The sequence below is a fragment of the Mya arenaria genome, chromosome 4, assembly GCF_026914265.1.
Source record: "Mya arenaria isolate MELC-2E11 chromosome 4, ASM2691426v1".
Classification (NCBI taxonomy): Eukaryota; Metazoa; Mollusca; class Bivalvia; order Myida; family Myidae; genus Mya; species Mya arenaria.
The window spans coordinates 13,244,644-13,316,732 of NC_069125.1; the positions used below are offsets into that span (position 1 = coordinate 13,244,644).

A 72,089-nucleotide genomic window follows, 5' to 3' on the forward strand; every position below is an offset into this window, starting at 1 on the left:
GAAAAAAAGAGAAAATTTATTGATGCCTACCTACCTCTTTGTTTGTTTTTGTTTGGAGATGCTTGTGTAAACAAAGAACTGATGCTTTTGCCTTATGTAAAGTTAATGAAATCACAAGAATATTTTAGGGCACATTACCCCCCCCCCCCCCTCCACCCCACCCCCGAAAAAAAGATAAAAGAACTTTACATATTATTTCGACACCTTAGAAGAGATTATAACGACAAACACATGCGCTTCATATTATATTTATTACTTTTCTACACAATGGATCTCAGCCTACTATTGGCGCGCCGTGCAGCTCAAAGTTGACGTAATACTGTCCGAGTGACGTCAGACCGGACGTATGTGAGTGCAAGAGGCTGGTGGACTGGTGCACGTGACCAGCATCCAACTTCCGGCCTTTGTACCAGGCGTACCTGTCAGAAAAGGGTACATAAAATTTGGTGTGGCCCATCTTAAAAAGTGATTTCCACTGGCTCTCATTTCTCGAAAGCTTTTTTTCCAAATTTCTTACTTAATGATGAGTTTGCAAAACAAAAACTATCATATCGTGTTAATCGTGTTATATGGGACTTAAAACAGCACACTCACAGATTGTCAGTTATTATTTTTATTTGTCTCAGAATCAGCTGATTTTGGCATCAATGCCTTCAATTCAGTCATATAAGGTAACACACTAATGAACAGATCTCAATTGTGGGGAAAACTGCGGAAAAACTTATTTTTCTTAAAGCGTTAGTAACGCTTTTAGTCATAAAAACAATTTTCGAAAGTAAATATGAAAAAACAACAACTGCGATCTGATAATTTGTCAGCAGTCTTATATCACTGGTTTTCAAATATTTACGCAAAAAATAGCCATTCCAAGACAAAAAATAAGAAAAAGCGTCAAAACGTCCAATCTGTGAAAGTGCAGCTTTAAGCTGTTCCGAGAATTTGGAGCATGATCATCGTTCATGTTAGTATGTTACAAGCATGAAATAAATTATATATATATTTTTTAGTCCTGAACTTTCATATTGTCGGTTGTAATTTGAAGAACAAGTGTCATTATTTATTGGTGCACAAGTGCACGATGACCACGGTCCGTCAACATGTAAACGAGGGTAGGTAAAAAAAAATAAGCCCTACCTTATGATTTTTTTGGCGCCGCACTGAAGTGCGCGCCTATTATGGAATGGGAATTTATTTTAGTTAGTGGTAGGAGCGGTTTTTAAGTTGATTGACAGTTGGGTTGTACTGTTATTTTATTATGATTAAAAAATGCAAATGGGTGGCGACTGCATGGGTGTTAAAAATGTTATTTATGGTTGAATAGATTGTCTTCAATTTATCTTCAAAACATTATATCGGAAGAACGACAAATAAGTTTAATAACTGTTCCTGATTCGTTTACGTTTTCCGATTGGTTACCTGTAATATCATGTGCCGGAAATGTAAACATTCGGAGGAGTTTCGAATGAAATGTAAAATGTGTGGACCGGTAATTATGTGAATGGGAATACTTATGTTTTATGTTGTTTTGTTATGTTTACTGCATTGATAAACCACGAGGTAATCTGTTTTCTTTAATCGATATTGGAATTAAATGTTTACCTAACTTTATTTGTTAATGTGTTGAAGGTGACATTAGTAAACTTTTATTACGATTGCCCCCGAGTTGTTTTATTTTTAGAACACTACACATATCCGGATGTTGCTATTTTTAGAACCAGAAGGTATTTCCCCGCTATTCATAGGTCAATAATGGAATTTCTACATCGTCGTTTAATAGTTGGAAACTGGGTGATGTTTTTTCATGAATAAACGTTTAAAATAAGTAAACACTAAAAGTGCACACTGACAGTTGATTACGATACATCTAACAATTTGAGTCATTACAGTAAAACATGGATTATAAGTGAATTATACGCGTAAGAGAAGATTTTCTGTCGAAAAAAGGAATGTCAACAATCAGCATGGATCTGGGATATTCGTTTCAAAGGGCTATTCATGTTAATATCCTTGAGTAGTTGTGTACGTTTATGTGTTCAAAAAAGTTTTGTTTTTTTAATTTATCTTTGGAATTCTTAAATAATTTTTATTTACTAATTGTTAAGACAGCGTGTTAATATTTTTACATGTACTATAAATATACATGTTACATACTTTACATCTACTTAATATAATGCACCAGTCAATTGTAACCACGCCCCCCCCCCCCCCCCCCCCAGGTCCGAGGAAAAGCTGGAACTTTGACTTTCGGTCCAGCCAACCCCGGGTAAAATCCTCGTCCTGCGGGGACGAACTGATGGTTTTATCTTAGAAAAATAATAGACTTAAAATTTTGTTTAAAAATGATGTGTTTTGGTATGTGACCTATTTCTAACATACCGTAATACATGAACATACCCATTATTTGTTTACAAACTGCATATTTTCAAAATAAACCTGTAAGAAAAGATGTACATGGTTTCGGGCTTGAAGCCACGACAGCTTGGACACTAGCGACATTCATTTGCTTGGTGTAGGTCTCGGTGAACGCCATACTGTTATGAATCATTATCAACCATATGCACAACAATTACACATTTGTGCCTACCAACCCTTACTCTTGGCTAAAATGGATATTAGTACAGAATGTATAATTAATACATGTGCATTTGTATTTTGCGGTTGTAGTTTCTGTTGGTTGATAATCAGAAGTCTAATTTCTTTCAGGCAGGAAAATGACTGAATATTACTAAGTCAACATATCGGGGTTATGAAGAATTCCAGCCTGCATTAAATACTATGTTGGATCATTGAGACAGATTTGACATCCATGTCTATCCACAAGGCAATCACATCTGATAGAGATAATGTGAGTATTTCATATAAAACATATTTGAGTTGGTGTTTATTGTTTTATAAACTCACTGTATTCAATAATCCAGTGGTGGTGGTGGTGGTGGTGATAGTGATTATGATGAATTTTATTGATAAATTTAGTAATTTTCTTTATATTATATACATGTATGTATCAGCTTGTTTTGTTTTTTTAAATAATGTCGAGAAATATTAAACTGTTTATATTTTATTTTGTATATGTATGGCAGTATTAACAGTGTATGTATACCACGTGATAAATTGCGTCATAAATGCTAAGTCGGAAGGCAATATTTTGATTTAAAAAATACTTTAAACAAAGATTACTTCACTATTTCTTCACCATTTTAAATGAAACGAAGCGAAGTCTACGCCGCTTACGGAGCCCCACCTTCGGTCTTTTACCAGAATGTAATAGCGACTTTTCACAATACGGCCGTCTGACGGAGCATTGTCAAAACATTATTTTGGAAACAGGTTTGTCGAAGTGTTTGATAAAACTTATGACCTCATCAAATTTCGGAAATAAAACAAGTGCTGGGCTTTTTAAGCGGCATAGACTGCCCTTTGTTTCATTTAAAATGGTGCTGTGAATGAAAAGTTATCTCTGATTTAAGTCTTCATTTTATGCAAATATTTGCCTTCCGATGTAGCATATATGATGTCATTTATCACGTGGTATACACACCCTGATTATTATCTATACTAATTAGTTAGAAAGTACTTTTTTTCTTTTACAGCACTAAACATTCCACATTGGTAAAGAACCTGAAGGGGCATGAAAACCAAATCAGCATTGACTCAGCATTGAGTAATTTTCATCTGTGCACACACTACAAGTACAAACGCATGGGAACAAACCAAACTTCAAATGTTGAAGAGTGAAGAATAATTGTGAAAAATTCTAAATGTTAGAATACCATTGACTAAATAAAACAAATAGACATTGATTACCCACAGAGACTGTGTACATGTTATAATATTAAAAAGACATTAGTTGAGAACTTTCACTCTGACATTTTTGGAGGGGCATTACCGCCTACTTAGTGTTCTTGTTTCTTTACATCTTTTAATTTAAATGTACATTCATTGTTTTTAAATCTGAATTCTGAGTTAGTATCATAAGTAAAAATCATTTATTTGAATTATTACATTTTATGAATAAGTCCAATTAAGCTTTATCAATTTTTACAAGAAAAAGGTTGATTTTTAAGCATTTTATTAGTTATAAAAATGTATAGTTACATGACATTATGTATATTTTCTTCAAAACTGAAAGGTAAACTATCATAATTTGTCTTTTAAATTGTTCAATAGACATCATAGAAAATATTTAAAATGATTTCAGCAGGTTGTCTTATTATTAACTATTTTTTATTAATTTATAAAACTGCTATATATTTTCAAACATCGAAATACTGCTGTGTTCCGAAGACTCACAAAATCAATCAAAATGATTTTTTTCCATGTGTATCAATAATATGTTCGGTTGAACTTAAGTTTTCTGTTAACTGAAGTTTATTTTACCAGAAACTGTTTATTTCATAATCTCTGATAATGTGAAAATAAAATTAAATATAAACAAAATATTTTTAATTCATGGTAAAAAATCTTCAAAATTTTGATAAAAGTCCCATAGTGTGCCATGATAATAACTATGTTGTCGGTAAAAGCTTTATAAAAGTGTGTATTACTTATACCTTAATTCAGTTTAAATAATTATGGCCTTTAAGGATTTTTGTTTTCATAAAGATTTCCTGTTATATTGAGCTCTGTCAATTTTTGTTGTTGTTTTGTATTATGTACAATTACTACTTATATTTCCTAACTTAATTTTTTTGTCTCACTTGTCAAATTGAATTGTTACATATTTAAGTGAAAAAAAAACACACACTATTTTTAAAGATGCACTCTTAATCCCAAATAAGACTTATCACAATTAATATTGTTTTGATTTTTTTAAAATGGGTTGATAGATGTCAACAACAATGTTTCTAATGAAGGATCTTGAGTTCAATTTGCTAATAAGAATGGACATAAAACATGGTATTTCTGCCTTGTGATACTTAGTAGACCACAGTAAATCTTTTAGCAATCACCAATAATTTAATATTTGTCATGCTTTCTGCTATTATAAACAGGGTCACAAGCTTGTTATCAGTAAACAATATTTCAGTAAATGCATTATTTAGTAAGTAGTTATTGTTTTATCAGTCAATTTGATGTGTGTTATAAATACAATTATATGTATTGATTTCAAATAAGAGTTTCACTTTAAAGATGCTCATTTAAAGATAATGAACAGACACACAAAAACTAGACACATTTGTTACTAATTATATGAATGATTATTGTTTAGGTGACCTCTGATTTGTTTTGGAGATATTCATAAACGGGTGTTAATCTTTGTTGTCTTCAGTTTTTTATACATTTAAGGATTTTTATAATTTCTTTTCTGGTATATATTACAATGTAATTTAATGCAAATGAAAACACACTTTAAACTAGACAAATTTGATACTAATGATATAAATGATTATTGTTTACATGTACTCTGATTTGTTATGAAGATATTCATAAAGGGGTGTTCTTCATGTTATTATACATTTTGGACTTGATTTAGTATTGCTTTTCTGGTATATATTCATTTAATGCACAAAGAAATTATTTTAAGTGTTCAGTATCACTTTCACACATTGTTTACTATTATTTTTTTGCATATTTGGCCTATTTATGCTTATATGTGCATTGTTGTATTTCGAAACCTTTGTGAAAAATAGAAACAGTATTATTTCTTTCGTACATAGTCTGATACATATTCAGTTTGAATGCGTTATTTTTATCATATTTGAAAAAATTGCCATTGTCCATTAAGACACATGCTGTTGTTGTGTTAATATCATTATCAACTAAAAACATCCATTTTCAACTCTCCTTTACCATGTAAAGAAGTTAACATTCTAACTCCATTGACCAGATTTTTATGCAATTTTACATTACATTTTAGTATTATTAAACAGCTAAAACAAGGCATGTTATGTCATAAATGCATTTCAACTAGTAAACAATGTTCACTTTTTATATAACAGTTTAATAATTATGTTCTATTTTTGTTTGCAACTTTCAGACGAAATGATAATGTTTATTAAAGTACTACAAAAAATGATAAATTGTTATTTCATATCACTTCTTCATGATGAATGAGGAAACTTATTCTTCCCTACAAGTTGTCATTCCAGCATGGTGACGTTGCCCCCTCCCCCTATATGATTAGAACTGCAGTGTACATGAACAATAACTCTATTTCAGCGTATTGCAAGAGTTATTCCCTTTGTACTTTTTCCTGTCCGGAGCATAACTAGAAAACTACTTTTTTGGAATTTCATTAAACATCATTCAATGGTATTTAGCACAACGAGAGGAAGTGCAGTGCACAATGACTATAGCTGTATTTCAGCTAATTACATAATTATTGCCCTTTGCCGCTTTTTCTTGACCAGAGCATTACTTTAAAACTACTTATGGTATTGAAATAAAACTTAGTATATGGGTATGTGGCAATGACAAAAAGTACAGTGCACAAGCACCCTAATTCTGTCGTGTTCATTAATGTACCACACCCCTAATGAAATGTTCAACTTGAAACTCTTCAATTTCAATGCTTTTGCCTATGTTGTCAAGCAGAATACTACAAATATTTTGAGAATTTCATAGATGCGGTTCAATGCACAATAATATGCTTGTTAGCCTTGACATTCCTTGTTTTTCAACGTATAACAAATGCATAAACTATTAAACGGCGCCCTTTGAAGCTTTGCATCAATGGTTTTTCTTGTTATCATTTGAGATGAACCAGAATGTAACGTGAATGAGGAGGTTCGACGAATCAACTTCAGCTGCCTTGCAACCAGTATCCAGGCGTTGCCAAGGAGATGGAGTTCAGTCATTCGTTCCTAGGGAATTTAGTTTCTAAACAATTTTCTGTTTATCTAATATAAAACGGTTGGCAGTTATTTTTGACTGACCCTCGTACAATTCTCGGATATTGACAGTGAAAATGATTAAGTGCATTAGGACACCTTGTAAATGATACTCTGGCAAGTCAAATTAGAAAAATGAAAAGTTTTCAATAGAACAACAATTGATATACGAACTAACATATTATCCTTAGTTTCAAAACAATTGGTATGTCCAATTAGGAGAAATTTATATGTTTGTATTTTCAATGTTTCAATTTTCATTCAAATCATGCAAACTAATCATTTAGGGCGGGGAATCACGTGACCTAAAGGGGTTTACATCGGTTGTGACCCATAGTGACCCATGTGAAAACCCCTTTATGTGAAGTGATTCCTCACCCTGTCATTTATTCTAAAAATGTTTGTCATATTTAAAAAAAAACAAGAATAAGTTGTATACATTTCGTCTAAATTTGATAACATAGAATTGAATATCAAAAATTAATATTTGGAAAAAATCCATGCGTATGACCTCATCGTTACCTGTACACGTAGTCCGCGGCCTCGAGGAGCGGCAGTAGTTCCTGCATGTACTGTAGTTGCTTGTTGTGGTCGTCCGTTCCGGGGCAGGAGAACTCCGTCAGCCAGATCTTCCGGTGATAGCGCTGCCACAACCGCTCGAGGTACGCCATCGTTGTCGCCCCATGACAATGATACGCATGTGTCGCGATGTAGTCCACGCGGCAATCTTTGCATAGCCGGAAAAACTCATCGAACCACTCGGTTGTGTCGCCGTAACACTTTGACGTCGTGTGACAAGATGAGGCAGCTGGACTAACGAGCGGCCGTCCGTGAGAGCGACTCTCAAGCTTCGCCCACTCGGCCACCGCCTCCGCCGGTGTAAGGTTAGCCTGAGAGTGGAAGTTTGGCTCATTGAAGCCGAGAACGGCCGGCGCGGTGGACGTTAGGTTGATATGGCGGTGGCCGCCCCAGACCATGGGCACAAACTTGTCGGCCATTATCTGGACGTCCGTGCAGGACGTATGCTCGTGGAAGTAGGATAGATCCATTTGCCAATCATACCTTGAATATGCACGATCAGAGGTGGTTTAATTTCGAGAGTGGTGATTTATTTATGCATATCAATTATGTACAACTATACCCATCATGCAATCGCCTTTTCTAGTCCGGGGACGTAGCTAGGGCCAATTTGGGAGTACGCAGATCGATCACGGACAGCAAATTAACCCCTTCATCCCCTGCCCCCCTTCGATTTTTTTTTTTGAAATTCGCTTTTTTGGTATGACAAAAACTTCGACCTGTCGAAATTTCATTACGCAACTACATATTTGCGTAGTCAGCTACGCGCCTGTAAGTCTCATTTTGTGGAAACTCTCGCTCCATTTGTCAGACCTTCTCCTACTAACAGATCCATTTCTCTTTTTTCACCACAGTTTTGTAATATAATTAAAATGTATTATACAATACGTATCAGTCTCAGGGCGTTTTTGTTGGTAGTAAACTGGTTTCGGATTTATATCCGTTTCACGAACTGTGTATCTGTTGTAACAGTTTCAAATAAAACCAAAACCAGTTTTAATCGTTTCTTAACGAAAACCGAAACCGGTTTTTTAAACTATCGAAACCCCTACCGGAGGCGGTTTCATCGGTTCGTTCCATCCAAAACCTAGTTTACTTCGAAAACAACATGGCGGAAAGTGATCAACCACGTTTGATGAAACTCAATCTTTTAGATAACAATGCCTTACAATGGGCAAATGAGCTGAATGCAAAGGATTATATAGGTAATTGTGTGGCTCAGTAGCTCCGCCATGTTATTGATAATGTACACAAAACCATGCACTTGTCACTTTAAGCAAAACTATCAAAACCGGTTTCGTAACTGCTGAAACCATTGAAACCAAAACTGAAACTGGTTTGTTATCAACAAAAACGCCCTTAACCTACTTATACTAAACAAGTCACCATTTAGGACTGACCGACAGACAAAGGGAAACAACTTTTACAATAATCTTACCACCATGACACGTTCAGATGCTTAAAATCGTCACAAAGAAATGTTGTCCTGGTTAGGGCGACACCCCTCTTTTCCGAGCCCTCCACGACCATACAGACTAGCCACATGCACACAGCATTCTTCAACACCATGATCCCTGGACGTACAATAAGGAACGATAAATAAAATTACACCACTGAGTCACAATCGTAACAACTCGGCAATCTCCGGCAATCTTCGGGATAAACTAATCTGACTGATTTTCAAATATGTTGGAGAATGGCCGAGATGTTCTGAGTTACGTAAATGTTGGTCGGGGCAGTAAGATAAGGTCTCAACAAAGCAGAGATATCCCTAATACAAGATGATAACAATGAATAAATGTATGTGTATCATAATAATCTTAACAATTATATACAATTTAGCAGCCCATTATATTTAATTCCAACGTTAGAATCGTAAGGTAGCTCACGGCCAGTGGGACGATCAGTCCGCTGTGAACTGGATTTGAAATTTCAAAGATGAAGAAGGTTCGTAATCAAAAGTCCCCGTTTCTCTTGTAAGACTCAGAGCCAAAAGGAAAACGGTGAACCTATTAAGTGTCCCTGTTTCTCTCGTTAGACCCAGGGCCAACAGAAAAACGGAGAAGTTATCAAATATTCCTGTTTCTCTCATTAGACTCAGTGCCAACAGAAAAACGGAGAAGTTATCATTATCCCTGTTTCTCTCGTTAGACCCAGGGCCAACAGAAAAACGGAGAAGTTATCATTATCGCTGTTTCTCCCGTTAGACCCAGTGCCAACAGAAAAACGGAGAAGTTATCATTATCCCTGTTTCTCTCGTTAGACCCAGTGCCAACAGAAAAACGGAGAAGTTATCATTATCCCTGTTTCTCTCGTTAGACCCAGTGCCAACAGAAAAACGGAGAAGTTATCATTATCCCTGTTTCTCTCGTTAGACCCAGGGCCAACAGAAAAACGGAGAAGTTATCATTATCGCTGTTTCTCCCGTTAGACCCAGTGCCAACAGAAAAACGGAGAAGTTAGCATTATCCCTGTTTCTCTCGTTAGACCCAGGGCCAACAGAAAAACGGAGAAGTTAGCAAATATCCCTGTTTCTCTCATTAGACTCAGTGCCAACAGAAAAAACGGTGAAGTTATCAAGCGTCCCTGTTTCTCTCGTTAGACTCAGGGCCAACAGTAAAACGGTGAAGTTATCAAGTGTCCGTGCTTCTCTCGTTAGACTCAGGGCTAACAGGAAAACGGTGAAGTTATCAAGTGTCCCTGTTTCTCTCGTTAGACTCAGGGCTAACAGTAAAACGGTGAAGTTATCAAGTGTCCTGCTTCTCTCGTTAGACTCAGGGCCAACAGAAATACGGTGAAGTTATCAAGTCGCCCTGTTTCTCTCGTTAGACTCAGTGCCAAAAGAAAAACGGAGAAGTTATCAAATATCCCTGTTTCTCTCTTTAGACTCAGGGCCAACAGTAAAACGATGAATTTATCAAGTGTCCCTGTTTCTCTCGTTAGACTCTGGGCCAACAGTAAAACGGTGTAGTTATCAAGTGTCCCTGTTTCTCTCGTTAGACTCTGGGCCAACAGTAAAACGGTGAAGTTATCAAGTGTCCCTGTTTCTCTCGTTAGACTCTGGGCCAACAGGAAAACGGTGAAGTTATCAAGTGTCCCTGCTTCTCTCGTTAGACTCTGGGCCAACAGGAAAACGGTGAAGTTATCAAGTGTCCCTGCTTCTCTCGTTAGACTCTGGGCCAACGGGAAACGGTGAAGTTATCAATGTCCCTGTTTCTCTCGTTAGACTCAGGGCCAACAGGAAAACGTTGAAGTTATCAAGTGTCCCTGTTTCTCTCGTTAGACTCAGGGCCAACAGGAAAACGGTGAAGTTATCAAGTGTCCTTGCTTCTCTCGTTAGACTCAAGGCCAACAGGAAAACGGTGAAGTTATCAAGTGTCCTTGCTTCTCTCGTTAGACTCAGGGCCAACAGGAAAACGGTGAAGTTATCAAGTGTCCTTGCTTCTCTCGTTAGACTAAGGGCCAACAGGAAAACGGTGAAGTTATCAAGTGTCCTTGTTTCTCTCGTTAGACTAATGATCAACAGGAAAACGGTGAAGTTACCAAGTGTCCTTGCTTCTCTCGTTAGACTCAGGGCCAACAGGAAAACGGTTAAGTTACCAAGTGTCCCTGCTTCTATCGTTAGACTCAGGGCCAACAGGAAAACGGTTAAGTTACCAAGTGTCCCTGCTTTTATCGTTAGACTAAGGGCCAACAGGAAAACGGTGAAGTTACCAAGTGTCCCTGCTTCTATCGTTAGACTAAGGGCCAACAGGAAAACGGTGAAGTTATCAAGTATCCCTGTTTCTCTTGTTAGACTAAGGGCCAACAGGAACACGGAGAAGTTATCAAATATCCCTGTTTCCCTTGTTAGACTAAGGATCAACAGGAACGGAGAAGTTATCAAGTATCCCTGTTTCTCTCGTAAGACTGGCCGAAGAGGAAAACGGTGAAGTTATCAAGTATCTCTGTTTCTCTCGGTAAACTCTGGGCCAACAGTATAACGATAAAGATATCAAGTAAACTGTTTCTGTCGTAAGATTCGCGACCGACAGAGAATCGGTTTGTTAATAAGTAGACTTTTTTCGCTGCAAGACTCACGACCGACAGAGGATTGGTTTGCTTTCAAATAATGTCTCTTTTGTAGGACTGGCGACCGACATAAATGGGTCAACCTTTGATTAATTGTATGTCCATCATTTAAACCAAAATGGCATACGGGATACGTAAATGATTGAAACAATGGGCCAACTGTTAATATCTTATTTAAAGTTAACAACGTTTAAAGTTAACCTAACGTGATAAACGAAACCGTTGTAACTTTTAAACGTGAATTGTTTAATGATGTGTTCGCATGCTTTAATTTGAATAAGTATAGCTGAAACAGTTGTCTTAAATCTTGTTAAAAATACAGCAGGTCACAAGTGTATCCATTACTCTTCCAGAGCAGTAACGATTTCAAAGTTAACAACGATGGCGTTAGCATAAACGTCTCAATATGATATGTGTATCAAATGAAGTCATCTTCGACTTGTTGCTTAAGCAAAGAGCGCGTTGTAAAACACAATTTAGAGTGAACAGCTGATTTGGTAAAACTTGGCGGCCATCTTGACCGCCATCTTGACCTTTATACTCAGTACTCATTTTTCGCCTGATGAAGCTCTCCTTTGCTCGTGAGTTTGCTACATGGTTACAGATCGTTCAATAGTAAACCAGGATGAGTATTTCACTGGCCCTGGTTTCTCGAAACTTCTTTGGTCTAACATACTTAAGTTGCTTATTTTGTTTGGCAAAATTTCTTACTTTAACCTGATTTCAATAAATAAAACACTGTAGAAAACATAGTTTTTAGTGAAAATCAGACATATGACTTCAATTAACATTAAAAAAACTTCCAAAATAGTAAATATTTTACAAATTATAAAATAACAAAAATAGTGAGCTTAACTTAATCATGTTATAACAGACTTAAAGGCCTAGTATAAGGAATGTTTGGCTTGACAATCCCCTGCTGTGCTTCTCCTGCTAATTGCACTGATGTCACGATAGGGGCCAATATCCTGCATATTTGTTTATTGGCTCAGGGCCATTTAGGGTCCATTTCCATTATAAAACCTCCAAAACTGCACAGCAGGATACTCGGATCGGAGATCTGGTAAGCCAATTAGGCAATTAGATTCAGATCAATACACAGAGGTTGTTTACTATACACGGCTTTTTTATGTTGTTTTTTTTGGGGGGGGGGGTAGGTGGGGGGGGGTCTTTTAAAGAAGGATTAAACTAGGCCTTTAAGTAGTTTCTTAGAGTTCTTTTTAAATTTTACTTGTACATTACAGCTCAGCCAACAGGGATTTCTCTCAGTCACATTGTTTATCCTTTTATCCTTGAGCGAATTTTGAACTTCGAACGTCACGATAGTCATTCTACATGTTTACGAATGAACGTTTACAGGTAATATTGATTTCCAAATATGGTATGAGTGTAGTCCGCCTGCGAGGGATGTTACATAAATACCGCACGTAGAGAAATGCGATTGACCCAAATTGTTGACGTCAGACTGTTTTAACTGTTTTAAAACTGGTACAAAAGAACCTATCTATCTCGCAAGATTCAGTCTGTTCGGTTCGTTCGGTTATATCCCCAAAATCTCAACGTACATGCTGTATCTCTCCATGGAATTGACCTACACCATCGCCGCATTATCTAATCTTTGTTAGGCCAAACGAATACAAGGGTGTGGTTCTTGTTATATGCGGACAAAAACAGGCTAGTTTAAACTAAACTTACTTATATATCAACGATTTTGAAAAACAGTCGAACCCCGTTGGCTCGAACTCGCTTGGCTCGAATTCCTCATTGTCTCGAACTGGATGTGCTTAATATTCTATACTTGCATCTGCACAGTACGATTGGTTTGGCTGAATACCTTAATTTACTATATAACAAAACTAATAGAAAATACCTCACTCAATTACGTGTTTCAGCTCACAGGTTACGTATTGAAACTGTCGTGACCACTAATCATCTGCATTTCCATAATGTATCTAAATAACTTGATAAACAGCTTCTTATATCTATTATTATCAATATTGTTATACGTGAACATTCTCCATATTTCTTGAGCTATCTTGAATTGTTGCTACCTTGTAACGATGATCACACGCATGAATATTTTGTTTAATTGCATATATTTGTTTGACGAGATGCTTTGTTGCATAAGTCGAAATAAACTTCTGTTCTGTTTTGTTCTGATGTAAAGGATCGATTTCTATATACTGAAGGCAAGCATTCCCGCATGGCTCGAATTTTCGAGGCCCGAGGTATTTTAGCCGTTCCATAGGACTTCGAGCCAACGGGGTTCGACTGTAAGTCATTACAACATAATACTAATCACTCTGGTTGGTACGAAGTAACGCGAGAGTGTGTTGTTGAGTTGTGTGGGTAAACAGGCTAGGTAAGTAGGGAAAACAATTTACCGTCGAACCCCTTTGGCTCGAACTTCTAGGGACCGGCGAAAATACCTCGACCCTCAGAAAATTCGAGCCAAGCGGGAATTTTTACCTTTAGTAAAAATGGGTCCTTAACATCCAGTTAGAACCAGCTAGGAAATCGGGCCAAACGAGTTCGAACCAACGGGGTTCGACTGTATTTGGTAAAATTATTTCACTGTGTCCAAAGTTGTGTTTGGTATTTTTTTATTATTATTTACATACAGTAAAGACTCGCTATATCGAAGCTGTTGGGACCTCGGGAAATACTTCGAGACATCGAACATTCGATATAACTGAAATACAAAACATATCTAGCTTAACCCAACTCATTTTAAAAAGTTCGACGTAACCAGAACGTCGAAATAACAGAGTTCGGCATAGCCAGCTTCGACTGTACAGATTTTGTCATTTATGTTGCAAGGAAGGTAACACGCTATAAGCGAACTGTATCATCTTGTACACATAATTGTATCATAATGGTTTAAGTTTAGAAAAACAATGGTCAGGTCGGTCGAGTAACCCGAACCACACCATTCTTTTGTTTGGCCTTATGACCTCACACCGGCCTTTAAATGCTGCAGTGATCCAAATACATAGCAGTGTCGTGACTTCATCAAGACAGTGATATATCACCATGATCCTCTTGCTCTGTTTCCTAGGATATATTACAGCAGGTAAATCGGGTAACAGACGTTTGCTGAAGCGTTTACGTTTTATTGTGTATACATGTTAAACGAACACTAGTTTTAGGATAGGCGAGCGATTTAGAGCCTAAATGGTACTCTTGGGAATATCATAAAACCCTGACTGATATATCAGGACTAGAAATGCATCAGTACTGACAAGACATGCGCTTTTATTAAGTCCTATTTCAAATGAATCGTCAGTAGGTGCATGTTCAGTTTCAAGAGTGGGACTTAAAGGAACTAGACACTAGATGATACAACTGCAAGAATGCACTTACTGATGTATTAAATCACTTACAACACATCTATCCTTCGCAGTTTTTGCGTGTCGTTTGCTAAATTCACACACTCTAATCTTTTTAACCGTTTTTTAAACGGTAACACTCAGCTAAACTCAGCTGAGAAAGCGACAAAATATTCTTTTAATCTTGTAAAATGACGTATTATGGGCATCATACTAGCCCGTATAAACAATCCTATGATTGTTTTGTGTAAATTATGTATTAGCCGATTTTGGGACCATATGGTGTCCAGCCCTTGAAACAAATCGGTTGTTTTGTCTATGGTTATGCATTCCTAGTTCTGACTCAGACTTATCTGTCAGGGTATATCAAATATGAATTTAACTTTTTTCCAAGAGTACAATTAAGGCCCTTAATCGCCCACCTATCCTCAAATCCCTGTTCCATACCCGGCCTGAGCGCCAATCCGAACACCTCGGCCATTTTCCATCGAAAACAACATCGGATCTATGCCGGTACATCAGTAGAAGTAGATCGTTCAATTTTAAATAATATTATGAAGTAATTCTAGTGTTTGCACGTGTATTTTGATTAATCATTGAAAGTTCAGATCGATTGAAGTGAAGTGTAATATTGCCTACAAAATTACTAAGATTTCAAAGAGTAACTTGAGTCCTTTTCTAACTAGCTTTTACATTTACTGAAATAACCATTTACAAGAAGTAATTTTTAATGAGGGTACACTTTACTAGTTATCTTAATTAGAAATGTTTAATATCATTAATATCGTTTACAAGCACGAACATGTATTGGAAATAACGATTGCAAAAACGTTAAATCAACGATTAATCTTGAAAAAAAAGAATTCAATAAGACGGACAGATATAGACGGACGGACAGATGTCGACGGACGGACAGATGTAGACGGACGAACGGACGGATGGATTTAAATAACACCTAATAAACCATTCATTAAATTAATTTAATACTCCACACAGTTGCATAGGGCTATCAGACAATTCAGGTAGAAATTAACTTCGTCCATAAATATGATCCTAAATTCAAAGATTTAGGCGGAAATTTGGTAAATTTTAGGGCAAGTTATACCGTTCGTTAAATTGACTTGGTAATTCACACAGTTGTTCATGGTCATCAAACAATTTAGTTCGACAACTCTATATGATCTTAAATAAAAATGACGAACCTCGATGAACTAAGGAAGTTTGAAATAAGTTTAAGGGCAAGTTGGAATTTGAAGTCTTATCTTTCAACTTTCATAACCACTGTCTTGATACTTTAAACAGCTGTTCAGGGCCACTAGACAATTAAGTAAGACGATTCCATGACCCAAGATGCAAATTAAGGCGCATGATTAGATGAGGAAGTTTTGTCCTAGTTTTTCGGCACATTGTGACTTTTTACCATATCCCCTATACAACTCAATCATTCAATATGCTTAATACTTAACGCAGTTGTCCAACGCCATCAGATAATAAAGTAAGACGACTGTATATGATGCTAAATGCAAAGTATGAATCCGTGTTTGACTTAGAACACGATATTACAGTCTTTGGGCTGATGTTCATATCTCAAAAATCGTTTATGCAACGGACATATTTTTTCACCTTAGTGTTCAGAGCCTTAAGACCATTACGTTAGATGATTCTAAATACAAATTATATCCCCTGTGTATTGACATATTCAGTTATATGTCTCATAGACGAAGCGATGAAAAGTCGAGCGAGATGTCTTACGACAGCTCTTGCTTAGCGTATTGGTCCAAAGTGTTTGTGTGTCCAATACACTTAGTTTTGAGCGTATGTGTCAATTAAACTTTAGTTAAAAGTTCGTGTGTCCAATGAAATTAGTTTGAGCGTGTGTGTCAATTAAACCTTAGTTAGGAGTTTGTGTGTCCAATAAAGTTAGTTTTCAGTGTATGTGTCAATAAAACCTTAGTGAAAAATTTGTGTGTCCAATAAACTTAGTTATCAGCGTATGAATAAATTAATCCTAAGTTAAAAACGTGTATCAAATAAAGTTAGTTTTCAGCGTATATGTCAATTAAACCTTAGTTAGGAGTTTGTGTGTCCAATAAAGTTAGTTTTAAGCGTATATGTCAATTAAACCTTAGTTAGGAGTTTGTGTGTCCAATAAAGTTAGTTTTCAGCGTATATGTCAATTAAACCTTAGTTAGGAGTTTGTGTGTCCAATAAAGTTAGTTTTAAGCGTATATGTCAATTAAACCTTAGTTAGGAGTTTGTGTGTCCAATAAAGTTAGTTTTCAGCGTATATGTCAATTAAACCTTAGTGAAGAGTTTGTGTGTCCAATAAAGTTAGTTTTCAGCGTATGTGTCAATTAAACCTTAGTGAAGAGTTTGTGTGTGCAATAAAGTTAGTTTTCAGCGTTTGTGTCAATAAAACCTTAGTTACGAGTTTGTGTGTCCAAAAGCTTAGTTTTGAGCGTATGTGTCAATTATACCTTAGTTAGGAGTTTGTGTGTCCAAAAGCTTAGTATTCAGCGTATGTGTCAATAAAACTTTAGTTAGGAGTTTGTGTGTCCAAAAGCTTAGTTTTAAGCGTATGTGTCAATAAAACCTTAGTTAGGAGTTTGTGTGTCTAATAAACTAAGTTTTGAGTGTATGTGTCAATTGAACCTTAGTTAGGAGTTTGTGTGTCTAATAAACTTAGGTTTGAGCGTATGTGTCAATAAAACCTTATCGAAGAGTTTGTGTGTCTAATAAACTAAGTTTTGAGCGTATGTGTCTATTAAACCTTAGTGAAGAGTTTGTGTGTCCAATAAACTAAGTTTTGAGCGTATGTGTCAATAAAACCTTAGTGAAGAGTTTGTGTGTCCAATAAAGTTAGTTTTGAGCGTAAGTGTCAATTAAATCTTAGTGAAGAGTTTGTGTTGTCAATTTAAGCTTAGTTTTTAGCCTTTTCGTCAATTAAAGACTGGTTAGGAGTTTGTGTGTCCAAAAAACTTAGTTTTGAGCGTATGTGTCAATTACATCTTAAGTCAGGAGTTTGTGTGTCAATTAACTTCGCTAGGAGATCGTGTGTCCATTAAATTTAGATTTTAGCGTATTGGTCAATTTAACCGCAGTTATGATTTTTGTGGGTCCAGTAACCTTTCTTTACAACGTATTTGTATTAGTTTGTCAATTAAACCTTCGTTAGGAGTTTGTGTGTCAAGTAACATTCAGTTTAGCGTGGTATTTCAATAAACCTTATTTGTGCATGTAATAGAATTAATACGTATATGCCCAGTGGAGCTGAAGCGTTTCCAGGCGACAATAGGGACTATAGACCTAACCAGCATTTTAAGCGTATCAACATTGGTCAAGTTGCTTTCATTTTAGCGTGGTTATCCATTCATCCTTATTTGTGACCGTGGGTGTCCATAAACGCATAATTGCACAGTGCAGCACGGGCTGCACATGCGCTTGACTGCCACCACGACCCGCTGAAGTGAATCGAGGCGGCAAAAAGACACTTTACCTCATAGAACCACATTTTGAGCAAAGTATTTTTCATTATATCATGCTTGTCCATTAACCCTTATTGGTGAGCGTTGTTGTCCATTCACGCGTAATTGCACATTGCAGCCCAGGCTGCACACGCACTGGACTGCAACCACGATCCGATGCGGTGCATCGAATTGGCAACAACGACAGTAGACCTTACTCTCTGCGAGGCCGTCAAACACCTCCACTGTGACAATCTTCACGGGCATGTCGCCGTCCCGCATGAAGTCGTTTGTGGCACCGATGGCGTCACATACGACAACCAGTGAGTCATATTTTTCCGCCTACTTACTTGTATGCGCACATGTACAATAGATTCATGCTAGTGACGCCACAGCTCCACATGAACACTACAAACGTTAGCAATATAATTCCGTTTCGTGATTTCAAATATCAATGGTTTTATTCTCCTGCCAAATCCAGGATTTGATAACTTGTTTGGGGGGCGGGGGTGAGGGAGGGGGGTGTTCAGTCAATCATTTCAGCCCTTAATTCGCGACTACCTTTACACATCTTATAAAGTGGACATACTAATACTAACGAAAAGTAATATATATTTAAGCGTATAAATTTTTCAATTTAACGTTAAAATAAGGTGTGTTTAGGATTCATTTGCCGGCCATCTGGGGTTGAGCACGCGGCCCTTGTCCCCCGATAGTAGAACCGCCACTGTATTTGGCGAGTATTTTTCCGAAACCATTCAAACATATTCCCCCCCCCTCAGATTCAGAGCTTCGATTGACTAATCTATTATCTATTATGCTTCTTAGTGATAATGTATGTCATTTTCACCGCTTTTATTTTCACTTTCCCTTATTTGTAGCGCTCTTATTTGTACTGCGTGACTATAACCTATACATTAATGTACTCTTCTGTAGCACCCTAAAGAAAGCTCGATTTAAATGCCAGCTTCGCACAAAAACATATTTTGGTCAAGGAATGCATCATTAAAACACAAGCAAATCTAAAATAGTTCACTAGCGTAGAAGCAGAAAAACAGTCTCTCATAAGTTAAGAAATATTTTCTGTCAAAAAAGTTATTTAGAAATTAACGTCACTTACTTGTTTGTTTATATCGGTTTTGACCCGTGGGGACCAATGTGAGAACCCCTTTGAAGTCACGTGATTCGTCACGCTTCAATGTACACGTTTGCGCAAGACGCAAGACCGGTGCACGATGCTGACTCACCATAAGAACCATCATCAAGGCCAGCCTATCTTCAAACTGGGCAGTCTCCAGAATAGGTTTTGTATATAATGTTCTTTAATGTAATCTTCAGTTGTACGTTTGCGCAAGCGCGGTGCAAGGTGCTGATGGACCACAACAACCAGCTGAACATTGCCAACAATGGTCCCTGTACCGGTACGATCACAACCACGCAAATTGTTGGTAAGGCCTGAGTAACGTCATTGACTAGAGTTATTGCAAATAATATTATTTTAAAGTGCCACAATATTACTTGCTACATGCTCTGTTTTCGATTTAAATACATTATTGGGTGAAACTCATTTGACTTTAGTAATCAAAGCAAACAAGCAGCATCTTTAAAAAAGATACTTGGCCGTGGTAAATAAACGGGATGACTAATATTCGAATTGTTTGAATGTTCGACATGTAATAGAGATTGTTGTTGGTTTAATTGTTCTTGAGTTATTCCTGAGTCAGTGCAGCTTTTTTGAAAGGAATAGTATAACCATGCACAGTATCACAAAGTATTACAATGTCTGACTGAACACGTGTATGTTTTTCAATACAGGCCTCATACTAGCTCGTATTGACAATTCTAGGCTTGTTTTGTGGACTTGTGTATTAGCTGATCTTGGGACCATCTGAGTGTCTATCCCCTTTAATTCTACCTTTTAAGCACGTGTGTTTATATTTCGCAGTTATAAACGCGTACCAATTCATTCCCCTTTTTAATCATGTGTGGTTATTTGCCCACATGTTAACGTAAGTGAATTTTAGTCAATAAAACCTTAATGAAAAGATTGTGTGTCCAAAAAACTTAGTTTTTGAGCGCATGTGTCAATAAAACCTTAGTGAAGAGTACATGTGTCCAATAAAGTTAGTTTTGAGCGTATGTGTCAATAAAACCTTAGTAAAGATTACATGTGTCCAATAAAGTTAGTTTTGAGCGTATGTGTCAATAAAACCTTAGTGAAGAGTACTTGTTTCCAATAAAGTTAGTTTTCAGCCTATGTGTCAATAAAACCTTAGTGAAGAGTACTTGTGTCCAATAAAGTAAGTTTTGAGCGTAGGTGTCAATAAAACCTTAGTGAAGAGTACATGTGTCCAATAAAGTTAGTTTTGAGAGTATGTGTCAATAAAACCTAAGTGAAGAGTACATGTGTCCAATAAAGTTAGTTCTGAGCGTATGTGTCAAAAAACCCTTAGTTAAAAGTTGTCTATGTGTCCAACAAAGTTTGATTTGAACGTATTAGTCAATAAAACCTTAGCGAAGAGATTGTGTGTCCAATAAACTTAGTTTTGAGCATAGGTGTCAATAAACCCTTAGTGAAGAGTTCATGTGCCAAATAAAGTAAGTTTTGAGCCTATGTGTCAATAAACCCTAAGTGAAGAGGTTATGTGTCAAATACAGTAAGTGTTGAGCGTAGGTGTCAATAATCCCTTAGTGAAGAGTTTATGTGCCAAATAAAGTAAGTGTTGAGCGTATGTGTCAATAAACCCTTAGTGAAGAGTTGATGTGTCAAATAAAGTAAGTGTTGAGCGTATGTGTCAGTAAACCCTTAGTGAAGAGTTTATGTGCCAAATAAAGTCAGTGTTGAGCGTATGTGTCAATAAACCCTTAGTGAAGAGTTTATGTGCCAAATAAAGTAAGTGTTGAGCGTAGGTATCAATAAACCCTTAGTGAAGAGTTTATGTGCCAAATAAAGTAAGTGTTGAGCGTAGGTGTCAATAAACCCTTAGTGAAGAGTTTATGTGTCAAATAAAGTAAGTGTTGAGCGTTTGTGTCAATAAAACCTTAAGGAAGAGTAAATGTGCCAAATAAAGTAAGTGATGAGCGTATGTGTCAATAAAACCTTAGTGAAGAGTTTATGTGCCAAATAAAGTAAGTGTTGAGCGTATGTGTCAATAAACGCTTAGTGAAAAGTTTATGTGCCAAATAAAGTCAGTGTTGAGCGTAGGTGTCAATAAACCCTTAGTGAAGAGTGTATGTGTCAAATATAGTAAGCGTTGAGCGTATGTGTCAATTAAACCTTAAGGAAGAGTTTATGTGCCAAATAAAGTAAGTGTTGAGCGTAGATGTCAAATAAAACTTTGTTTTGAGTTTGGGTGTCCAAAAACGTAGTTTTGATTGTATGTGTCAAATAAAACTTTGTTATGAGTTTGGGTGTCCAATAAAATGAGTCTTGAGCGTATGTGTCAAATAAAACTTTGTTATGAGTTTGGATGTCCGATAAACTGAGTTTTAAGCGTATGTTTCAATTAAAACGTTGTTATGAGTTTGGATGTTCAATAAACTTAGTTTTGAGCGTAAGTGTCAATTAAACCTTAGTTTGGAGTTTGTGTTGTCAATTTAAGATTAGTTTTCAGCCTTTTCGTCAATTAAACATTGGTTAGGAGTTTGTGTGTCCAATAAACTTAGTCGTGAGCGTATGTATCAATTACACCTTACGTCATGAGTTTGTGTGTCAATTAACTTCGCTAGGAGATCGTGTGTCCATTAAGTTTAGATTTTAGCGTATTTGTCAATTAAACCGCAGTTATGATTTTTGTGTGTACAGTAACCTTACTTTCCAGCGTATTTGGCAAATAAAACTTAGTTTCCAGAATGTTTGTCAACTAAACCTTCGTTAGGAGTTTGTGTGTCAAGTCGCATTCAGTTTAGCGTGGTATTTCAGTAAACCTTTTTTGTGCATGTAATGGAATTAATACATATATGCCCAGTGCATCTGAAGTGTTTCCAGGCGACAATAGGGACAACAGACCTAACCAGCATTTTAATCGTATCAACATTGGTCAAGTTGCTTTCATTTTAGCGGGGTTGTCAATTTATTCTTATTTGTGTCTGTGGGTATCCATAAACGCATAATTGCACAGTGCAGCACGGGCTGCGCATGCGATGGACTGCCACATCGACCCACTGAAGTGTACACATGCGGCAAAAAACTAACTTGACCTAAACCGGCATTTTGAGCGTATTAACATTCATTCATTGGTTATGTTATGGTTGTCCATAAACCCTTATTGGTGAGCGTTGTTGTTCTTTCACGCATAATTGCACATTGCAGCCCAGGCTGCGCACGCCCCGGACTGCAACCACGATCCGATGGGGTGCATCGAATTGGCAATAACTACAGTAGACCTTGTTCTCTGCGAGGCCGTCAAGCACCTCCACTGTGACAATCTTCACGGGCATGTCGCCGTCCCGCACGAAGTCGTATGTGGCACCGATGGCGTTACATACGACAACCAGTGAGTCATAATCTTCCGCCTTCTTACTTGTATGTGAATATGTAAAATAGATTAATGGTAAACATGATGTTAAGTGTTTTCCTGGTCTGTGACGTCACAGCTCCACATGACCACTACAAACTTAAGCAGTATAATTGCATTTCTTAATTTCAAATATTAATGGTTTTATTTCACTGCCAACTCCAAGAATTCATAACTTGGTGTGTGTGTGTGTGTGTGTGTGGGGGGGGGGGGGGGGGTCAGTCATGCATTTCAGCCCTTAATTCAAGACTACCTTAACACATCTTATAAAGTGAACATACGAATACTTACAAAAAATAATATATTATAGCGTATAAGATGTTAAGGTATCAATTAAAGGTTAAAATAAGGTGTGTTTAGGGTTCATTTGCCGGCAAACTGGGGTTGGGGGCACGGGCCATGTCCCCCATGGTAGAACCGCCACTGTTTTTGGCGAGTATTTTTCCGAAACCATTCAAACATTCCCCCTCACATTCAGAGCTTCGATTAACTAACCTTTATATCTGTTCTGCTTTTCAGTGATAATATATGTCATTTTCACTGCTTTTATTTTCACTTTCCATAATTAGTAATGCGTGATTATAACCTATACATAATGTACTCTTCTGTTGCACACTGGAGAAAGCGCGATTTTAGGTGCAAGCTGCCCACAGAAACCAGCACTATGGTCAGTCCTCATCCTGGACAGTGTCCAAGACGGCTCTTGTTTATAATTTTCTTTTAAACAGGATGAGGAATCACGTGACTTCAGAGGGGTTCTCACATAGGTCAACACGGGTCACAAACGATGTAAACAACTTTCAATGATGCAATCCTTGGCCAAAATTTCAGCGTAGCTTCGCTCTACAAAATTCCGTCAAGGTGATATTTTGGCCAAGGAATGCACCAAAATACAAGCAAATCTAAAATATTTCACACATGTAGAAAAAAAGTTATTTATAAATTAACGTCACTTACTTGTTCGTTTACATCAGTTGTGACCCGTGGTGACTAATATGAGAACCCCTTTGAAGTCACGTGATACGTCACCCTGGCAATGAAAATGTTTGCGCAAGACCGGTGCAAGGTGCTGACTCACCAAGCACCACAAGAACCAGCACCAAGGTCAGCATATCTTCAAACTGGACAGTCTCCATAATAGGTTTTGTATACAATGTTCTTTAATGTCATCTTCAGTTGTACGTTTGCGCATGCGCGGTGCAAGGTGCTGATGGACCACCACAACCAGCAACATGGCCAACCTATCGTACAGCTCAACATTGCCAACAATGGCCCCTGTACCGGTACGATCACAACCACGCAAATTGCTGGTAAGGCCTGAGTAACGTCATTGACTAGAGTTATTGCAAATGATATTAGAGGGCCACAATATATGTTTACTTGCTACATGCTCTTTTTTCGATTTAAATACATTATTGGGTGAAACTCAATTGACTTTAGTAATCAAAGCAAACAAGCAGCATCTTTAAAAAAAAGATACTTGGCCGTGGTAGATAAGCGGGATGGCTAGTGTCCGAATGGTTTGAATGTTCGGCATGTAATAGAGATTGTTTTTGATTAAATTGTTCTTGGGTTATTCCTGGGTCAGTGCAGCTTTTTTGAAAGGAATATTATAACCATGCACAGTATCACAAAGTATTACAATGTCTGACTGAACACGTGTATTTTTTTCAATACAGGCCTCATACTAGCTCGTATTGACAATTCTAGTCTTGTTGTTCGAACATATGTTTTTGCTGATTATGGGACCATCTGAGTGTCTATCCCCTTTAACTCTTCCTTTTGAGCGCGTGTGTCCATTTTTCACAGTTATGAATGTGTACCAATTTACCCCACGTTTTCATCACGTGTGGTTATTTGCCCACATTTATAACGTATGTGCATATTAACCAACATTGTTACAGCGCCCTGGGTGGAATTCAATATGCAACTTAAGTCAATCTTATGGTCGTACATCATTGACTCCATTCACTGTATAGGCCCGCTATTTATATCGAGAAATCCGATTAGCTACATCGTTCTTAAGTCCGATTAAGACCATTATTGAATACCATCCCTAGTCCTCAATTAACTCAAGTGTTTAAGCAACTCCAACCATTAATCCGCATTTCGAGCGGAATGGTCTATTAAGCCTCATTTTAGCGTGTTTGTCAACCACACATATTGGATCATTGTAGCCCAGGCGGGCCACACAATTGACTGCAAAAACCAGCAGCTGTTGTGTATCGAGACGGTCATCATGACGGTGGACGTAGCACTGTGCCACGATATGCTTCACATCCACTGTGACAACCTTCACGGCCACATCGCCGTCCCACAAGAATTCGTCTGTGGTACCAACGGCTTCACATACGACAACCAGTGAGGCATAATCTTTCGCCTTCATACTTTTTGTTCAATTCATTGGCTCGAATTCCCAGGGACCGGCGAAAATACATCGAGCCTCGGGAAAATCGAGCCAAGCGGAAATGCTTACCTTCAGTATAAAGAGTTATGTCTTTAGCAGTCTATTCGAGCCAACGAGGAAATCGAGCCAAACGAGTTCGAGTCATTGGGGTTCGACTGTATATACATGTTTATACTTGTATTTATTTCTGGCCTGTATCCTGAGAACATTTTTACTACATTATTTTTCTTAAATGTTATCTTCAGCTGTATGTTCGCGCAAGACCGGCGCAAGTTGCTGGCTGACCTCACGAGCTATCATCTTTAACTGATATGACTCTTGTAACAGGGGCCGTTCCAGCATTTAACGTTAGAGGGGGCGCAACTAAGGGCCGTTACCTTTTGACTTGCGCCCCTATCTCAGACCCGAAATTTGTTTGGTTCAAAGTGGCAGGGGTTTTTACTGGTACTCGCCCAAGAAAATTATATCAATTTTTGGTCCGAAATGGTGCATATTAGGCGTATTTCTTTGCCCTTTTACTCCTTTTCTTTAAATTAAAAAAAATAACTTGGACGATTTTAGGGGGGCGGGGGCGCTTGGTGCCCCCAAACCCTGGGTCCACTAGTGTGTATAGTATATTCTTAAATGTCATCTTTAGCTGCCTATTTGCGCAAGACCGGTGCAAGTTGATGACTGACCACAACAACCAGCACAAAGGTCAGCCAATCTTCACATTGGACGTTGCTACCGATGGCACCTGTACCGGCACACCTTCGCCAATTGATGGTAGGGCGTCTGTTACGTCATTTTAGCCTTAAAAGATACAAAAAGTGTACATTTTGCTTTAAATCAAACTTGATCGTAGAAAGTTCCATTCAATGCACCCAAAACATCCAATAGTCCAATGTTGAGTGTTAAATGAATAAAAACTGTGGTTCCCAGGGACTGGCTGCCACCATCAGGACTGTATCGACCCGGCCCTGTCGTCAACGGACGCCAAGATATGCCTCGAGATCAACAACATCCATTGCAAACACCACGCCTACGAGCCGATCTGTGCCAGCGACGGCGTCACATACAGCGACCAGTAAGTAGCTTTTATCGCGTTTGGTGAAGGGGCGAAAAGCTGCACTCTCACAGATTGACCATTTTTACAACTTTTTTTTGTCTTGGAAAGAGCAAATGTTTGCGTAAATATCTGCAAATAATGAAATAAGATGGCTGACAAAATATCAGATTGTAGATTTTCATATTCCCGTTCGAAAAGTAATGATTTATGGCTTAAACCATTACTAACGGTTTAAGAAAAATGCATAAAATATCAATTTTGGAACATATATATAAAAATCTACGATTTAAGTTTTGTCAGCAGTCTTCTATAACTGGTTTCCATAGATGTACGCAAAAATTGGCTCGTTAACGTTCCAAGACAAAAAATTAAAGAGTTGTCAAAACGTTCAATCTGTGAGAGTGCAGCTTTAACCCCACTTTCCCATGTTTTTGATGTCAGACCATTCCAAGGAGTAAACCCCAATGACCTGCCCTGTGATGGTTGTACTTGTAATAAGCTCAAGAGCAAGTTCATGTTTACATTATTTTGTGAGTACCAGAGTACGAATTTAATAACCAACTTAGATTGAATTTGAGTCAAAGATAAGCATCGAAGTGGTTTGATTGGCGTGTATATTTAGTCGCCCAATAAGTTGTATAGAAACACTGAGGCATGTCTAAGACACGTCTGAAGTCATTTTCTAGCTTAAGTCAATTTCTTAAATTTTTTAAAGTCAAATTGAAAGAAATGTGTAAGTGTTTTTAACATTACTCTTTATCGGGAGAAGGAGTGCATCTTTAAAAACTTATATCTTTTTCTTTAGTTCGAATATATTGATGTTATTCCACAGCTTATACTGCAACCAATATCATGGTTCTAACACTGATTTATAAGTTTCTTATCAATCTGCAGCTGCACTTTTGCTAAGAAGAGGTGCACCAGGGACGGGGCGAGTTTGACGATTCAGTTTATGGGCGAGTGTCACGGTACCGTTAACATTCAGACAACGGTGGCCATGACCGGTGGCAGCAGCACGGCTTCACCCGCCGTCATGACCACCGCCGGCAGCACAGCTTCACCCGCCGTCATTACTACCGCGGCCAACTCTGGAGGGACTGGCGGGGTATCGGTGGCTAGCACCACGGCATCGCCGATTGTGAGCGGCGCAGGAAGCACGGCGGCACCGGCGGTCACTTCCACCACAATGCCACCAACTACAACTACCAATTCAGTTGGTTGACGATTTGTGGAATTCATTTCAAATGTTTTTTAGCTGACCAGTCAGTACACTGATGACGTATTTAACACTACAGAAATTATTGAGAAAGGACAGAGAATTTTAAACCACACCCAATTATATTATTGCAATCTTATTTATTTATTTATTATTCTACCTTTTTTATTCAGTCGATATACACCGTTTTGACAACTTTTTTTTGTAGGCTGTGTTCTTTTAATTACTGTCAAACTGACAGAATGTCAAATTTTAACACAAGAATGACATTAATCTTCACTTTACTGAGCACCACCAAACACAGTGTGTGTATACCACGTGATAAATTGCGTCATGAATGCTACGTCGGAAGGTAATATTTTGATTTGAAAAAAGACTTTAATGAAAGATAACTTCATTATTTCTTCACCATTTTAAATGTAACAAAGCGCAGTCTACGCCGCTTACGGAGCCCTGCCCTCGGTCATTTACCAGAGTTTGATTGAGGGTTTTGTTTCTTAAAAAAACCTTGACAAACCTTTTCACAATTCGTCCGTGTGACGGAGCACTGTCAAAACATTATTTTAGAAACAGGTTTGTCAAAGTGTTTAATGAAACTTATGACCTTATCAAATTACGGTAATAAAACAAATGCGGGGCTCTTTAAGCGGCATAGACTGACTTTTGTTTTATTTAGAATGGTGTTGGAAATGAAAATTTATCTTTAATTTAAGTCTTCATTTTAAGCAAAATATTTCCTTCTGACGAAGCATTTATGACGTTATTTATCACGTGATATACACACACTGACACATGTCTTTTATAATACACATTCCTGTAAGCATGTATCAAATTAATTGAAACAAAATGGCCGATTTTTGTTAACGTGATTTTAGTCATCGTTGTTAACATTTTTAAAGTGACTGGTGCTCACATATTTAAATATAAACAAGTAATGCTGAATAAGATGTTTAAAATTTCGTAAGAAATACAGCAGAACTTTCAACTAAGTGAAAAAGTGTTGTTCTTTCTAAATTGAATTTAAAGAAAAACTATGAATATGTGTATACCAAAATTACGAAATATATAAGCAAGAACATATTAGAACAATTTAGATATATGAATAAATTTGATGAAAATTGAGGGTTTCAAAATATTCAGCGTTTAAAAAATCACGAGAAAAATGTTACAAAGAAGCTGTATGAAAGCGATCTCAGATTTCAAATGTATCCATTGAATTAACAGAGCAGTAACGAAATGAAAGTTAACAACGATGAAGTTAACGTCATTGTTAACTTTAACACCATTGTTAACTTTAACATCATTGTTAACTTTAACACCGTTGTTAGCTTTAACGAAGTTCTGAACAATTGGTCCAATGTTCAATTTCACATCCAGGTTACAATGACGTCAGCGACAATGCCAGCGGCGACAACTCCGTCCGTCTCGGATCTGCTTGTTGGCGTCTTTTGCAAGAACATCAACTCCATCAATTGTAGCCAGGGCTTCGATATCGTGTGTGGCTCCGACGGCAAGTTTTACCCAAACCCGTAAGTAGCATACTCTCCAAAGTATATCATTGTATGAGCTAAACAGAACAGAACAGAACAGATCATTTATTTTGATAAAACATCGCGTTTTAATATATTAATATGATAACGATCAAATTGGGCCATATTATCAACGAGTGTACGATCAAATACCGTAAGATTATCACAAATTATATCTAAAGTTTTAATTGCAAATTCAAATAATCGTTTTTTTTTCGTTTTGGTTGTGTGATTTTGATTTGAAATATATGCAGTACTGCTGATGAAAACTGATCCAAAAATGGTGTACGATACGATCTTTGACAAGGAGTCACAATTTGAATTCGTTGAATTCAATTCAATTTAGGAACAAAGTCATATACAGGGGCGTAGCCAGGCTTTACTGAATGTTACGCACGAAAGGCGGAGGGCGTGGGAGGGGGAATGTCCCTGTAGCCGTAGGGGGGCTCCCCAGGGGAAAAATGGAAAATGGAACTAACATTTTGAGCACTGATGTGTATTTGGAGGGATTCATAGGTTCGAAGCCGCCTACTTTGTAGTTACCAAGTGATTGATTTATGCTCAGTAAGCTTTCTAGCACAGAAAAACAATGCGTACTATAGCTGATCTTCCCTTAATTCTGATATCAATATTTAGCTTAGCCCTCGAATTTGATGCCATGTCTGGCCATATTAATTTTTTCATTTTTCAAATTAATGTTACGCACATACGTAAGTGCGTAACGTTGGCTACGCCCCATATATAAGAATACAATCACTTTCATGCAAAACGAGATCGTTCGATTCGATCGTTGATAAGGAGTCTCAATTTAAATTGGCTTTATTCAATTCAATTCAATTCAATTTAGCACAAAATCATATCATCACATTCTCGGTATGTTTACATGTACAATATACACTACAAATCGATGGCTCAGCGCATGGCAGACGTAATACAACATAGAAGTAGAAGGAGCTTCGAACGCCGTCTGGCGCTAAACCCTAGACATTTTAAAACATGAGGCCCGTTTCAGTAAAGAAATAGGGGCAACCTTATCAAGAATCATATCGCTCGATCGATTTTTCGAATCTAAGTTTCGGTGTAGTAAGAATACCTATTTCCAAAATTATAGTGGCGTTAGTAATTACATTTGTATTTGATTTTCCGAGCAAAAGGTTCATTTTAATGCTGAACACTGCCATACTATTTAACCGAAATTCTAGATCTTGGCCGTACGCTCGTCGAAAAGATGACCACTTTAGTCGTAACTTCAATACGTCCTTGATCGTACAATAATTAGTCATACGCTCGTCGAAAAGATGACCACTTTAGTCGTAACTTCAATACGTCCTTGATCTTACAATAATTAGTCATACACTTGTCGAAAAGATGGCCACTTTAGTCGTAACTTCAATACGTCCTTGATCTTACAATGATTAGTCATACGCTCGTCGAAAAGATGACCCTTTTAGTCGTAACTTCAATAAACATGTTCAAGCGTCATTTATTTTTGAAAAACGATCAGAACAACGGTAATAAAAGTGATTTTGTAAATCTGAGTCTAGACTCAGACTTAAGGCTTGTCGTAATCATGAGCCATAAACTCGGACATGATTGCTATTGGACAGATGTGAGCTGAGCAAGGCCTCCTGTTCTGACTCTACGCTGAGTGTCATGCCCGACCTGACAACATGCAGTGTCTAGACGCCGCCGCCTGCCCCCGAGTCCGCAGCCGCATTTTAATTTCGTTTTTATTGTGAAATAAACATTGTGGTATACACTTCTTTGTTTTCGTCTTGGAATGAAATACATAAATACAGGTGTGAGAAGTCTGCAGTGTTCGTCTCTCACCAAGGACGTTGTGGGTTCGATCCCCACCAGGGTGAGAGTGGTCAAGTGGTATTAGTGTCCGCCTCACACCTGGGCGTTTGTGGGTTCGATCCCCACCAGGGTGACAGTGGATTAGTGGTATAAGTATCTGCCTCTCACTCAATAGGTCAAGGGATCGATCCCCACCAGAGTTAAAGTTGACTAGTTGTACAAATGTCCGCCTCTCACCCAAGAGGTCGTGGGTTCGAGCCATGTCAGAGTGAGAGTTGACTAGTAGTACAAGTGGCCGCCTCTTACCCATGAGGAGGTCGTGGGTTAGATCCCCACCAGAGTGAGAGTGGTATTATGGTATAAGAGTCTGCCTCTCACCCAAGAGGTTGTTAGTTCGATCCCCGCCAGTGCGAGAGTGGTTTAGTAATATAAGTGTCTGCCTCTCACACAAGAGGTTGTTGGTTTGGTTCCCGCCAGGGTGAGCGTTGACTTGTAGTATAAGTGTCCGCCTCTCACCAAGGAGGTTGTGGGATCAATCCCCGCCAGGGCGATTGGTTTAGGTGTCTGCCTTTCACCCAAGAGGTTATGGGTTCGAGCCATGTCAGAGTGAGAGTTGACTAGTAGTACAAGTGGCCGCCTCTTACCCATGAGGAGGTCGTGGGTTAGATCCCCACCAGAGTGAGAGTGGTATTATGGTATAAGAGTCTGCCTCTCGCCCAAGAGGTTGTTAGTTCGATCCCCGCCAGTGCGAGAGTGGTTTAGTAATATAAGTGTCTGCCTCTCACACAAGAGGTTGTTGGTTTGATTCCCGCCAGGGTGAGCGTTGACTTGTAGTATAAGTGTCCGCCTCTCACCAAGGAGGTTGTGGGATCAATCCCCGCCAGGGCGAGTGGTTTAGGTGTCTGCCTTTCACCCAAGAGGTTATGCGTTCGATTCCTACTATTGGGTAATTTCTCATGGCCTAATTACCGGCCCCAGAAAACGGATTTAAGGGTGATTCTGTTAGATTTGAGATCTCGTCACAATCGAGCTAAAAGAATTTATCAGCTCATGTGAAATATTAAATGGAATGTACAATGTAAGATGTTTCATATGAAACGATTTTCTTTCATGCTTTTCGTTGAAATATGGGGTTTTATCAGTGAAATAACAACAGTGAAAATATCAATTTGGTATTTTCACTGCAAATAAGGAGTGAAAATATCAACTTTCAGAACTTCTTTAAAAATCCTTTGTCGTAACTGCCCCTTGTTCAAAACAGAACACTTCACTTTCAACCAGAAGATTTTGGCAAAAAAATGTTTAAAATTTAAAGAAATCTTTAATATAGTTAAATAATTATATATTTGGAAATTACTTACCGTTTATTACCGGTTATCCCGTTTTTCAAACGTTCACTTCATCTTGAAGCTGATCGAATGTTCAAACATTTGCTTTCATACCATACAAATTAAGGACGAAAACAACTGTTCGAACAAAATATAGAATTTTATATCATCGTTTAAATGTATTTTGAACTATTTCTTTGTTGTTATAGGTAAAACGAGCTTCCCGGAAAATTCACACAACAACTTACAGATAATCTGATATTTTTGTTACCCCACCCACACCTCAAAATGTGTCAACAAAGTAGCGTGGCATTCACTCTTTACCTAGAAAACAAACCTGTTTTCAAGCGAAACAGAATATCCGTGTATCATGAAAAACAGTCTTAAAACTAAGAAAAATGTTTAAAATCCAATGAATATCCGCATCTGTTTTGCTAACACATTTGACCTTTCAAATTTTCATTCATAAAATGGCGGCGTAGTAATTTGGTTATGTATTCAATAAAAGTGTTTTCGTTATTTTTGGAACATATCTGCACAGTCATATAAAACTTCATTGATTACTGTTCATAAAATATTTTCACTAAAAAACGAGCGAATAATAAACTATAAGAACAAATAGCAGAGAACTTTTTCTCAACAAACAGGAAATAGAAAAGTTGACAGCTATAATTTTGAGTGAGGGGCGCCCAACGGGTAGCGGCGTAAATAACACCATTTTCAAAAAGGGGGAAATTAGAAAAAAATAAAAATAAAATAAAACTCCGAAAATAAGCATAAAAGAAACAGAAAATTTGTTTATTTCAGTATAAGAACGTATTTAATTTCACTAGTGATCATAGAAAAACTATATTTTCACGCCACTCGTGAAATAAAATACGATCTAACACTGAAATAAACAAATATCCTCTATTTATTTCATATCAGATCATATAATAGTCATTAATACTGCATGTCGATGTGGAAAGTTATATTCGATAAGGGTTGATTTTTGCAGAATTGGGTTTCTTATTACACGATATGTAAGGATTCAGTTAATTATAGATATTGTTTTAAAACCAAATAATTATACAGCGAGTGTGAATGTCGTTTTTGCAACATATTTGCTATACCATCTTCCAAAGCATGGCTTTATTCTTCGGTCATTAGAATTTCCAGAGTAAGGTTATCAAATTCACTTTCGCCCATGTCATGTAATACTGTGACCCGCAATCAGTACCCTCGAAACTCTTGCTTGCATCCAAACAGCCATCGTCGGCAGCCACGATGCTCTTTTTTCATTCCGTTACACTTTATACAAACATACAGAAGCACAGCGCAGGAGTGTTCGGCACGTCTTTAAGGTGTGGGTGAGATTGTTTAAATGTTGCGATCCTGTGTTTAACGTCTTAATGAAAATGTTTCACAAAATAATGGAGTGAGCGTGCTTTTAGCCTGAATTGTCTAACCAGGGAGCAATGTTCGAACTTTGCAGTTCATCACTTTGTAGTGGTGTGAGCCATTTAGCCTGAATTGTCCGATAAGAGAGCAATGTTTGCACTTTGCCGTACATCACGTCTTAAATGTATGGGTGACATTTTAACCAGAGGGTAATTTTTGAACTTTCTAGTTCATCACTTCTTAATGGTTGAGCGAGATTTACCCTGAATTGTCCGACACGAGAGCAATGTTTGCGCTTTGCCGTTCATCACGTCTTAAATGTATGGGTGACATTTTAACCAGGGGGTAAATTTTGAACTTTCTAGTTCATCACTTCTTCATGGTTGAGCGAGCTTTAGCCTGAATTGTCCGACAAGAGAGCAATGTTTGCGGTTTGCCGTTCATCACGTCTTAAAGGAATGGGTGACATTTTTACCAGGGGGTAATCTTCGAACTTTCGCAGTTCATCACTTCTTAGTGGTGTAATTGAGATTTTAGCCTAAATTGTCCGACAAGAGAGCAGTGTTTGCACTTTGCAGTTCATTTCAGTTTCATTTAATTGGAGATTTTAATATCAATTATTCGCCGGAAAGTGGCAAATATAACAACACTAAATGGGCAGATCTTACCACGAAGTATGGCTTGGAACAATTAATCAAATCACCAACAAGAATTTCAAAAAATAACTCTACTATAATAGATCATTTATATACGAATATGAGTAATCATGTAACTGAATGGTGTGTGTCTCACTTATCACTAAGTGACCACTTTCCCGTTTGTTTCACACATTCTATTACAGACAAATTACCAAAATTGGCCCCTAATAGCCATACAGTTATACAATATAGATCTTTTAAGAAATTTGAAAAAGAAGCTTTTCAGGCAGAATTGATGTTTTCAGGACTGGATGAAATAGACTCATTGTCAAATTCCAATGATGCACTGAAAAGATTTTATGAAATTCTAAATGGCATTTTATCTAAACATGCCCCAGTCAAAGATAAACGTGTGAAACGCGAGAATCAGCCTGATTGGTTTACTGAGGAAATTATATCTATAATAAATCACAGGGATAAATGCCGAAAAACTGGCAACATAGACCAGTATAAAATACTTAGAAATAAAGTAACTTCTATGATAAAGAAAAGTAAAAAGAATTTTTTCAACAATGCAATAAAAGACAATAAAAATCCGACATATTTATGGAAAAATCTAAAAGATATTTCACATTTGAATCAATCAACTGTGACAGCATTACCTCATAAAATGACATTTAATGAATTTCCGGTTGAAGATCCGTCAAATATTGTAAACGAATTAAACAGTCATTTTGTAAGCATTTCAAACATTATAAATAAAACAAAGTTTTTGAATACAAATTTTAGAAACTTAAAACATATTCTAGATACAAAACTAGGTACAAATAGGTTTGAGATTAAACATATTACCCCTTATGAAGTCCATACTATTATTGATAAATTAAATGTTGGAAAGGCCACAGGCATAGATGGAGTAGGCCCCAAAATTTTGAAGCAATGTGGTGATACTATTACACCTTGTATAGCATCAATTATCAACAGTAGTATAGCGCATGGAGTTTTCCCTGATAAACTGAAAGAACCACGAGTAATACCAATTTTCAAGTCGGGCAACAAAGAGGACCCCAATAATTACCGCCCCATTTCAATACTCCCAACTATATCAAAAATCTTTGAAAGGCATATAGCGACACAGGTACAGTTGTACTTTGAGAAAACCGATGTCATACACAAAACACAATCTGGATTTAGAAAACACCATTCATGTAACACTGCTCTAATAAGACTTATAGATACTTGGCTTAAAGATGTTGACAGTGGTAAACTAGTTGGTGCGATATTTTTGGATTTGAGAAAAGCTTTCGATTTAGTTGATCATGAAATTCTTCTTTATAAATTGAAACTGTATCCTTTTTCTGAAATAGCATTGAATTTGTTTAAATCATATCTTGAAAATAGAAACCAAATTGTAAAGATTGGCAAAATTAAATCGCAAAAACTCACTGTTACATCTGGGGTACCCCAGGGTTCCATACTGGGACCCTTGCTTTTTATTTTATACATAAATGATATTGCAGTTATGCATCCTACATTAAATATAGATCTATATGCAGATGACTCAACACTTTATGAATCTGGATATCAGTTGACGGATATTCAAAATAAATTACAACATCATTTAAATTATGTTAATAAGTGGTGTCAACTAAATAATATGTCATTGCATCCTTCCAAGACTAAATGCATGTTAATAGGTCTGCAAATAAATTAAAAAACACTGGGAATCTTGAACTTTGTATTAATGATGTTCAAATAGTTAATGTTGTTGTGCAAAAGTTATTAGGGTTGTATATAGATAATACACTAAACTGGCATGTGCAAATCGATTATGTTTGTAAAAATCTGAATAAGAAAATTGCACTTCTAAAAAATATAATATATTTCCTCACACCTGATACAAAACGAATGTTTTACAATGCATATATTCTGCCAAATTTTGATTACGGCTGCTTGGTCTGGGGCAAGGGAACCAATTCATATGTGAATAAAATAAATAACTTACAAAAACGAATTGCAAAAATCATACTTGGTAAATCTAAACGAGATTCATCAACAAATCTATTTAAAGAACTAAAATGGCTAAACTTCTCGGATAGATGTAAATACCACGCAGCAGTATTAGTTTACAAGACGTTGAATAGCATGGCTCCATCATATATGTCAGAATTAGTAACAGTTTCAGACAATAATGTATATATGCTAAGATCAATGGCACACAAAGATATTGTTTTACAAACTAGACCTCGTACTAATTATATGAAAGCATCGTTTACATATTACAGCAGAATTGTTTGGAATAATATACCTTTGGAAATACGAGAATCAAAAAACTTTAATACGTATAAAATAAAGGTCAAACAGTACCTCATAGGAAACTTGTGATTATACAAATTGTGATGTTTTATTCATAATTATATTTAACTGAGAGTATCTGTCTAATATTGATTCAACATCATCATCATGTCATCATATGCATCATTATCGTCAGCATCAACAGCATACTTATAATCATCATCATCATCGTCATCGTTGTTAGCATCGTCTTCATGTTTGTCTTATGATTATTTGCCATATTTTCATTCTGTTTCAGAGGGCCATATCGAAAATAAGATTCTGTAGTTTTGTACATGATCTTAATATGTCACCTTCTTAAAATAAAGATATTATTATTATTATTATTATTATTATCGCGTCTTAGGTGAGGTGAGGATGATTTAGCCTGAATTGTCCGACAAGAGAGAGCAATGTTGGAACTTTGTAGTTCGTCACTTCTAAATGGTTGAGCGAGCTTTTAGCCTGAATTGCCAACAGGAGAGAGCAATGTTCGAAATTGGCAGTTCATCACTTCTTAACTGTGTGAGCGAGATTTAGCCTGAATTGTCAGACAGGAGAGCAATGTTTGCAACTTTGCCGTGCATCACGTCTTAAAGGTTTGAATGAGATTGTAGCCTGAATTTTCAGTTAAAATGTTCCGATCCATTATCTCACTTCTTTGTGATAAGTTCGGATCAAATGTTTCACACAATAATGGTTTAGGCGAAATTTTAGCCAGAAGTGTCCAACAAGAGTACAATGTTTACATTGCATTTCATCCCGTCCTGAAAGCGTTGGGTGCAATTTTAGCATTGATTTTTTCTTGGAATGTTGGGATCCAGTGTTGCCAGAGGCGTTGAAAAAAGAAATAAAGGAACAACAGGACACAGACAGACAGCAGAATCGTCAGCGGAATAAATATGATGAGCCTGGAACGAAAAACAGTGTTAAATAATAACAAGACTAAAACCTGTTATATCATAGTGGAAAGTGTTTCCTTTGTGTTCGTCTGTGCGTTTCTACCACAGCGGAACGGCAACAAGGAGGGCATTCGGAACACCTTGTGCCTTTTCTATGGAAACAACCTAGAATGAGCAAGGACGGTTTATAATTTCAAAAATCTTACATTTGACTACGCTGCAAGTAGATCGCGTAGTAATTCAATTTAGCTGTTAAACTTAATAACGTTAAAACACAATTAATTAATATTATTATTAAATAATTTACGAACTACTTTAAATGATGTACCGGCGTACATCTGTGTTTTGGGGTCGTGAAGCACTAGAAATCAGTGTTATCTTGCATGCAAATTGACAAATTGACTCTAGAATATATAGGAAATTTATTTAGTGGTCTCTGACCTCAAGAACACTCTCAAATATCGTCAAACTTGATATCTATGTCTGTTGACTTGTGAATTTGAACTTTTCTCATTTAGTGTACGTGTGTTTGGCAATGTACTCTTGTGCCTTTAAAATGCATGAATTTAGACCACTGCGCTTGTCCCTGTAATTTCCGTTGTAGTAACTGTACCAACCACTCGAGCAATTGACTATTTTTGTTCCATGTCGTACAATAACAGTCTTGTAACCGTGCTATAACTATCGTGTAATACATGGCAACGTTCTTCCCGCATACGTTCAATAACATTCGTGTGTAAAAGTGAGTTATCCGCACGATAGTCATAGCACAGTTAAAATAAGCGTTTCAGCACCTAGTATAGTTTCACGTACAAGGGCAGTGGGTATCGTTTATGTTTTGTACCATGTTGCCAAGGGTAACGTTCGATATCTAGCGATCAGTATAAAGGAATATTTTTTTTATCCGAACAATAGTAATTGAATTGATAAAGCTCCGCCTAATTGTAACGTTTTGATATGGGAAGTAATGAATAGATGCAAAACAAAAGAAACACTCTTAAGCGAGGTACAAGAACGGATTTGGACGTGTAGTTAATGAATAATGAGAAGGGCTGACGAACAGAAAAAGAAACAAACATATGAATAGATATACTATTTAAATAGATAAACCAGATGAATGTATGAATAAAAATATTCTTAATGAAAATAAAAACTTACTGATCATTTGAAATATCCATGTTTTATTTTCATGTTTTAGTAATTTTCAACACAACTACTTTGAGTGCTCTTTTGTAGACTAGTTAACATTGTCCAAATATTTTCAATGCGATCGCTTTAAACACTTGATTTTGACCATTGGTTTTCTTACACAATGTTACACGAAATGACAATGTTATTGATAAGGATTATCACCATCGTTTTTATGCCCACCAATTCAATAAATGTGTCTCGTTCTCTTTGATGTTTAATTAAACTATTGTCAATTTTATATGGGACACATCGTTGACGCCCAGATGTTGGACCCCGCCCACTACATTTGTTCCTCGAGATTTTGCAAACTACATAAGCAGTGTGTGTATACCACTTGATAAATTGCGTCATAGATGCTCCGTCGGACGGCAATATTTTGATTTGAAAAAAAGACTTTTAACAAAGATAACTTCACTATTTCGTCACCATTTTAAATGAACCATAGCACAGTCTACGCCGCTTACGGAGCCCCACCTTCGGTCTTTAACAGAATGTAATAGCGACTTTTCACAGGAGGGTGTGGTAGGGGAATATCCCTGTAGCCGTAGGGGGATTCGGGTTGGGGGGGGGGGTCACCGGGGCAAAAAAATAAATCTAGCACAGAGAAACAATGCTTACTATAGCTGATCTTCCCTTTATTCTGATATCAATAACTAGATTAGCCCTCTACTTTGATGCCACTTTTTGGTCATAGTTATTTTTTTCATTTTTCAAATTGATCATTCGCACGTGCGTAAGTGTGTAACGCTGGCTACGCCCTTGTTACGGAAATTTTGGTTTGTTGAAATAAACAAAACATGGAAGTACTAGTAATGAAAAGTTTAAGTTTGTGGAAAAAAGCAGAATGTGGAAAACAAGTTATGGAAAATCTAACTTTGTCGAAATAAACAAAACATGGAAATACATGTTATGGGAAATTAAAGATTGTGGAAATAAACGAAACATGGATTAACAAGTGATGGGAAATTTAAGTTTGGGTAAATAAGCAAAACATGGAAATACTAGTTATGGGAATTTTAAGTTTGTGAAAATGAAGGAAACATGGATTAAGTAATGGGAAATTTTAGTTTGTTGAAATCAACAAAACCCAAAAAAAAACGAGTTATGGGAAATTAAAGTTTGTGTAAATAAACGAAACATCGATAAACATGGTATAGGAAAATTTAAGTTTGTTGAACTAAGCAAATCATAGAACTATAAGTTTTACATGTATTTGAAGTTTGAGTTTGAGAACATACCATTGATTTAAAAGTGGATGTTAAAATTAGAATTAGAAGAGAACACACACATGAAATCATATATTGTAAATAACTATTTAGACTCACCGATCATTTGATAAATCCATAATTTATTGTCATGTTTTAGAAAACAAAGTTCTCAACATAACTACCTTTAATGCTATCACATTTGTAGGTTTGTTTTACTTTGTCCAAATATTTTCAATAAGATCACTGTAAACATTAGATTTTGACCACTGGTTTTGCTACACAATGTTTCACGAAATGTCAATGTTAGTGAGGGGTATTAAAGTGACACTCTTATTCAAAATCACTACATATACAAGTATAACAAACATCAATTTTGGCTGATAAACCTTTAACTACTTACTAAATAATGCATTTATGGAAAGTTTGATTTGAAAGAAATATGCAGAAAACACGGTAATTCTACCTTATGAGACGATAGTTGATCACAGTTAATCTTTTAGCACTGACCAATCATTTAATATTTTTGCGTTTTAAGCTATCAAATACACGGTAACAATCTTGTTTTCAGTAATTAATAGTTTCCATTTATACATTATTTTGTAAGTAATTAAAGGTTTATATCTCAAATTTTATGTTTGTTATACATATGTATGCATTGATTTTAAATACGAGTATCACTTTAATAAAAGTGTGACGTTTTTTTCGGTGTATGATTACACTTCTGGTGGGATTTGCATGCAGACTGGTGGATGTGCATTTAAAACTTCTGCCATTTTATTTCATTATTATGAACTCCATATTTAATGATATTACATGATAAAAAGTATCGTTACTGTTCTAAAATATTCAAAAACTCCCGAGAGGTTTTCCATTGGTTGTCATTAAGTTCCATAATAAGACATTTTAATATTACACAACTATAATTATTAAACTTATAACTTGATTTATGATTTTAATTTATAGCTCTATGCATGGGTACTATACAGACTAGTTAGAATAACGATGTAAAATGTATAGAAATGCAACTTGATCTATTGCCATATTTATGGATATTTTACAGGAAAAGCATTTAAACTGTTGAAAATGCAATAACTGTATGATTATATTCATGTATGTTTTATAGGAAAACACTCACACTGTCGTAAAGTCAATTGATCATAAATTATTATATAAATGATAAAATTAAAATTGATTTTTTTTTATTATCTTGCTATAAGAATTGACTTAAGGGAATGGTCGAAGTAAAGTTTATAAACATTCTCTTGTTGTAAATTCAAAATATCCTGTTTTCTTTATACAATGCTGATGTATGATATATGTATGCTATGAATTGACATGATGATGATTTTATAATACATAATTTATTCATATATTGTGTGTATACCAGAGCAATAAACAAATGTAAGTAAATACTCATTCAGTTTTCTGTATTGAGTCATTAATTATAAATGTCGATATTGTGCTAAATTTAGCTGTGTAATAATCCCCTGTTTTAAAATCGAAATCCCCTGACCAATCAGACCAAACTCCCCTAGAAGGCCTCTCAGAAATATGGCATGTATGTTGATGTATGTTTATATTGATATATTTTTGACAGAGAAACAGCAAATTGATTAAAAGGCAATTTATTTATGGCCATTTCTGTTTCAAATAGTCCGTTAGTCTTTTGTTGTGCCGCAAACAGTTCGTCACCGCATTCGGGACACTGTCAGGAATCATTCGGAACTCCTCGTTAATTTTTCATCGAATAAATCCTCAGATATATAAAATTATGTAAGGTTTACAATGTCAGGAATCTTCACATTTAACTACACTGCAAAATGATCGCGTAGTAATTTCAATTTAGCTGTTACTGAATGACTTTTCTCTCTGGAATCTTAATTGTTTATGCAGTACAAAGCTAATGGTAATCAATTTTAACTTAAGACATGCACAATACACGTTAAAACACTAAAACTAATGAATGAACTAATGAATGCTATTATTTAAAAATAAATCGAACTACATCTACTGATTTTCCAGCTTACATCCGAGGTTGTTTTCGATGGAAAATGACCGAGGAGTCCCGAATATGTAAGGAATCTAGTTCGTGGCTTCCTACAGGTGATATACTACTAAATTATTTCACTTTATCTTTCAGTGCGAACAGGCAACATTTCAGGTTAGAAAAAGGTCACTTAGCATTTCACGTAAATGACAACCGTACGTTTACATGAATTTACTTAAATTTAAGTTCGACCCCAACTGATTTAAGCAATACTAATTTATAACACGTTTCTCCTAAGAAAATTAACTGACATTGAAGTAAGACACCGGTAATGCTGCATCTACCCAGCTGTTAGCAAACTTCAAACTTCTAGTACAGCAGAAACTATTCGATCTCTTAGATATTCATGATTGTTGTTTTCTCCCACCTCAGATAAATAGATTGAAAAATTTGGCCATGCTGGAAATTCTTATCTTGCCCACGGGCAAAGATAAAACAAGTACCCGTATGGAACTCCTTTTTTGTTGTCATCCCACAATTACCTCCCTTGTTGAGACTATCGTCTGTAGCATCATGAAAACCTTGTCTTGTGGCAATATTTAAAATCCTAATTAATTATTTCTCGCTTCAAATGGCACCATTAAAACATTTTTAAGCTCCATTCAAGAAATAATGCTGCACTCTCCTCAGAACTATTTAAAGAACGATTTGACTATTTACATAATCTGAATCACTGCGCGCATATCCGGAAACCTCGTTTTCGCAACACACCCTACGCTTGGTACGGGATGAACACTCTCGGCCATAGAGGATACTTATAATCTCTGATTGCTGGTATTGGACTGACTTCGAAGTATAACACTTTCTTGCGAGAGTACCCACACACCCTCCTGCCAACACTTTATACCAAAATAGATTTCGCCTTTTTAGTTACGCCCCCTCTCACGTAAAATCCTGGACCCGCCCCTGCGAACAGTTTGTGTCACTATACTGCTTGAATTGACATTCGACAAATGGCAGAACACGGAAAGTTATCCGCGCCTATTGAAAATCAGACTGTATCAAATCCCCCCCGCCAGATGGGGTTTTGGTGGCATACAGACTATAAGCGGCATATGACTTACACGTGACTTACACTAAACTTTCTTTCGAAACAGATAAAAAAGAAAATGCAGTAAAATGGCAGTTCACATACGTTCAACGACGCATACACTTACAGATATATTAAGTTAATAACAGAATATAAATTGCACCATTGTATTAACATGACAAATATATACTCATAGGTATAATGCAACAAAATAAATAATGGTTCTATAATGAACCAATTGTTCTATATGTGTATTTTAAATACATTTAATCAATGTCATAGATAAGGTGTTTTTTGTCATTAAATAGTTTAATTACACAAATAGTTTTGTATAGAGATAACAGCTCATAAATCGTAACAACTTGACCATCTCCAACAAGCTCCGTAGATAAACTTCCTTTGGATAATCGCCGATGAATAACTAAAACCGTTTTATTATGCGATCGCTTTTGCATTTAACATTCCTTCTTCTGGGAGATTTCGTTGCACAGAAACGTCCGTCAAGGGTTCTGTTTTACGAGTATTCATTGTTGTCCTGCTGGCGCCACTTAAAGGGGATTGTCTCAAAATCGGCATATATAATATTTCCAAAAACAAGCCTAGAATTTTGTTGCTGTCTCATCTGAGTTTAGCTAATTAAAATTTAACTTAAAATAAAACAAATTAATTAACCCAAGCTTGTTTCTTTGAATCGATTGATTAAGCATTTGGCACAAAACACATTATTTTATTCATATATCCATTCATGCACGCGAATTTGTAAGCGGAAACTGTGATAAAATAATCTCTTCACCGCAAGTCAAGGGAGATCACTGTGTAGGAATTTGGTCTTAACATGTGGTGCCGTAACATAACTTAATGCATCAATGAAACTACATCACCGACGAAAATACCCTTTTTCACACGATACTACGTGTGTCATGACGAAACTCCGTCTGTTGACACCGAACTATTTGTGTACCGTACTCACGAGACAACATTTGTCCCCAAGAAACTACATATGTCCTCGCAAGATCGAGTGTGTCTCCACGATATTACATGTGTTCTCGCGAGATAGAGTTTGTTCCACCGATTATACATATGTTCTCGCGAGATTTAGTTTATTCCCACGACACTACATGTGTTCTCGCGAGATTGAGTTTGTTCCCACGATACTACATGTGTTCTCGCGATATTGAGTTTGTGCCCACGATAATACATATGTTCTCGCGAGATTTAGTTTATTCCCACGACACTACATGTGTTCTCGCGAGATTGAGTTTGTTCCCACGATACTACATGTGTTCTCGCGATATTGAGTTTGTTCCCACGATACTACATGCGTTCTCGCGAGATTGAGTTTGTGCCCACGGTACTACATGCGTTCTCGCGAGATTGAGTTTGTGCCCACGGTACTACATGTGTTCTTGTGAGATTGAGTTTGTCCCCGCGAGACTACGTTTTTTCCCAAAAGGTCTGTTTTTGTTTTGACATAACCGCATCTCCACATCTACATTAACCAAAAAATACGTTGACATTGAATGTATGATTCTATAATTGAATTAATGATTTTAAATGATATTTTTCACAATGCACTACTAAATTTAGAATATAGTTTGATGTTCCACCTCGAACGACAAGTTGAAACTTTCACGTTCTATTTCAGAAGGCTAAACACAATCATATTGTAACCGACGACGACGCATGCACGACCAATGCCTGTATGTTAATTGTATTCGGCCCCTTTTCTGTGTTTTTACACGCGATTCCATCGGAAGCAAAACCACACAAGTCCCCGACATGGCAAACACAATATCTTCCCACTAAACCGCACTGTCCACCGACTTCGGTCCCTTCAAATCAGCTTCCTTCGAATGCGGTACCTTGATTTCATCATCCGGCGAGATTTTAGCCTGAATCTTGTACCTCAGTTTCGGGATCCAGTGTTTCCAACAGCGGAGACAGAAGAGGCAGAGGAATAACGCTACACAGATCCCTAACAGTGTCGACAACGGGATGACAACGTACAGTCTAGAAATAAAGAAGCGAAAAGGTTCAGAAACATGTCAAACTTGAATAGGAGTATATATGGTGCAGGGATGGGGGTATTCATCCGCCCGCGCCCTTTTTGGTACGCAGTTTACAGGGCTTTTTTAAAACTAATATGCTAAGGAGTACTTAGGACTCAAGCGGATAGTACGCGGTACACAGAAAGTCAGAATAGTTGGTGTCATTAAATTATGGAAGGCAGGATTCATTGAAGCCGTATTTAGTACACAAGAGGTATTTGTGGGAGGTGGACAGGGAAGGATGGCGTTCGGGAGGTAACACTTTCCAACAATTAAGACAAATTTTAAGGACTCAAAATTAATATTAGTCTGAATGAAATCAGGAAGTGTAAATTATCAATTCGATACTTTCAAGTAATGATTAAAGATTGTTAGTATAAACATATATTTAGCATGTATCTATTTTATTGAAACACATGCTCACACAGTGACACTATTTAAGTCTTTTAGTAATTTTATTGTGTAAATTAACTTATCAGACCACTGTTTATTTACCGCTTCATCTGATTAAAATCAACAACGGTTGACTGCTTATATATTGAAATAGATGCATTGGAAAAATCCACAAGCAACTCGTGATACAACACCACGAACCAATCAACCGACTAACATAATATTTCCTATGTATAATTACTATTTTGTAAGGTGGAAGTATCAGTAAGTGATTATGGATATATTAATAAAAAAACACATCACCATGTCAGCCTAGGTCATATCATATCATATCATATCATATCATATCATATCATATCATATCATATCATATCATATCATATTAATGCTACCGTATAAAATTAAAATAAACCCATTAATACTCGTTTGTATTTACTTAATAAAGTACATATGTATAAGTACTCGGAATGTTTACTGATGAACAATCAAAGTATAGGGTATAGTTGAAATATGTCCCATCATTCTCTTATAGCATTTTATATAAAGGGAGTCGGTGTGAAAAGCTCTTTAAAATTGTGTTGTTATTTGTAACAATACGCTCCATCCGAATCTACAAAACTATATTCAAATTTGTACAAACTCTTACTCGCTCATAATGAAATCCACAACAAGTACACAGCGTTAAAAGCCATTAAAAGTCCCATTGTATAGTTAGTAAAACAAACAAGAGAAATCTGTATAATGCTGGTATTGTAGACTTTGAACTAATATGAACTATTGATGTATTACAAATATTGGTGGTCGAGATTAACCAGTTCTTAATGGCTTAAGTTAGAAAAACTTCATTTAAGGTATCCGAACCCTCAACAAGTTTTCTCCTGGCCAAGGTATGTCGATCAAATATTTGGACATGCTGCAAATCCTTTTTTACCCACAGGCCCGTATAGAAGTACTTTTTACTACGCATAAAAAAGTTCCTGCGAGTACATTCTAACAACCTTCAACCAGTACTAAAATATTAGTACAATATTTGATACATGTATGGTATGGTTGTTTTCCTTACTATGTAAGTGGAAACGCCCATAACAAGACATTACAAAACTAAGGGGTATCGTTACAGAAATATTACTTTACATTTTCGATGAACAATTTCCTAAACTTTGTTTATTTTATTCATTTTACATGTCGTGCAATTCAACGGAGACTGTTCAATATATCCACAGCTTAGTCATGCACGAATTAAAGTCATTCATAAACATTCATCGCAAAAACATTTTAAAGATGCACTCTTACTCCAAAATAAGATTTAACACATTTAAAAGAAATGTTTTGATTTGCCAAAAAGGATGAATAAATGTCGAAAACAATGGTTCTTATGATGGATACCGAGTTAAATTTGAAAGAAAGGTGCAAAAAACACGGTATTACTACCTTATGAGATGATAATGGATCACAGTAAATCGTTTAGCACTCACCAATCATTTAATATGTTTGCGTTTTCAGCTTTTAAATACAAGTTTACCATTTTGATATCAGTAATATTTTTTTCCATAAATGCATTATTTAGTAAGTAGTAAGGAGAGAAAATGTAGTAAGGTTTATCACTCAAAACGTGTGTTTGTCATAGATGTGTATGTATTGTTTTTAAATAAGAGAACCACTTAAAGATGATTGACTTTTAATTTCATAATAGTATTTTTTTAGTATTTGACACTGTGCGCAAATGAAAATAATTAATACATATTAATCACGAATATATTTAGTATGATTTAATTTTAGTTTCATAATATTTTTTCTAGCAATTTACATTAGTTACAAAACAGAATATAAATTTTGATATATACCCACAATATTTGATGTATACCCACAAGGTACATAGTCATAGAATATAAATACATTTATATAACATGAATTTAGAATGCCAAATACTACATATTGGATACATGCACTGTCAATATATACATGACTTCACTGTTATTCACTGTTCTGTTTTTGTTTAGGGATTCTGTAACAATACCAAATTCATAAAATTATGCTAATTCCTGAATTATATTGTTGATAAATCTGTTTGAAAAATCTAACTTAATGTACTCCTCAATTAGTATACATATATTTGTTTTAACAGTTTAACTGTAAATACCTTATTTATTTGTTAAGTGTCGTGTTCAATTAACTGTATGTAACATGAAATAAAATGACATGGATGTTTAGAAAATTTAAAATTATAAAATGCATACTTAGATATTTTTTGTTTAGTATGTATGTTTGCATTGCCACTAGCCGATTCCCCTTTTTATGTCAATAACGGAAAAAAGGAGTACTGTAAAAAAATACGCTAAAAATGCACCATTTCGGACTAGAAAGTATTAAAATATTTTTCTGGGATACCCCCCAAGCCCCTGCCAACTTTTAAACTCTTTAAATTTCGGTTCTATGAGAAAAGGTTGTGCCCCTAAGTTAAGCTCCCTGAATGCCTCAAATATATATATATATATATATATATATATATATATATATATATATATATATATATATATATATATATATATATATATCATGTTTTCATTCTCTTTTCGCCATGTTTTTATGACATGAGTGTAAATGGCGTGAAACATGTTCCAGTCACCAAAGTTATTCGTTCACACTTTTACAAAATCTGTTTGCTGATCGAAATTTCTCTATTTTTATTATACATTTTTTTTACTGATTAAAATAGTAACGTTTAAGTTAAAAAAAATATAGTCTGAAAACAAACAGATTTGTGTACAAGAACATTTTAGAATGTTTACTCTTTGTTTTATTCACACCATTCTGTGATTTTTAAAACCTTATAATCAGATTAATGAACAAACTATCAACATAAGCATACTTACAAATAACTAAAGTATATAATAATTATATTACAATGAGCTTACTTTGCAACCATTGGAACGAAGGTCTGGCGATAATCTTCCCTAATCGATTTTGCTTCAGTAATCTTTGATCTTATAATGTATTAATCCGAGGTCAGAGAACGTCATCCTATGTCGAAATAAAATTGCAAAAGAGCAAGTGTATTTAGATCATAAACTAATCGTATCGATTTTGAGCCTTGGTTTACAAACATGAATTAAGTAATCAGGCAGGCGGACTATTTGTAAGCATTTTAAAGAGACTCCTTCTCCCTGTCATAAATTTCACATTAGAAACATGCTTTCAAATTGATTTGTCAGTTGTGTACTGTTAATTGTTATTTATAAACAAACACCAAACGGTTACTGACAAATATCTATTTAAACAGAAATCCGCAAGTTTATAACAACATTCAAACCGTAAGAGGGTTCCATTAAAGTTATTTGATGTTATAGTGCAGGGCTGGTATTCAATATTTGTCTTAATTGGATCTAAAAACGATGTAGCTTATCGGATTACTTTTTAATAATGACTGACCAAAAGAGTGAATGAAGTCAATGATGTATGACCATTAGACTAACTTAAGTTGAATATTGAATACTAGCCCTGTTATAAAGGTGCTTATGTTTATATGAAGCAGGCGCGGTATTCACAAAACCTATCGTCGGATACCTCCGATACAAACTACGCCATGCTTCGTATGTATGAAGTGTAACGGAAGAAAGTACCGGGGTTGCCGGCGATGAGAAAAATAATGTTTTGATAGTGCTCCGTCAGGCCGCCGTTTTGTGAAAAGGTTTGTCGAAGTGTTTAAAGAAACTAAACTCTCAATCAAACTCTGGTAAAAGACCGAATGCGAGACTCCGTAAGCGGCGTAGACTGCGCTATGTTTCATTTAAAATGGTAAAGAAATAGTAAAGTTATATTTGATTAAATTTTTCATTCGAAGCAAAATTTTGTCTTCCGATATAGCATTTATGACGCAATTTATCACGTGGTTTACACACACTGGAAATGAGACAAAAATGGAGAGTAGCAATACTTTGGGTGCAGAACTGATTTCAGTTGAGTTGTGAAAAGGGTTAACCGCTGTGGTGTACATTAACATATGCATTCGCAGCGACAAGAGCCGTTGGAACCACTTGAAATCAGCCAGCCTTAATATATACGTACAACATGGAGCTAGTCATGCTCCTGTCGATTAAATTGTATGTCCGAAAACATGAAACAATTTCAAAGCACATGTGTACAGCAATTATACGGAGTATTGGTGTCCATCTGTCATGGCTCACCTTGATTGATTGTTTAAGGTTATTGGCATCCATTATTTGAATTTTATATTTACTGTATCGATTTAACACGATTAAAGAATTATGACATAATAAATAATCCTTGGTCAATGCAATTAGTAGTGAGACAAATAAAACATAACTTCCACTATTTCCCAGGGGTGGTCTTCATTGGGTCTAGGATTGATGTAGTTAATCGGATTGCGTTGTGTAAATACAGTCGAACCCCGATGGCTCGAATTCCTAGGGACCGGCAAAAGTACATCGAGCCACGAAAAATTAGAACCAAGCGGGAATGCTTACATTCAGTATAAAGAAATTGGTCCTTTACATCAAGTTTGAGCCAAGCGAGTTCGAACCAACGGGGTTCGACTGTAATACAGTGAACGTAGTCAATGATGGAATGCAATATGCAACAACTCAAGTCAAAGTTTTGGTCATACCCCAGAAGTCATCTTCACATATATGTTTGCGATGTGAGGTCAAGTTAGTGTGCAATTTTATCTTACAAATGTGAAGGATCTTTTAATCATTCCTTGATTTGAAATTACTTGTTTATTCTTTATCTAAACACATATAAGTTTCTTGCACAAGATGGCACACTGAGGGGTTGTTGTTTCAAGTAATTTTCATGAGAGCTGCGGCTGAATGCTATTTAGTGATCTATTTTTAAGGCGGCATTCTTCGAACAATGCTACGTCATACCGCGTCTTTATTTTTTCTTGAAATTTTAATTGTTTTACATGCAAGTCTTTGGGCGTTTTTGTTGATACTAAACCAGTTTCAGTTTTGGTTTCAAGGGTTTCAGCAGTTACGAAACCGGTTTTAATAGTTTTGCTTGAAGTAACAAATGCATGGTTTTGTGTACATTTTCAACAATATGGCGGAGCTACTGTAGCTACTGAGCTACACAATTACTGATGTAACCCTTTTCATTTACCTCATTTGCCCATTGTAAGACACTTTTATAAAAAAAATTGAGTTTCAACAAACGAAGTTGATCACTATCCGCCGTGTTGTTTTCAAAGTAAACTAGTTTTCGGATGGAACGAACCGATGAAACCGCCTCCGGTAGAGGTTTCGATAGTTTCAAAAACCGGTTTCGGTCTTCGTTGAAAAAGGATTGGAACTGGTTTTGGTTTTATTTGAAACTGTTACAACAAATACACAGTTCGTGAAACCGATATAAAACCGAAACCAGTTTATTACTAACAAAAACGCCATATAAACAGCTATCAGGTTTATTGTATCAGAACATAACTCAGATAATATTGTTTGAAAAACATTTAATTTGGACCGGCAAAATTTTAAATCAATACATACACATGTATAACAAACATACATATTGAGTGAAAAACCTTTTTACTACTGCAATTATGAAAATATGAATTACTGATAACAAGATTATAACCATGTATTTAGTAGCTGTAAAAGCTAAAATATTAAATGATTGGTGAGTGCCAAAAGATTTACGATGATCTACTATAGTCTCATAAGGTAGAAATACCATGTTTTCTGCACCTTTTTTTTCAAATTAAACTCGGTATCCTTCATAAGAACCATTGTTTTCGACATTTATTCATCCTTTTTGGTATATCAATACAATTGTATTAGTTGTGGTAAATCTTATTTGGGAGTAAGAGTGCATTTTTAATAATTGCCATTGTGAGGCGGCAGACTGAGTTTTTATTTGTCTTGAATTTGTCATTATTTTGTATGCATGTTGTACCATATTTTGCCAACAAGTAGCAACTGCCAGGTGTCTTATATCTGAACATATCGGAGATAGTATTGTTTGGAAACCATTGATGTTTTAATTGTCTTGCATGCAGGTGTTGTTTGCATATTTTTTCATAAATAACAGCTGTCATGTGAGGCGCGTAGCTGCCTATACGCGAGTACGCGGCTGAAGCCACAGGATTCTGACAAAAAATCAGCCAAAGTTGCAATATGCGTACTTGACTACATGATCCTAAAATTTTCCATTTTTCAGTGCCAGATTGCACCATGGGTTTCAAAATGTTCTGAGGGGCATTCCCCCGAACCCCCTAGCAAAATTATGAAAAGCACATAAAAAGAGGGCTAGCTACGCCCCTGAATGTGTCTTGTATCACATCATAATGCAGAAAGTATTGTTCGGAAAATTTGGACCGGAACCAAGGTATTTTTATAGAAGGTACGTGGGAATACTCTAACAATTTTTGATAGTATAATGAATAACAACAATCAGATTTATTGTATCCGAAACAAAATGCAGATAATTCTGACACGAGAACATTAGTTTAGACCGAAATTCCAAGTTATTCAAATGAGAGCTGCGGCGGAATGCTATTTTTTGAACTGTTATGTCAGACAGGAGTCGTCTAACAATGAAACGATATACCGCGTTTTTATTTTCTTGATTTGTCTTACATGCATGATATATACAAGAACAAATAAATACTTTTTTTTGCTAAATTATACACTCTATATTTTCTAAATAAATCAAAACTAAAATTGAAATGTTTAGCAAATACATGTCGTTTTCATTTTTTAATAATGTGTTCTTTATTTGTTCCCAGTAAAAGCACAAATGATGCTTTTTATTATGAAACTCTATGATCACACAGGTCTTAAACCTTTTATTTCTAAAAATGTGTGATGCTCATAGTTTCAAACAATAACTGCATCGTATCTTTAAAAAGTTTTTGCATTAGGTGCTCTGAATTGTATTCCTCCAAATGCAGATAGAGTTGGTCCTCCTATTCATTGAAGTACTTGGGGTTACCTATTAGTTTATTAATATTCGTTTTATTATTAAGTTTCCTCAAGTTAATGCATACTTTGATAAGATTTACCTTTTACGTTTTCTCTTTATTAAGGATTGTTGAGATAAGAGTGAGGTTTGTGCACGTAAACTGGTTTAAACCCCCAGTAATTTCACATCTTACTGGCCGTTCCAAGGCGGTATCTAAACAATCCATGATAAACATACCTAGTTGATTCAAACCAAAAGATAACCGCTGGTTAGGGCTTATCCACGTTTGTACAGTTGGCAGCTGATTACTAACATTATTATTTGCTCTTAATTTATTTGCAATATGACATGCTTTGCAAACTTTGGAGGCCCTCAGCGCATTATTTACGGTAAAGTTTTACTTTTCTGCACACAAAACCCTTTCAAATGATACTAAGTGGTCACCAAGCGCACTTGAATTTCACCGAGGCCATTCGGTCCTGTTCGATTCCCGGCCTAGGCAAAATGTTACATGTATATGTAATTTAAATTATGTTCTTCATTGTTCAAAAACAGTTGCCCTAGATGCATTAAAATAAACCTTGTTTCTACCTTATGATTTGTTAGCATAAGAATGCTCTAGAATTGTCTATTCATTCTATGTTTAGAAATTTTAGAATAAACATATTCTAGATTTTCCATTTGAAATAAGAAAGACAGTTCTACTTCAATGGTGCGTTCTGGAATGTTCTTACTTGGTATATTAAGGCTAATTTTTCTGACTTAGCATACTCGGTCAATTGAAGTTTCTTTGAAATGTAAAAGTAATCGATAGTGGTAGAACATTTCTAAAATGGTAATGCTAAATGTCCAAGCACGACATTTACAGCTGCATAATTGCTCTTCAGCGTGACATCGTTCTTGATTCTGATTCGGTAGCACAAATGTTATCCAGGGACGTTGCCAGGGCCCGTGAACATGATTCGAACAACTTTGGCAGAACAATTGACAACATTGAACACATATAAAAGATGATGACCGAGGCGATGCGGATCAGTAAAGGAGAATAATGTTTTTCGCATAAATATTTTTAAAAACCTAAAGTCTACTATAATTGTTCAAGGATGAGTTGAAGGATTGTAGACATTGGTCAAAATTTATTTTTCAACCATTGATAACGACAAACTATACATAAGGATTACGGATACATCATTTCTTTTAAGCCAGCTTTGTGAAGTCGTTATCATTCTATTTTCTTCAGGATGAATGTGTTACCATGGGAGCGCATGCGGTCTACGTGGAATCAATAGAGGATCGGAACTTCTTGGCCAATACATTGCTACTGGAGGTGTGATTCAATTTATAATAAGAAAATGAAAATAACAATAATGGGACCGTTATTTTATGGGCCGCTTAGCGAAAATATGTATGAAACAAAAAAAATTGAAACCATACAAACGAAACATTCTTAAAAGCATATTAGTAATTCAATTGTTATTCTAACTTATGTTATATCTTAATATTTAAATATATGCAATTAAAGCAATAGAAATTACACGGACAAGCCTATTAAGTAAAACATTAAAATATGGACCCAGTTTAGAGGCAAAAGGTTCGGGCTCAAACGACACTGAACTAGAGCTCTACGAAAAAACAATCACGAACACCAGATTACACACTTATCAAAATTGCTCTATCAATAAATAATGGAATTTCGCATACTGGCAGCGGCAGTTTTCGAAGCGTCTCTTTCACAAAGAATCCCATATGAATAATTGCAATGTTTGCATCTAAAAACCAACCAAACGTTGAATCAACTTGGGACAAAACACCGGCTAGATAATGATATTCCAATGACATCAATGGGTTTTAAATATAGACTCCTGAAGTAGTAAACCATTTTTGTAAATGTCTGTTTCGAAAAGTATAAAATATTTAAAGAGCATAAAATGATAGGAACAAAGCATCGATGAGCATGCGATAAATTTATGAATTTCGTGTAGAAACGCATGGGATTTTTTTGTTTATACATTTGAATGTTTCAAGAACAGTATATCAAATTAGAAATATCAACAGAATTTCGTCATAGTTTTTTGAATATCAGTCATAGAGTAAAACTTTTATAAACTGGTTGGAACAAGACTATAGAAACAAAAGGTGAAAACAATTCAATTTGAGTTTTAAAATGAGTCAGAAGCAGCACTGTTTTTTGGTGTTTATTTTGCGTTTTTTATTGGGGAAGTTGTGGTTTTTGTAACTATTGATTACAATTTATATGTATGTGAAAAACTACAGAAACAAGCATAGAAGCCAAAAGTTTAAACATAAACCCTCATTTTAAATGACTTCTATTCTTTTATCAGTACACAGATCAAATGGTTTTTGTTTTGATCATTGATCATTGAGTTAAACATATTAATGAATTAAAATCAATACGTTCAATTTGTGCATGTACCAAATGTAAAAATATATGGTGTCCCCCTTTATCAAAACGTTCCATCATTTAACAACGGTGGAAATCAGACCCTGTCCGTTAATAAACAAAATGCAAATTGGATTGAATCCTGAATGTAATGACGACCATGTCCTTTCTGTTAATGTCTTATCATGGACATACTGTGAGGGCGAGATTGTAATTTTCGCGACACTGACGTACAAAAATTCTTTGAATGGAAGTGAATCTTAAACCATTCATAAAACCAGTCTTTTAAAAAGATAAACCTTTTATTACTTTATTAACCGCGCAATTTGGGTTCGATTGAGTTGTTTGATCATGTTGCTTGTAACGCTGACGCAAATGTCTGACGTCAGTTTTCAGAAATGGCGGTTCGCATTCAATATGTTCATGATATAATCTATGTCAAATAAATTATATTTTCAAATTACCTGACAACCATTGCAAAATCTAGTAATTTAACATCACTTGTGACTGACAAAACATATGTGTTTTGAAATATCGATAGTTCAATGTGTAGTCGCTTGACTTTTTTGAGTATATATATATATTGGTAGAAAAGCTCATACACACTTTTCCTCTTTTTTGAGTTCTGCCGCTAAGCATTCATAAGTGCGCAAACACCGCAATGATAACAAATTAGCATTAAGAACAATAAGCGAGCTAAAACGAATCTTGTACTATTTCTTTCAATACAAGGAATATATTTTTCACTTTTATTATAATACGTCTAAGAGCGTATCGTTTGAGAAATACATTTATTTTGAAATGCCTACATTCCCGAGGTTAATAATACAAACACCAAGCATCCACGTTCACATCCAGGGTATGGTTTCGTGATATGTTTTCGTTTCATAACTCTTAATATAAGACACTAAAATGTCATGTGAGTCTTGTTTGTGATCACTAAGCGGCACAAGTGGGATTTTCTGGTTTTCACTAAAACACAAGACCACACTAACGCGCAACATCATGCCAACGAGAGTAAACATGCAAAAATGAATATATAGCTTTCATCACAACAGTTGTGAAACAAATAACGTCAAAACTAACAAGATTATAATTGGCATCTGTCCATTAGATTTTTTCTTGTAGATTGTATTGCCTTGTGCATCACAGTTAATGTCAAGAGCGGTGATGTCATATCTGATTTCCTTTATGTCTATGTTCATTCGGAAAAGTTTTGCGATACATTGCATTTCGGTCCATTGATTTAAAAGGTGTCTCCGTCTCTCGGACCATCAACAGGCACAATTTGTAGAATCGGGGTTGTGGGTTCTATCCTCACCAGCGATACTTCCTCATTGTCACTCAAAAAGCACACATTATTGGTTCAGCCCACGTACTCGAGAGTGAAATATCAGCTTTAATATTGATATTGTTACGAAATAGACTTTTAGTTTCTTAACTTTTCTAAACCCATTAAGCAGGTAACAACAACAAAACAACCGCCAAGTTTCCATTAAGTTATTAATTGGCTTAATTAAGAGAGCTATTAAAAAGCTCGCGCAGGCACACTGGCTAATATAAAGGCATTTGTGGGGCATTTCCCGCAAACCACCAAGTTAGCAATTATTTTTGGTCTCGTAGACAATGAGACGGCGCCGGGCTGACCAATTGTTTTGTAAATCCGTTGTCTCGAAATCTCTAACATTGCGAACAAGCGAAATGCTTGTATATTTAAATTGTTCCAACGAATTAGTCAATCAACGAATCGTTTTATGTACTTCCTTTACCTATAAAATTGTATTTAACGCCAGCTCCACCACTAATCGGTGGCGCAAAGAAAACGAGCTTGACTGAGTGTATTCTGGGACATTAAAAACACAATAAAATAAAGCATTTACGCCGGTATAATTACCAGTAGCTCATCTGTTTGACGCTCGGCATTTGAACAACGGGAGTACTTGAAAAATAGAAGTTGTTCCCCGTATATTGATGCTTTACACTGGGCACGTTGAAGAACTAAGAGGTCATTTCTCAAAAATAGCAAATGAATCGCACTCGGATCTCTTTGTTTCTCAATCAGTTTAATGATCATTTGGGAATTACAGTCAACTCTTTCATAACTAGTATTTAAATATTTCATTCCTGATGGTGTCACGGCGAGGTGTTAATCACGATGTTATCGTTAATAAAGTTTGCAGAATCGGTCTATAATTGATAGAAAGTTTGTCTCTTGAGTGTGACTCTGTAACCGTTTCATAAATGAAAAACATGTCGCTTCAATGAGCTTCATTTGGTCAAAGATTGTAATGGACAGTTTGAATAATTCACCAACCTTTCCGCTTTTGCAGTTCCGTCAAAGATCTTATTGGATACGGACGTATCAATTACAGCAAAATATAATCAATGTTGAACTAACCATCAAGGCAACAATGAATTCCTTGATTATTGTTTTAGACACGATGTGCTTTTTTATTATTATTAAATTGTGACATTGAACTTTAATATAGATATAAAACTGATTCGCTGTCTCAACAACAAAACATCATTCGGCTGCACTGAGCATGGATTCACCCCGAGAAAATACCGTAAGAGTACTTGTGTAAGTCAATCATTGTTAATTTAAATCGGTTGGAATTGTTTTTGAATGTACACAAATGTCACATGCTCAAGTTTCATTGAAAATGTATTTCTACGCGATACATTTTTTTTTATTTCCGAAATGCTTTTGTTTAAATACTTGTTTTATGCCTCAATTAATGTTAAAATTGATAGGTTTCGTTGATGGAAGTAGGGTTTTATCTAAAATAATTTCAATTCCAACAACCATTTCCATAAAGTGTGGAACTTTATTCTTAGTGGATGGACTGCTCGCGCGCGCAAATGTGTACAATATAATCATATCTTTATTGTGCAATTTATTTATATATTCATAATTTAATATTAATTCTTAAGTAGTTTGTGTTCTTATTTATAGTACAGTGCATTTATGTATTTAGAATTTTATATGTATATGTTTATTAGTTTTCTTCATGGTAAAGTTCATTCTTGTATTTTTAATTATATGCACTATTGTAAATTGCAAATAAAATTCAGCTTTATATTTGTGTTATTTTATGAAATTTAAGAACCACATTCTCAAAATTAGAAACGCAACTTTTTCTGAACAGTATAGAATTTTTTGCCAACTATCACCTTTCAACTCTATTGTTAAAACACACATTACATCCCCCTATCCCAACCTTAATTTTTGTAGGAAAACATTTGGACATTGGGAACACACCATCTCCCCAACCCCGACCTCAATTTCTGTAGGGAAAGAGCAGTTTGGAAAGTGGGAACACACCATCCCCGAAGCCCGACCTCAATTTCTATAGACAAAATAGCAGTAAGGAAAGTGGGAACACACCATCCCCCCAACCCCGACCTCAATTTCTATAGGAAAAATTAGCAGTTGGGATAGTGGGAAAACACCACCCCAAAACCCGGCCTCGAATTGGCAGTTGGGAAAGTGGGAACACACCATCCTCCAACTCCGACGTCAAATTCTACAGGGAAAATTAGCAGTTGGGAAAGTGGGCACACACCATGTGTCATATTGACTGACAAGACCAAGTCACCTAAAGGGACTATATAATTTCAAAGCAATCGTTAATGCGTTTTTTTGGAAGACAAAAATAAATCAAAGTTATTTTAAACATACATTAACATAACGACCTTAAATTGTTTCCTATTCAGAAGATATTTTTATACGTGTTCTTCAAAAACAATGATAAATTAACTGTTTTAATGCACAACTTATCAATCTGAAGCGATTATTAACATTATTTCACGCCGCTAGGTCGCCAACTTCACGCCGCTAGGCCGCTAGGCCGCTAACTTCACGCGGCTTGTCCGCTAACTTCACGCCGCTAGGCCGGTAGGCCGCTTACTTCACGTACATGTATTACCAGCCTTCTACTAACTCGCATTGACAAGTCCAGGCTTGTTTTGAGGAAATACTGTATTTGCCGATTTTGGATCCCCTGGTGTCTAGTCCCTTTAATATCGACTAGACACTGCTTCTGTTCTGGAGTATTTAAAGACCTGATTTTTTCATCGGAAGGCAGTCTGATTTTGTATTTTCGGGGGTAGGGCAATTCACAAAATTGTACCGAAAATGCATAAAATAGAAAGTTTTAGCTTAGAATACGAAATGTAACGCTTGTAAAAATTAGCAATATTTAAGCAATTTGCTGACTTTTCACAGAGGTTAGGAATTTTCACAGAAACTTAAAGCCCAGTTCTTAGTTTTATTACGTTGAAAAAAAAAACTCCTATCAATAAACGTTATATCTGTGTATGGGCTTGATACTATTTTTTGACCCCCTAGACCATGTTATATGTGAAACGAGGAGAACAATAGCCATCCTGGGTAATTATAATATAGCTATCAAGCGTTGCTGAGCGAGGCAGCGTCGCCGGGAAGCGCCACCGACCGACGTGGATCGCGCGAGAGGCAAGCCCACAACAGTTTATAACATATTTATGTTGAATTAAAAGTTTTATTACAAATCCATTATCTACACTACAATTCTGTGATAATTAATTATCCTGTAAAACGTTATGGTTAGGATACGAAGTATTGCTAAATATCAATATTGTACGACAGTGACATGACATTTGAAGTTAGAGCGCAAATGTCATGCGCGCCACTACTTGCATAGCAATTTTATATTGATGTCGAGAACCTTAGTATTACTACGAAGTTCATCATGTAACGTAGTTCATATAGTATATTGATTCCCTAAAATGTATAGTGTTCTCAATCGTCCAATTACACTTGATTTAGAGTATATAATTGGATGGGATGTTTTCGCGAATATCCTTTTCCCGGTATAGATAAGTAATAGTTAGATGCCATGAATTAAAATCTTAATGATTAAGAACGGGCGGAGTGAGCGTAGGGAACGAGCACTTCTTAATCGTTAAAATTCAAGTCAGGTCATCTAACTGACTAAGAATACAACCTCATTGGCTTACACATTGACAACGCACAGTGTCGCTGGAATTGTGTATCGGGTGAATGGCAGTGGGCGGTCCTTTAAACCCCCGCGAACTTTAACATTCTTAATGATTTAGCCTAGTTGGTAATGATTGCCTATCTGCAATTCCATTGGCTGTAAATGCAGGAACAAGCCATCAAGCAATCAAGCCATAGTGTAAATGACGCTCAATTGCTGATTATATGTTTATTTTTTGGAATTGTGTTGATGAAATTATTTTTAATGTGTTTTTAACGCAGTGAACTTTTGTTATAAATTGTAGGATTAGTAGATGGGCTGATTTTAGAAACATGTCAAATAGTAATGTGAAGCAACTACTGAAGAGCTTTTATACGTATGAATTTAGATTCCAAAGTTACCATACCAACTAAAGGGATTCCAACAGAGGTACTCATTCGTTTTCAGCTTGCTGATTTTAATGAAATTCTAACTATTTAAAGTATGATTTGGAAATAGCCATTTTAATTGAATTATATAACCATTTTTTCTGTAAGATGTGTGTGTGATAAAAAGGTTATTGAAATTATATGCATATATGCACTCATTCCGGTGCTTAATAATATTGCGCTCGTGACGATCACGCGCAATATCACTCCGCCAAGTTACTCGTGCATCTTGTCCATATATTTATTCAATAAACGTTAAGTATTGATCTCCAGTGTCGGATCCATAGTCTATTGGTAGCACAATTGACTGTCAATCCAGCGGTCAGAGACGGCCGTAACTGATGTTGGCAAAACTCGTGGCCCAATCCCTTTGCATGCTTGATTTTATAATGTCGGTTTAAATATTGTGTTAAAATTTGCATTGATATTCTCATTTGTGTTCTCATGCAATAACATATTATTAAATTAGGGGCCGATGGTTCGTATCCAGCCGCACCACAAAACAAATACTAATATATAATAATAATTGGGGATATCTACACGTCCATTTGAATTATGCTTTTACATTCAGGCAAATAGTTTCTGTGAGAGCAAGCATTGTATGCTTGATTCAATGTTTGAGCGAGCACCACATTATCAAACCTTTATAACTGTTTCATTTAATAACAAAACAGCTTAAATATATAAAACCATAACAATGTTTTTTTGTTAGACGTATATATTAACATTTATTAACGTTTAAAGCTGCACTCTCACAGATTGAACGTTTGACATTTTTTATTTTTTTTGTCTTGGAACGAGCCAATTTTTGCGAGAATCCATGGAAACCAGTGATATAAGACTGCTGACAAAAATAAAATCGCAGGTTTTTATATTTAAATTTACGTTTAATGCATTTATCTTAAACCGTCACTAACGGTTTAAGCCATAAAACATTAATTTTCGAACGGAAATATGAAAATCTACGATCTGATAATTTGTCAGCAAACATATATCATTGGTTTGCAGATATTAATGCAAAAAGTTGGCTCTTTCCAAGACAATTTGCTTTTAAAAAAGTTGTAAAAATGGTAGAGAGTGCAGCCTTAAGTGGTCTACAGTCTATTTTGTAAAACTTCCTCAGTGACCGAAATTCGCCAGCGACTATTAATATCTATCGCATCGTTGGATTAAATCAATAGCGATGACTGCTGATGAACTAAAATTAATGTATAAGAAAAACTTGAGAAACACTACCTTCTCATAAGACAAAATAAAATGTTGACCACTAAAACAGCTTCTTATGGTCTGTAGTTTAACAGAACAGAAAATTTATTGTTAACTTGAACATATACAGTTCATCGTTGTTACAATAACATAACACATGGCATGGCAATAGTTGATAAATGCGAGAGTGCATTATACATATAAACATATATAAACTATCAATGATTTCAACATGTTAAAAGTTAAGCATTATTATTCAAAGCAGTATATCGTAGCTTAAAAGCATGTTTGCAATACAAAGCTAGTTTTCGTAGACATGCAGCATTTTCCGAGTTTAATAATTGAATGAATTTAAACATGCTTGGTCTTGCATAGTAAAATTTGGTTATGTATTTTTTCCTTATGTCATTATATTTCGGACAAATCAAAAAGAACGCTGTACTATTCATGCAGCATTTTCCGAGTTTAATAATTGAATGAATTTAAACATGCTTGGTCTTGCATAGTAAAATTTGGTTATGTATTTTTTCCTAATGTCATTATATTTCGGACAAATCAAAAAGAACGCTGTACTATTCAAATTGTTACGAAGAGAACAATTGTTTGGGAATAGAACAAATAACCGTTATTCATTATTGACCATGTATAATTAAAATCAAACAAAAAAGTGACCCTTGGGCATTACAGACTAAGTGTAAATACAATGTCATCGAAAATACACAAAGCCCTACAAATTCCAATATTGAAATAACTGACCTTGGGCTTAACACAAGCGGGTATTGAAATTCATCTTAGTAGGGCCCAATTTAGAAATTCTTTCGTATTAGATTTCAAGTGTATAATTTATTAAACCGGCTGTTGGATCGTTGGCTGTTGAATGGTTGGCTTGTCTGAATACGAACATCATTTTAAACGATATATCGACCAAAAAGGAGCTGGATTATTAGCTTTTAACAGGTATGTATAAAACATGAATGTTTCTATGTGTTCAATATAATTCGTATTTAATATATAAAAGTACATGTGAACGATTTTTAGCTTAAAGTGACACTCTTATTCAAATGTACATGTATAACAAACAAATATTTAGACTGATTATCCTTTAACTACTTATTAAATAATGTAATTATGGAAACTATCAATTACTGATAACAAGAGTGTAACCGTTTATTTAATAACAGAAATCGCAAAAAAAGATTAAATGATTGGTGAATGCTAAAAGATTTACTGTGGTCTACTATCGTCTCATAAGGTAGAAATGCCGTATTTAATGCTCATTTCTTTCAAATCAAACTCGGTATCCTTCATAAGAACCACATTTTTATTTGGGATTAAGAGTGCATCTTTAAAATGCTGTATGATAACAGTATATATGTGTCGGTATGAAAACAATAATAGGAGAACTAAGATTGCTGTGGCTTTATTCCGTTTTTCGCACTAGAATAAAGACCAATTTATTAGTTTCATTTTAAGGTATAAATTGAAGGGTTTTGAGACAACTTCGCTTGTATTTATTCAAATGGGCTACGTTTTACAATAAATAAAATTCCAAACAATTGAGAAGAACAATTTTATCAGGGGCAGAAATTGATTACAATTCAAATATTTTTGAATGGAATATGGATAAAATAAGAAATGTGGGAAGCTACTTAAGGTATTTAAACAACAAAATGAGAAGAACAATTTTATCAGGGGCAGAAATTGATTACAATTCAAATATTTTTGAATGAAATATGGATAAAATAAGAAATGTGGGAAGCTACTTAAGGTATTTAAACAACAAAAGACAGCTAAAGAGGTAAAACATTCTTTTTTGGATTAGCACCGTCTAGCTGTTCAATGGAAGTCTGTGAATTGGGTAAATATAGGTTAGCTGGGATAATCTAGCTTTTAAGACCAAGGAAATAAAACCATATCAAATAGTCAGAGCACCATCAAAAATATATTTCAGTCACACTTGGGGCTGTGACGGGGTCAAGCCATAATGCAGCCACTATAGGGCGCGGTCAGACCTTTATAAACTCAACAACAATAACAACAACATCAAGCTTTTAATTTGGCAAGGGATTTTCCAACATTTTAAAGAATATTTATTTTTAAACGTCAATTTGATAAAACAGAAATCAACATTAACGTTAAATCTAAAACTTGCTTGAATGATCTAGCTTTAAGGAATTTTCAACATAAATAGATTTTAATTTTAAGGGGCAATATGATAAATCATCATAAAGTTAAATGTTGAATAAAGGAGTTTAAAACCTACAGCAGCGCAATTTTAAAGTGACACTCTTATTTAAAATTAATACATACACATGTATAACAAACATAAATTTTGAGTGATATACCTTTAACTTCTGACTAAATAATGCATTTATGAAAAAGATTAATTACTGAGAACAAGATTGTAACCGTGTTTTCAATAGCTGAAAAACGCAAAAAATATTAAATGATTGGTGAGTGCTAAAAGATTTACTGTTATATACTATTGTGTCATACGGTAGAAATACCGTGTTTTCGGCAACTTTCTTTCAAATTAAACTCGGTGTCCTTCATAAGAACCATTGTTTTCGACATTTATTCATTCCTTTTCGTATATTAAAACATTGTGGTAAATCTTATTTGGGAGTAAGAGTGCATCTTTAAGTTATATTTTATCATATAAACATCTTCTCAAGGTCAAAAATGCTTTTCATCTTTGATTGTTATCTATGCAATGTTATGACAATGTTATCATGCATAAGTGTGTGCATTTTCAATATACTGAATTTTGTATATTTTAGCTGATATACGTTATGGTACAATTGAAATGATAATGACAAGCTAAATATAAGTACAAACTTACATAATTATAGATGGTTATTGAGTGTTATCATTTCCAGCACATAGCTGAACGTAATAAAGACTTAACGGGCGAATAAGCTTACTTTTTAGAAACCCCAAAACCGTGAAAATTCAGGGTACCATAAAACAGAACATATTTAGTATAATCGTCAGCTGTCTCATTTTTACGACATTGGAAACTTAAAGCACAGACTCAGTAAGTCAGGCGCGTAGCTGACTGTACGCAAATACGCAGTTGCGTAATGTAATTTTGACAGGTCGGAGTTTGTCTCATACCAACAAAAACCAGAATTTGAAATAAAAACCGAAGGGGGTGGTGGGTGAAGGGGTTGATATACCCCATGGAATCGATCTGCGTAATCTCAAATTTTGGCACTAGCTACGCGCCTGCAAGTCATAGTTTTTTATATTCAATTATCATTAAACAATGCTAGTTTAAGAATCCACGTACATTGCTTTTGTAATGGTCAATAATGATTAGATCGTGGATATGTTTAATAGCCAGTTTGCAAACATAGCTTGACTATCTTTAATCAAGGGAGAGGAAGTAATTTCGTTTCATGCAAACATTAAGTGAGAAAAATGTTTCATGGCAAACAAAATGGTTGATTCAGAATGAAACGTACCGATTCTGGTACCAACTTTAATGCTTTCACCGATAGTTTATTTGTTGATATAGGCATTATTATGTTATTTAAGGAACACATTAAAAAAATTGCTATATAACCATAGTAATATTTTCTTTAATTAACTCCCTTTAATATATTATATCATAATAGTGGCAACATTATGGTGATATTCAAAACCCCTATCCATGCAAATTAATATGTTGGTTAATCAATCAGATTAGGCCAAAAAACATTACACTTTAGTTTCTCAGGCACCGCCGCATTTTTTTTTTTCACTCCAGTTTTTCAGATTACATTTTATTTTTGCTTTTTTAATACAAACATTTTTTATACTGTTTATATCATTTTGTTAAATTCAAAATAGGATTAAAAAGAAATAGGCAGATACAAAATTAGCGCTCCTACCCCAAAATAGGATGAAAAACGAAATAGGCAGATACAAAAATGAGCGTTCCCTCCCCAAAACAGGATAAAAATGAAATAGGCAGATACAAAAATGAGCGCTCCCTTCCCATTTTAAAAATGTGCTTGAAAACTAAAGTGTATTGTTTTGGCCTAAATAAACATAGAAATAATATCGATGTTAATATCTAAAATACATTAATGCATGTTTGCATCCTAGTAATGATAATACGTACAACTGTTGTGAATGAGATGTGACACATACATTAATAATTTCATGTGGCCAAGTAAAACGTAATCTTAGACAATTGTGTCAGTGCATAGCTTTGTCGATGTACAAATTCACATTTTTATTTACAGTATTTGTTTATTTGGTCAAAATCTGTGTCCCGATTCGATTATCCTAAATTGACATAGATAAATGAGGGTTCACAAATTGTTCACGCCCGAATTACTATCATACAGGCGCACATGGCGCAGAACACTGAATATCAGTTTATCAATAGATCTAAACGGCTTCAGTTGTTATATGATAATATCAGTTAAACAAATCAATACGAAGCCAAATTGTACAAACTCCGTTTTACGAACAAGAAACCGTTTAGTTAGGCGTTTAAAGCTGCACTCCTGAAACTGGTTTGGTATCAACAAAAACGCACTTACAGATTGAAAGTTTTGACACCTTTTTATTTGTTGGTCTTGGAACGAGCCAATTTATGCGAAAATGCAAGTAAGCCAGTTATATAAGACTGCTGACAAAAATTCAGAGCGAAGATTATTATATTAAAGTTCGAAAAATGATGTGTTATGGATTTTTCTTAAACCGTTAGTAACGCTTTTAGCCATAAACATTAATTTTCGAACGGGAATATGAAAATCTGCGTTCTGATATTTTGTCAGCAGTCTTATATCACTGGTATGCAGATATTAACGCAAAATATGAACATTCCGAGACAATAAATAAAAATAAAAATGTCAAAACGATGAATCTGTGAGAGTGCCGCTTTAAAGGTACTCGCTAATGTTTTTGTATTTTTTTTTGGATGACGACAAAAAGTGCGGCAAATCAATAGGGGTGTTAAAACTAAGATACCAAAAGCTTGAACCGTTCAGCAAATGTTGTTATTGCTCAAATAATATTTTAAGATCACAATATTAATTAGTGTTAAAAACGGTTATGAGCGATTCGTTGTTGCGTGATTGGTTGATTGACATTATCACGTGACGTTAGCAATAGCTTGAACGTCAAAAACCCAGTGGTTAAGCCGTCTGTATTTTTTCCTGACTTTATCGGAGTTATCGCACACCGCTTCAACCAATATATATATTATATATTCACTATATTTGTACTTTTTTCTGTAATTTCTATATGAGCGATTCCTTTTGACCTGTTTCTGTATGTCAAGGTTAACAATCATTTTTTGCACAACTGAAACACCAAACGTAATACAACTACTGTAATTTTATTGTTTCGTCACGATTGTTTTTTGAAACAAAACCAGAAGTCTCTCCCCATGCTTAAAAATTGTCTCATTCTGTTCCACGACCTTTGACCTTGGGAAATATTGTGAGTGTTTTGTCGATTATGTGAACATGTTACAAAAGTTTCGTGAACATATTTCAAGGAGTGTAAGAGATTATAGCAAAATGAAATATATGGCTCGAACCTTTGACCTTTGAGTGTGAGCTAGAGTGCCTGTAATGTGGTTTCTGCACATTGTCTCTATGTAGTGCATATTTTATTCGAGTTTCATGAACATCCATTAAGGGGTGAAAGAGATACTTTACGGACACAAACTGAATGACTTGAATATTTAACCTTGATCAGGGATATTGGGCGTGCGGGCTGACGTACGGGCTGGCCGGCCTGCGGGCGGGCGGACGGACGGGGACGGACTTCGGACGGACGGACGGGAAGATATCCGCACTAAAATCAATATGTATATCTTTGCATATCATTGGGGAGACATTCTACTTCGAAAGACAATCTTGTTGAGCATAACGGAACGATATTAGCATACATATGTACATTTTATAGAACCATAACCGTTTACAGGATAAGCCACTAGAGGCAGTGAAATCTAGAAGCAGATCTCGCCAATTACAAGGATGGGGCAATCTTCTAGCAGTAGATACAGAGAAGAAGAACAGGTACTTGTTATTCAAAAATTTATAGCTGCTATCAATTGTCATATAAATAACTAATTGGTTTTAATTCTGTTCTAGTACACAGACTGGAATTATAATCAGTCTTCGGGAATACGTTGCTCTTTTCATGAAGCAAATCACAAATGTTGGCCTTACTGTTGGCATTTAAAGTCTGTTGAAGGCGGTGCCTTATTTGTATAATACTATATGTATATGAACACGACTTTTTCATCATTTTATTCGCCATGATATGTAGCTGACTCATATAAACCTACTTGCACTCCCCTGCTTCTGCATTATAATGAAAATAATGTACGGATGTTCAATTGCAATGTATTTTTGTAGAAACTGTTGGGGGCAGGAAGGACATTAGGTGGAAAAGGTGAAACGTACTTCGAAAAACGATGGTGACTTCATATTCATTATTTAAAGCGGTTTACACTTCACGAGTTTATACATTTATGATATTTCTCCAACACCCCATCGTCGGATATCCCCCGATACACACTACGCTATGCTTCGTTGTGTTACGTGGGAAGTTGCATTGGTTCCCCAAAGTACCAGATGCTTTAAGGTTGAAAAATATTGTCGGATTGTCCGCCTTATAAAAACAATAATATTTGGCAGTAGTCAAGACCACACGGCCACGGAACGTGATAAGTTATTGAACAATATTTGGGTGTAACATGCAAATTCATTGGATGAAGAGTTGTCTCTTCTACTGCATGCATATTCATCAACACGAGATTTTATCAGTCAATTGTCCCACGGTGTGTATGAAGTGTAACGGAAGAAAGTACCGTGGTTGCCGACGATAGCAACACCCACGATTCCACGAGTTTGGATAAATTTGTTGATATATAAATTAAAAATTATGAGGTCACCATTGCTCTTTCGTGATATGTCTTATGTTGTTTTTGCCTTGTTGAACGCTATTGTTTCACAACATAAAGGTAAGGGCTCACATTGAAATTTCGTAAGACACTAGGCGAATTCTAACCGGTTACGTCAGCAGGAATGTTCAATACGTAATATATAACTGGTTTAGTCCCGGTTAAGTTACGTCAGCAGGAATGTTCTATACGAGATAAAACCGGGTTAGTCCCGGTTTAGTTACGTAAGCAGGAATGTTCTATACGAGATATAACCGGGATAGTCCCGGTTTAGTTACGTAAGCAGGAATGTTCAATACGAGATATAACCGGGTTAGTCCCGGTTTAGTTACGTAAGCAGGAACGTTCTATACGAGATATAACCGGGTTAGTCCCGGTTTAGTTACGTAAGCAGGAATGTTCAATACGAGATATAACCGGGTTAGTCCCGGTTTAGTTACGTAAGCAGAAATGTTCTATAGGAGATATAACCGGGTTAGTCCCGGTTTGGTTAAGTCAGCAGGAATGTTCTATACGAGATATAATCGGGTTAGTCCCGGTTTAGTTACGTAAACAGGAATGTTCTATACGAGATATAACCGGGTTAGTCCCAGTTTAGTTACGTAAGCAGGAATGGACTAACCCGGTTAAGTTACGTAAGCAGAAATGTTCTATACGAGATATAACCGGGTTAGTCCCGGTTTGGTTAAGTCAGCAGGAATGTTCTATACGAGATATAATCGGGTTAGTCCCGGTTTAGTTACGTAAGCAGGAATGTTCTATACGAGATATAACCGGGTTAGTCCCAGTTTAGTTACGTAAGCAGGAATGTTCTATACGAGATATAACCGGGTTAGTCCCGGTTTAGTTACCTAAGCAGGAATGTTCTATACGAGATATAATCGGTTTAGTCCCAGTTTAGTTACGTCGGCCGGAATGCTCTATACGAGATTTTACCGATTTAGTCCCGGTTTAGTTACGTAAGCAGGAATGTTTTATTCGAGAGATAACCGGTTTAGGCCCGGTTTAGTTACGTCAGCAAGAATGTTCTATTCAAGATATAACCGGTTAAGTCCCAGTAACATTTCGTCACCAGTACAATTCTCCCGGATAAGTTACGCCAATAGGAAACTTCTATGTGAGTCCGAGCCGATATAGTTGTTGATTGTCGATAATTTTATTTTACATTCTTGATGAAATAGACACATATATGTACTGGTAGAAAATCAAGCACTGCATTTAATGTTTTAAGAATCTACCATGAGAATTAACATTTTAGTAAGAACTTTTATTAGCGTATTGTAAAAACAAAAGTGAACAAAGCTATTGAATTTTTTAGGCTAATGGTCGCGGAAGCAGAAACAGAAACAAAAACATGAAAAGGGCTAAACAGGTAAGCTATAAAAAAGTTGTATGTCACAATTTATCCCATTAAATAATACATTAATGGGTAATGGGTACACTGTATGTGTTTTACCTAAAGTCACTTTTTAATGCTGAAATATTAATACTTGGAATATTAATATCTCAAAACAGTCAGAGAATACTTTGTGTGAAATTTAATACAAAAAAACTATTTCGAGCCATTGAAATAACATGAAAATTAACTTAATATGCAGAATACCTGTACATACTTGTATTTTTGTACGTTTTCTATCCAGGTCGCAAAGAAACTAAAGAAAGCGGACATCGATGGCGTGGATGGTGAGGCGACGGTCGAGGCGCCACCGGAAGGCGGATTAAGCGGCTGGGCTGTTTGTGGTGGCAGTGCTGTCATCACTTCCGCTACAGCCGTCGTTCGCACTACAGTCCACGTGTCCGTCGACTCCATCAACACCGCGTTCAACGTTACAAAGGCAGGGAACAAAACAACCGGAAACGTGACGACGCCAGCGCCTGTGCCAGCTACGACAGCCAGGAACATTGACTACAACGGATGTTTAAATTACCTGTTGGCGAACTTTCCTGGAAGTGATGACCCCGGCTTCATTAACTGTGTAAATCTTGGCGTCCCTACCTATCACCCGTGCATGGAGAATTATTTCCAAGGTGTCGACCCCGCAACTGTCCCACCGGTGATGCAGGAAATATGTCAATTTAATCTCAACCAGCCACAGCCTCTGACCGCCGGAAACGTGTTCTCTGCAACCGTTACCACCGATGATGAAGTCGGTACACGCTTGGAATACATATTTGTATACATAAGTCTTCTCTGTGGTAAGTTGGGGTTGTTTCAGATATTAATATGATTCCGATTCTTTGACCGATATGGTCTGTGCCATAATTGTGGCAGTAATTAGAGATGGTAATTTAAACATTTGAAATAATATTGGAATCAGTGGATTTCGTTGACTGATGGATTGATAGGACTGTTTAAGGAGCACATGGAAAATGGACGTGCTATATAAGACGCCTTGCGCAAGAGAATGAGTTGTGTTTATAGTTATTGCTGTAGTTATTACATCTTACTAGTTTATTCATCTTCGATTGCAGGAATTCTTAAATGAAACGTGTTTGTTGGAGACTGTTTTTCTCTCTTGTTTGTATGTAGGAAAAAATGAGACTACAATTATATCTAATACATATCAATAATCATAACAAAAAAATATCACCATCTATCGATGATACTGCCACCTATGTTTTTTTTGGTACTGTTCGGTATTGTTCGGTACTATTCGGTACTGGTCGATACTGTTCGGTGCTATTCGGTTAACCGAAATTGCTCCGTGCTGGAGTCTGTGTTTGCTTCGGTGCTTATCGTATACAACCTCGATTCGGATAAAAAGTATCGTCTGTTTAACAGTGCTCCTTGGCGCAATGCTAGCGGTTTTCCTCGGTTACCGGATTACTTCCGTCATTGGATCTGTGCTGGTGGCGGCGGGGTTTATCGTAGCCTCGTTCCTGGACGAGGAAGTTGCTGTAACCGTGCTCAGTGCTGGCGTTGGCGGTAAGAGCAGCATACCTATTTGGAATTCCAGTTGAACCATCTTGAAATGAAGAGAATATCAAATGAATTATGTCATGTGTGTATACCACGTGATAAATCGCGTCATATACGCCAACACCATTTTTAATTAAACAAAGCGCAGCCTTTGTTTTATTACCGAAGTTTGATAAGGTGGTTAGTTTCATCGAACTCTTCGACAAGCCTGTTTCCAAAATAATGTTTTGACAGTGCTCCGTCAGACGGCCGTATTGTGAAAAGGTTTGTTGAAGTGTTTTAAGAAACTAAACTCTCAATCAAACTCTGGTAAAAGACCGAAAGCGGGGCTCCGTAAGCGGCGTAAACTGCGCCATATTTCATTTAAAATGGTGAAGAAATAGTGAAGTTATCTTTGTTTGAAGTCTTCATTCAAAGCAAATTATTGCGATCCAATGACGCAATTTATGACGCAGTTTATCACGTGGTACACACACACTCGGTATAACGTAAACCACTCAAACATTGCTAGTATGTATTAACCTACACCATCTTTAATGCCCATTGCATTTCTAGATACACGTTTATTAATCAAAAACTTTCTCTTGAAGGTATCGGGACGGCTTTACTACGCGTTGCCGCCATTATTGCGGTGCTCGAGTACTTTGACGAACTGCGCATGCGCGCAATCGTGCTGAGCGGAATGGGGGCGGTGCTTATCAATTTCTTGATGATTGGGATCACGTTTATTGACGGGATAGACCTGAACTGGACAAAAACGTTCAAATTCCAAGCCATTCCGGCAGGTGATTTTCATGTTTCTTGATATTTTAATTCCGCCGTATGAAAGACGAAGGTAAGGCACCAAAACAACATCATCAACGAAAACAACATCAACAACATCTACAACAACATCAACAACACAATCAACAACAACAACAAAAACGAACTTTTAAAGAATCTCCGAAGTTGTAACATTTGAACAAGTTTTATAATCATCAATCCGGTTTTTGCTTAATTTTTATCAATTGTTATTTTAAAATTGTTATTTAA

The 72,089-nt window shown here is 35.9% G+C and overlaps 3 protein-coding genes across 3 annotated transcripts in view; 2 read left to right on the forward strand and 1 right to left on the reverse strand.

Annotated features, from left to right (window-relative positions):
- Nucleotides 1-236: 236 nt before the first annotated feature.
- LOC128231287 (uncharacterized) lies at nt 237-9,012 on the reverse strand. The gene is made up of 3 exons (XM_052943912.1): nt 8,848-9,012; nt 7,353-7,892; nt 237-419 (listed from the first exon to the last, which is right to left on the reverse strand). The coding sequence occupies exons 1-3, from the start codon at nt 8,976-8,978 to the stop codon at nt 275-277; spliced, it is 816 nt and encodes a 271-aa protein (XP_052799872.1). The 5' UTR covers nt 8,979-9,012; the 3' UTR covers nt 237-274.
- A 5,470-nt stretch (nt 9,013-14,482) lies between these two features.
- Nucleotides 14,483-30,752, forward strand: LOC128231288 (agrin-like). The gene is made up of 9 exons (XM_052943913.1): nt 14,483-14,553; nt 22,586-22,769; nt 23,967-24,073; nt 24,968-25,151; nt 25,835-25,962; nt 26,119-26,263; nt 27,140-27,458; nt 28,839-28,990; nt 30,598-30,752. The coding sequence occupies exons 1-9, from the start codon at nt 14,514-14,516 to the stop codon at nt 30,671-30,673; spliced, it is 1,335 nt and encodes a 444-aa protein (XP_052799873.1). The 5' UTR covers nt 14,483-14,513; the 3' UTR covers nt 30,674-30,752.
- A 38,810-nt stretch (nt 30,753-69,562) lies between these two features.
- LOC128230638 (uncharacterized) overlaps nt 69,563-72,089 on the forward strand; it is an 8,344-nt gene continuing 5,817 nt past the window's right edge. Inside the window, exons 1-4 of the mRNA XM_052943080.1 lie at nt 69,563-69,580; nt 69,778-70,288; nt 70,920-71,063; nt 71,648-71,842. Coding sequence (XP_052799040.1) covers nt 69,563-69,580; nt 69,778-70,288; nt 70,920-71,063; nt 71,648-71,842 — 868 coding nt within the window. The remainder of the gene's footprint in view (nt 69,581-69,777; nt 70,289-70,919; nt 71,064-71,647; nt 71,843-72,089) is intronic.

Coding starts and splice junctions, on each gene's coding strand:
- LOC128231287 (XM_052943912.1), bottom strand. CDS start 8,978: ATGGTGTTGAAGAATGCTGTGTGCATGTGGCTAGTCTGTATGGTCGTG. Junction 7,893..8,847: donor CATCTGAACGTGTCATGGTG/GTAAGATTATTG, acceptor TGCATATTCAAG/GTATGATTGGCAAATGGATC. Junction 420..7,352: donor GCCGCGGACTACGTGTACAG/GTAACGATGAGG, acceptor CTTTTCTGACAG/GTACGCCTGGTACAAAGGCC.
- LOC128231288 (XM_052943913.1), top strand. CDS start 14,514: ATGATCCTCTTGCTCTGTTTCCTAGGATATATTACAGCAG. Junction 24,074..24,967: donor CAACAATGGCCCCTGTACCG/GTACGATCACAA, acceptor GGATCATTGTAG/CCCAGGCGGGCCACACAATT. Junction 25,152..25,834: donor GGCTTCACATACGACAACCA/GTGAGGCATAAT, acceptor TGTCATCTTTAG/CTGCCTATTTGCGCAAGACC.